Source organism: Arachis hypogaea, chromosome 19 (assembly GCF_003086295.3).
Source record: "Arachis hypogaea cultivar Tifrunner chromosome 19, arahy.Tifrunner.gnm2.J5K5, whole genome shotgun sequence".
In the NCBI taxonomy this organism is placed as follows: Eukaryota; Viridiplantae; Streptophyta; class Magnoliopsida; order Fabales; family Fabaceae; genus Arachis; species Arachis hypogaea.
The window spans coordinates 138,370,527-138,442,615 of record NC_092054.1 but is presented as its reverse complement, the minus strand read 5'-3'; the positions used below and the strand labels follow the sequence as shown (position 1 = coordinate 138,442,615).

The 72,089-nt window shown below is 35.6% G+C and overlaps 3 protein-coding genes across 4 annotated transcripts; 2 read left to right on the top strand and 1 right to left on the bottom strand.

The window, feature by feature from the left end:
• The first annotated feature begins 19,725 nt into the window (after positions 1-19,725).
• LOC112776181 (acyl-CoA-binding domain-containing protein 6) lies at positions 19,726-25,200 on the top strand. The gene is made up of 14 exons (XM_025820226.3): positions 19,726-20,066; positions 20,443-20,545; positions 20,913-20,990; positions 21,068-21,181; positions 21,330-21,396; positions 21,509-21,570; positions 21,756-21,895; positions 21,975-22,101; positions 22,618-22,732; positions 23,165-23,253; positions 23,364-23,447; positions 24,143-24,463; positions 24,550-24,609; positions 24,699-25,200. Exons 2-14 carry the CDS (start codon positions 20,456-20,458, stop codon positions 24,870-24,872), a joined length of 1,521 nt encoding a protein of 506 aa, XP_025676011.1. The 5' UTR covers positions 19,726-20,066; positions 20,443-20,455; the 3' UTR covers positions 24,873-25,200.
• Positions 25,201-45,759: 20,559 nt separating this feature from the next.
• Positions 45,760-48,433, top strand: LOC112777370 (uncharacterized). The gene is made up of 9 exons (XM_025821719.3): positions 45,760-46,058; positions 46,157-46,241; positions 46,322-46,363; positions 46,732-46,909; positions 47,090-47,142; positions 47,232-47,453; positions 47,711-47,757; positions 47,852-47,951; positions 48,116-48,433. Exons 1-8 carry the CDS (start codon positions 45,859-45,861, stop codon positions 47,904-47,906), a joined length of 882 nt encoding a protein of 293 aa, XP_025677504.1. The 5' UTR covers positions 45,760-45,858; the 3' UTR covers positions 47,907-47,951; positions 48,116-48,433.
• Positions 48,434-48,438: 5 nt separating this feature from the next.
• On the bottom strand, positions 48,439-51,621 carry LOC112777369 (peroxisomal OPC-8:0-CoA ligase 1-like). Of its 2 annotated transcripts, none has more exons than XM_072227174.1 (5): positions 51,337-51,621; positions 49,659-51,064; positions 49,371-49,438; positions 49,191-49,293; positions 48,439-49,100 (listed from the first exon to the last, which is right to left on the bottom strand). In XM_072227174.1, exons 2-5 carry the CDS (start codon positions 51,060-51,062, stop codon positions 48,975-48,977), a joined length of 1,701 nt encoding a protein of 566 aa, XP_072083275.1. In that variant the 5' UTR covers positions 51,063-51,064; positions 51,337-51,621; the 3' UTR covers positions 48,439-48,974. The 2 variants fall into 2 exon arrangements, with proteins under 2 accessions (XP_072083275.1, XP_025677503.1); XM_025821718.3 differs by having other exon boundaries at positions 49,659-51,100; positions 51,337-51,477.
• Positions 51,622-72,089: the final 20,468 nt, after the last annotated feature.

The following is a 72,089-nucleotide window of genomic DNA, read 5'->3' as shown; positions in this document are numbered from 1 at the left end:
TATACAAGGAAAAGTGTCTTTCAGTATTTGTATTGCATTGCCTGTCGCTCGATGTTTCTTATGCTGCATTATTGTTCTATTAAGAATTTAAGAGCACAATGTTTGTCTGCCCTTGCCCCCCACCCCCCACCCAAAAAAAAAAACAAAAAAAAAACAAAAAGTTGCTTGTCTACATAATGAGAAATGCATCTAGACTCCTTAGATGCTAGATTGATTTGATATATGTCATTGTACTGAAGACTTCCTTAGCTGGATGGAACTTGGTCCTTGTGATCTTTTCATGTTTATTTTTCTTATAGAAAAATTTCGTGTTAGTTAACCATTTGGAGAGTGCAAAATTGTTCTACATGATTGCTATAAATTGATCTATGACAGGAAACTTATTTGATCCATTTAGCTTACTCCACCTCGTGAGATAAGGCTTAGATATTGTAAAATCTATGAACTGAGATGCTACTGATATTTCAAATAATAATATTAGGTTTGGCCACTTGATTGCCTTGGAGTACCGGGTCAATAAAGATGTTTTGAAGAAGGTAAAATCTTCTATTTCTCTGCCTTTTATACTTTATCTTCAATCTTTCTCTAAAACAGTTGTTTCAGTCTATAAATAGACATTGTGATCTTTAGTATTGAAAACTTTTTTTTTCTTTTTTAAATACTAGTTTCTACTTTATTATAATGTTAGCTTACCAATTGCCATATCCGGGCAAATGTTCATATCTTTTAGAAATATTTCACTCCCTTCTCATGTTCTGAGTGGAGGATTTTCACAAAGAACTAAACTGTGAGCTGATTTGGATTATGAAATTTAGCACAGCAAAACAATTATCTTATTCAGTTTCTTAAAATTTACTTTATTATATTCTCTCCTCCATTGTCTGAATATGAGAAGGTTGACTTTGCAAATTCCATCCATATACGTACCTGTTGGGGTACTGTAATGTGAAAATATCCATTACTTAGGGAGGGATAAGATTTGAGTTGATTTGGAGGCATATAGATGATGCTTTTCATTTGCTTATCGGGAAGAACTTATGGTCATTCATCCGGTACAATGCAATATACTTGGATGAAGCCTCAGTGATTGCCATGAAGGTGGCATTTAGCAAGGTAAAGCACCTGAAGGAGCATAGCTCCCTTTTGTAACAGTGAGATCATTTACATTCAGCTTAAGATTTCTTTTCCAATACAATCTCCTTTTCATACACTGAAAATAGAGGATCAGAATGCCATCTTTGTTTCTTAAGGATTTTGATTTTTAATACAAATGTAAAATAATCACTCCACCTATTAGTTTGAAGGAGATTGACTCTTGTATACTTAAAGACTTGCCAGATTTATGTTTTTATTCCCCCTCTTTCTCTCTCTCTCTCTGTCCAGAGACTCATATCAGTAGAATCAAACAAATCTGGAAACTGATATCAACATATCTCAGCTTGCCCTCAAGTTGGTGGATGGATATCTATCATTCCTAGCTTGTGTGCAAGTTATTGAAACTGCTTGGCCTCCACCGGTTGTATAGAACTAATATTCATTCTCGCAGGATTTATTTTAGTATGTTTTAGACAAACCTTGACAATGGTAGCAATAACAGGTTTCCATAGCTTTCCCTTTTCTTAACAAACATGAATTGACTTGGTAACAATCATTTGTTACAATGGTCATAGCAACTGTTAAACCTGAAACACCAGCTATGAATTAAGTAGTAGAAAGCCCCGTTTTCAGTCTCCAAATATTAGAAATTACATACATCCATTGGAAGTGATTCCATTTCATCCTTCATTTAGTTGCTGGTCCTGTAAAATATAATCTCCTTTCTGATGAAATCAATATATACACATGGATCCACAAGGTGCGTGGAAAGGCATTTTGAAGGGATAATGAATTTACCCTTCTCATACAAAAATGCATACCTATTTAATAAAATTAAACAAGAAAGGAAGACAAATTGAAATCAAATAGAGAAGCTACGCAGAAGTAAAGATATGTAAAGCGCATATAATTAGTGCTTGTTACTTGATAGAGGGACACGTGACAGAGGCAGAGACTGGCCTATTATTCTTGCTTCTCCATGCGAATTCAATGTTACTGATATGAAGAAAACACTTCCCCCATATACAAACCTGTGGTATGAGAAAGAAAGTTAAAATTCTTTGCTTTAAACTAAGAAAAACAAGCAGGGTGAGTTTCTTATTAAACAATTATATTGTCTACTCCACTAACTTTCATGGTTAGCTAGTATAATGGTATTGTTACATAGTCTTAGAATTTGCATCAAAATATTGAGAATTTCATTTTTTTTATCTTAAGAATAGAAGTTGCATTTTGTGGCATCTATTGCATCTTTTAGTATGCTACAAACTTCTGAATGTTAAAAGTAAAGAGAACAAAAAGTAAAATAGACTTTTATCAGCATTCAACAACATGGTGTGTAATAATTATGTTTTTGAATAAGAAAAAAAAAGAAACAAAAGCAAAAAAATTGAATCATTACTGCACACAAATCAGGAAGTTAAGCAAATTTTGACCATCTTATAGCATTCAACATTCTGCACAAAGCGGTGGAGATGATTGGAATATTTGCAAAGAAGACAACATTATATCTCAACTATGTAACAGACTTGAAAGCATAAAAATTGATATGTTTCCAATAGCAACGGAAAGCGACCTTTTTCTTTCTCAACAAACATCGGAAAGATTGAAAGGCAGCTCCAACTAAATCAAGAGATGTGATGACATCAAAGGTGTGCTGGACGAGAAGATTTAAAAACATACATCACGAAGATGAGTGAATCTTCCCATTTATTGCTCAATGTTCAAACTATGAATCTTCCCTATGATGCATGAACACTAAGGCTAGACATACATGTTGACTTGTGATGGTATTTAGGTGTGTCCAAACATGTCCGAAAAAGAATTTTTTATTTTATATTAAGACACAATTGAACATAGACACGTGTATTAGGCGAGTGTCGATGAGAATCGTGTCCGAAATGTGTCTGGTACGTGGATATGACAACTCAACGAAGTGTTCGAGTTTCATAAGAAAATACAGATCTCAACTAGTTGCTGCTTTTATGGAATACAGACTCTAACACTGTGTTTGAATCAAAAGAAGTTAAAAGGAAAGAAAATGCAAAGAAGAAAAATTAATGAAAATCTTAGTTTTTCTTTAAATGGATGAGAAGGAAAATTGGGTGGAAAGAGAAAAAAATGACATGGGACCCATATTTAACTTTTCACTCTATCCATGAGAAAAAAAACTAAGAAAAATTTGCGAATAAGGGTAAAATTACAAAGTTACTCTGTGTCACATTAATATATTATAATTTATATATAATATAGATAAGGGTATTAATATAATTTTCTACCTATTCTTTTATCCATTTTTTCTTCATCTAAACAACAACGAAAAATTACTTTTCTTTTTATTTTGTTTCTTCCCATTTTGTTTCTTTTTATTTTTTATTTTCTATCCAAACATAGTGTAAAGGTGCATTATTTTATTTTATTTTTTTTACTTGTTTGTAGAGAAGAAACGGATATATATGAATGAAAGTAGTAAAAAGCTTCCATGGCTAATTAAACACAAGAACTCGTGAAGTAGGTAAGTGTGTATAAGAGAAATTTCTGTGCAACTTGAGCATGCTGGGATAATAGAACTTAGTACAAAAAATAAAAAGAAAAAATAAAGAAGATAAATTAAGCTATATGGCAATGCTAAGTTGGAGTTCTTCTGAAATATTGAGGTTCTCATTTTTGTTTAGAAAATTGAAGCTCATTTTTGTCTCATACCTATGCACGAGATAAACTAAAACAATTACTTCTGCATGCAACTATTAATTAAAGTATGAAGAAGAGTTAAAAGAAGATCGCCCAAGTCATTTATTCTGGTTCAGCTCCAAAATAAAACCTACATCTGGTCCCAATCACAATTTGTGGTGAGATTTTTCAACTATGATCAATATCCAAGTTACAAATTCATCAAGCAATGACAATTTCAAGAACCAAAAATCCCGGACATTAACAATGACTTTTCTTTTTGTCTTAGTACTCAACACACACAGCCTTTTTCTATTACAAAAAATTCTGCATGCCAAGAACATTTTTCACAAGTATAAGCTCTCACTAGCACACACTAACAAGCAAGATTCACAAAAAACCAAAATCAGCAATGAGAAAAGGAGTACAATGTATGCACATGAATCCTCATAAATTGTGTAAAATATGATTGTTAGCTCGGTCTCTCTTTTTTCAAGTTGAACTTGCTGCTCCAATCTCCTTTTCTATAAGATAGAGCAACACCCCACGCAATCTGCAAATAGTGAATTATTTGTAGTAAGAATTAAGTCACATGTATGCCGGTAATTTTTTCTTGCTGTCCATAAAATACAGAAGCGTAAAAACTGAAAATAATAACTTCTCTGTGCTTTTGAAGAAGAGTGCAAAGTATCAATCTTCATTTTATTTCCATTATATTTACAATAGAATGTCATTTTGAAGTATTATATAACTTTTTAAATTAATCTCCCTTCTCACATTAGACATTTACTAAAGTGCATATGTATATAATAAGATTAAAGAAAAGAGAAGACAAATTGAAATCAAGTAGAGAATCTATGCTGCTATGCGGTATTAGTAGTTAAATAAAGACATGGAAAGTTCAAATAACTAGTGGTTGTTACTTGTTAAGAGACTGAGATTAAGACTGACCTGTTTCTTTCTTTGCGAGACAAATGCGGAATGCACTAGCATAGCAGATTTCATCGACCAATCCTTCCTAATTCACATCGTTGGTGAAATTTTTTTTTTTTTGTAATTCCTTGCACAAAGATTCAGAAAGAGGAATTATAGGAGGAAGAGTTAAATGAAGTACTTGGAGCCTCTGTTCAATCTGAAGCTGAAGGAACTGAAGAGGCAGCACCATCCAAAGAAGCTGTTTTCATCTCTCCTAAGGATGAAGGACCCCCTAAACCTGAATTAAAGCCTCTACCCCCTTCTTTAAAATATGTTTTTCTTGAAGAATTTGAGACATACCCAGTAATAATCAATCCTCACTAAACAGATATGAAGAAGAAGCTTTGATTAAAGTGCTAAAGGACCATAAAACTGTAATTGGATGGAGCATTGGAGATTTAAAGGGAATAAGTCCTGCAAGGTGCATGCAGAAAATTTTGCTTGAAGAAGATACTAAACCAGTAGTGCAAGCACAAAAAAGAAAGCTCAATCCCACCAGGAAAGAAGTAGTCCAGAAGGAAGTTATGAAGTTATATCCTGGAAGTTTTCATATCTCTTGCACCATAGGGAACATAACAATTGAGAAATCATTCTATGACCTTGGTGCAAGCATAAACTATCTATCTCTAATGAGGAAACTCCAAATTCTTGAACTGAAATCAACTCGGATAGCTCTCCAAATGGCTGACAAATCTATCAAACATGTACTAGAAGTTGTGGAGAATGTGCTAGTAAAAGTAGGAAAATTTTTTCTCACAGCTGACTTTGTCATCTTAGACATGGAGGAGGACTCTAACACTCCCATCATTTTGGGAGGCCCTTCTTAGCTACGGGCAGAACATTAATAGATGTCGAAAAAGGGGAATTGCTGCTGAGAGTGCATGATGAGCACCTAGTGTTTCATGTCTTCAAGACCCTGCATGAGCCCATTCAAGAAGAGGAGTGCCTGAAGGTTAAGGCCAGAGATCAGAGCTTGAATGAAGCATTCAATGAGTCAACTCCAAAGCTTCTAAACCCATGCTTGAAAGGCAGAGAAGAAGTAGAAATGGTACAACAAGTCAAAGAAGTCAAGGAGAAACTAGAACCAAAACTCCCCCCAGATGAGACCCTCAACAAGAGCTTTCCAGATATTGAGCCACCAAAGCATGAATCATCTCTCAGAAAAGAGAAGAATCCTAAAAAGAAGGTGCCAAGAGGGTGGAGAAATAAAAAGATCCCCAATGAAGGCTTCTCACCAGGGGATAAAGTGATGTTAATCTACCAACCAATGAAAGTGTCTCCACATTTGCCTAGATACTACACTGTGAGCCGGATCCTTTCACTTGAACACATAGAGATCATCAAAGAGGATACCGGAAGAAAGTTCACAGTAAGAGGAGAAAAGTTGAGGCACTATGATTTTTAGTCTACATGATCAAGGGACAAGACGTCAAGCTAGTGACGTTAAAGAAGTGCTTGTTGGGAGGTAACCCAAGTAGAGGTAACTTTCTTTTCATAAGTTGTTTCAATAAAAGAGTTAAGTAGATTTCTCTGCATTGCAAGGAATCCAGTAATTAACTAATGGCTGACTTCAATTGAGGAGAAGTTAAAACAAACACAAATTAACTGTTAGTTTCCACAAGTCTAAGATGATAACATAGATTACAGTGGATGTCATGGCACTGTAACAAAAAAATAGGACTCAACAAAGTTTGCTAAAACACCTAATACCAAAATACAGACATCAAACTAGTGTTTATAAAGCATTGTTCTGAAACTAAACATTGTTTCCATATTAGTAAGACATCAATAACAAAGAGCATAACAAGCAAATCCTAAAGATTCCCCCATTCACATGGAGGTAATTTAGCCATCAGCTTCAGCTTTTGCAGAGGAACATGTGGTGCACCACTTTAGATGACAGAAAAATACCTCTTCCTCTCAAACGGCTGGCTCAGTGACTGTTTCTTGCTGGAGGAGGTTGCCGCTACTGCACCCTTGTTCTTGGGTTGGGCTTGGGTATTGGGCTGAGTGAAAACTTTCTTGGGCTGAGGTGCTGGTTTCTTGGGCTGAACTACTGGAAGGTTGGGTAGTGATGGAAGGTTGGGTAGTGATACTGAAGTCTTCTTCTTCCTCCCTGTCTGAACTGTTTGACCAGGGGCCAGGTTGGGTGTATCCTTCTTCCCTCTTTTTGGAGCTCCCCCTACTTGTTGTGAGGTTTGGGCCTATCAAGGAAATGGGAATTATACAGAGAGTTAGAGACATAACCAAGCAATGAAATTTATAGAAAGCATTATATGAAGTAAACCCTAGAACATAATGTTACATACCCTCTTTTTAGGCTTTGTACAGCCCCCCTTCTTGTGTCCCATTGCACCACAGTTGGAGCACCTTTGAATTTGACCCCTCCGTGATAGATGATTCTGGCTTCTGTTCTCCTCATCTACAGGCCCTCGGTTCCTCTTCTTCACAGGTCTGTGGCTTGGCCTCCTATAGGGAGGTGGCATGACATCATCATACTGAGTCCTCTCCCATAGATCCGGTCTGTTAACATGGTGTATGACCTCCTGGTAGCACTTCAGGTAGGCATCCTTCTTGTAGCAATCATCCACATAGGATTCCAAATCAAGGCCTTTGAAGGTGATGCAACTGATGGCATGAGGATATGGAATCCCACTCATTTGCCACTTCCTGCAAGAACACTCAGCAGCAGCCAAATCCACAACAAATTTATCTAAGTCACACATAACCTTATATTTACTAGCAGCTGACCAGTATAGCCTCCAGTCCTTAGCTAAACTTGCTCGTTTCTCCAATTTCTTCCTAATTATTGGCATAATGTTTCCCTGATAATTCTGAATCCTATCTCTATTGGTAGCTCATCTAGTCATCAGATATACCCTAGTATCCTCTAACATGGTAACAATAAGTTTTTCTCTTGCCTCTACTATGACAGCATTGAAACTTTCACTCATATTATTAACCAGGGTGTTATATTTGATTAGTACATTCATAATTGTTTCATTTAGCACAACCTATATTTGTTTAACCAAAAGCTTAGTGTAAAATGTAACATTACCTTCTGCTGATCAGACATAAATGTGCATTTTTCAATATTCTCTGGACCCAAATCCTCGGCAAGATGACGCAGAAACCAGATCTAAGAATCCTTTGTCTCGGCTTCCACAACTACATAAGCAATTGGAAGAATCTGATCATTTGGGTCTCTTCCAATTGCAGTCAATAGTTATCCTCCTTGAGGAGTTTTCAAGAAGCATCCGTCTAAGCCAATAAATGGTCTGCAGTGCTGGAAACCTTTCTTGCATGCATCAAAGCATACATCTTTGAAAGACACAATAATTCATCAAATTTGGATTCAGTCTCTCTTGAGCAAAATCTGGGGATTGAATCACTTTAAGAATCACCGATGATCATGGATTTGTTCTTAGCAGCTCACCACAGTAATCGTTAATCCTCTTGTACTGCTCCCTAAATGCACCCTGGATTTGGCTCAAAGCCTTTTTCTTTGTTTTCGCTGCCATGCCTTAGTCACAGTCAGATTCCATTTTTTGTGTGCCTTTGCCACCAGATCCTTTACCTTGATTCTTGGATTAGATTCCACTTTCTTCTTAAACTTCTTGCCTAGCCATTTGGAGTGCATAATTCCAACCCTGTGTGTCTGCATGCAGGTATGTTGCAGATTCATGCTTCTTAGCTGCCATGTTGATTCTTCACCAACCTTGTGTGCATATAGACAAAAAGGGCAGTCTTTTTGACAGATAGCCCAGACCCTTAACAAGTCACACTTCTTGGATGTAATATTCTTAGCTGTCTGAACTGCATAGACTGCCACCATGTCCTTAAATTCTTTCTTAGATTCATAAAGTGTTCCCACCTTCCATTTTTAGTTTCTCATGTCTTTTTCAAGTTTATGGACTGGAAACCTCAGCCCCTTAAAATAAGCATCCTCTTCTGCATCATCAGCCCCCAAGTCTTGTTCTCCAATATGATCCTACTCCATGTCATCATTGTCTGCTGCTTCCTCATCCTCCAAATCACTTGTCACAACCCTCTTACCCTTGTCCACAGTAGAGTCCTTTGGCACAAAATTTTCTTCACCAAATCCATTATCATAGTCATACTCCTCCTCACTGTCAGTGAAGTGGATGTCTTTGACATTATCCCCTTCTTCATTAGATGGCAAGTATATTGGGTCATTACTGTCTTCGCCACTACTTTCATGGTCACCGCCTCCAATCTGTCCTTCCTGGCCTAACTCTACTCCAATACCCTTATTTTGACATTTAGTTTCAACCGCATCGGCAACAGCATCAGTCTTCTCTTGGTCTCCTTCAAATACCACTACCTCAGGACCACCACCATTAGATTCTTCACTCTCGACGCCTCCAATATCTCCCCCTACATCAATATAACTAACTTCCGAAAACCCATCAGCATTCCCAACCTCATGTACCACAAACAAATCAATGAAGCCCCTTAAGTCGGCTATGTTGTACATCTCAATTGCCTCTGAGTCACCTTTCAACAACTTCAAGTTACTGTCAGAGTCATCCGCATTTGGATCTTTGTACCATAACGCTGCGATGGTGGACTTCAAGTATCCAAACTGTCTCAGCTCCTCGTATGCCTCAAACACAGACCACCGATCGCCATCAATGTCTTCGACGACTGTAGCTTGACCCTTCAAATACTTGAAGACACCGTTCTTATATCCGAATGCACCCCCATGATGCACCCTTATGTTAAAGAGCGCCATCTTCTTCTCAAACAACCCTATTATTCAACACAATACGTTACTAAACCAAATAACGACGATAACAAAAACAATCAGCACAAACCCTAGCCTTACACACAGGTTCCCGCGGCCTAGATTAAACCCTACACCAGTTACCTATATCAACGAAGGCGACATTGCATGGATAAAAGGCTTACCTCGAAAAGGGCTATCTGCAGCAACGAAGGCAAGTGACCAATGCAGGAAGGTCTTCAACAACCTCGCTCGAGCTACCAACAGCGGACGACCTTCAACCACTAGCCTATATCGTCCTCGCAGGAACGCTTTTGTAGGGTTTCACACAAACGTTTCAGCGACCAATCGTTTTCTCAAACACTGACTTGCTTGGGGAAGGCGAAATGATTTCGCGGGAATGACATGAAGGGAAAGCAACCATCAAGGGCAAACTTGTCTTTAAAATTTATTTTTTGGCACAAATGACGATTTTAAAACAAACTAAAACCTTTGGGACCATTTTGTAGCGAAAAAAAGGTCGAGGACGAAATAAATTTTCGGCCTCTACGTTACGGACCAAAATCGTACTTAACCCTAATTTTTACAATGTCATATACAAGTAATTTTTATTTTTGGTTTTCTCCTCACAAGCATATTTTACTATCCAAAAATAAATAATGGTTTTGATTTTGCACAAACATATATAGCAATTGATGTGTTTGATGCTCGTACTGCTTCTCTACGAAAGATTTGTGCATCTACATCACACTTTACTATCTTCTGTGGTCATTGCACACCTTTAAACTCATACATACAAAAAATTGGACATTATAACACTGTTTTCACTACAACATTTTTGGCCTAAGATAATCCTTTTTCAAAGCAACATTTAATAAAAATTGTCTTAGATAGGTAAAGACAACATTTTTGATGAATTGCCTTTGAATAAGGCAAAGATAACAAAATTTTTAGCCACCCATAAAAAGAGTTGTTTTTGATATATAAAACAACATTTATAAAATGTTTCAAAATAAAAATTTTAAGACAATATTTTTAAATAAAAATACAATATTTTATAAGAGTTGTCAAAAAATTTAAACAAATAACATTTATAAAAGGTTGCCTAAAATTATTTATAATTAAAAAATTTAGAGAAAAATTTTTAATCATATTCCCACCAATTATTTTTTCAATGAAAAAATAACTTAAACACAAAAAAAAAATGTGCTAAAGTAGCTCCATTTCATGCACATAAGAGCCCTAATGACGCCGGGACATTGTTTGGGTCACCAATCTTAGTGAGGTTAACAACTCCACTATGGTGACATAGTTTAAATTCACCAATCTTGGCGAGGTTAGCAATCCCACTATGGTGAAAATAGCCATAAACCCACTTTGATGGCCAAGCCAATGATGTACCTCTTACTCTCAAAGAGCCTAGAGAAAAATAAGCACAGCTTATTTCATATTCAAATCAACTTCAACTCTATTTCATAAATAAAAGGTACATGAGTTATTTATACTAGTGAGAGAAGGAAAAGCCTTCATAACTTGGACGATGTGGGACTAATACATAACACAAAGTTAGTTCACTATTCTAAACAATATGGGACTTGTATTCCCTTGTTACAATTAACTAATATAATTAACCTATTAACTCTATTTGCTCCCGCGTCATTCTCCATGGGTTGAAAGAACTCTTGCGGGAAAAAACTTGTGACAGATGATCTCATTGACGAATCCACACCAAAAGATCCCATTAGCAAATTCACGCCAAATACCTGCACCACAAATCAAATAAAATTCTACTAAAGTAAGGTGAAGGCCACAAGGACCAACCTTGCTCTGATACCAAACTGACCCCAGGACATCGTTTGGGTTACGGTTAACAACCCAACTATGGAGACATAGTTTAGATTCACCAATTCTGGCGAGGTTAGCAACCCACTATGGTGAAAATAGCCATAAATCCACCTTGGTGGCTAAGCTAAGGATGCACCTCTTACTCTCAAAGAGTCTAGAGAAAAATAGGCACAACTTATTTCATATTCAAATAAACTTCAACTCTATTTCATAAATAAAAGGTACATGAGTTATTTATACTAGTGGGAAAAGAAAAAGCCTTCATAACTTGGACGATGTGGGACTAATACATAACACAAAGTTCACTATTCTAAACAATATGAGTCTTGTATTCCCTTATTACAATTAACTAATATAATTAACCTACTAACTCTACCTGCTCCTGCATCACCTAAGCCTTTCTCCCCTGCAACAACGCACACACCATACCCTTTCTCCCCTTCCTAACGGCAACAGTAGGTCAGCAGCGTTCAATCGCCGGTGCACTCCTCCATGTATGATGACGGCGTGGTGCTCTCCTCGACGGGTGACGACGCGGTACTCTCCACAAGCCCTAACATATCAATGTGCAATAACTTTATCTCGACCACATATTAGAACCTGGATCTCTTTGCACCGAGTCCAAGAAACAATGACTTTGATAATAATTTTAACTTTCCTTTATCATTTGGTTATGGTGACAATTTTTTGGTGTTTGATAGAAGGAGTGCTCTGTTGAACAGCAATTTTGTTTAGAATTTGACAGGTTCAAGTTGTTTGATCTGCTTTGAAAACATCATCGTCATTATCTAACTTGTCCAAACACATATTTAGGTCCATATCCATATCAAATGTGTTTATGATTATAATTTTTTTATTTTAAATTAAAAGTATAAAATATATATTAAATATATTAATATAAATAATTATAATAAGTAATATATAATCGAACTAATTTTAGCCCTAATTTTACGTTTAACTCAAAATTTATGTCAAAATATTTTAAAAATTATTATTTTCTTCAAAAATTTTGTCATCTGAATGATGTGATAACATAGGATTGTGTAGCATTGTTAATTGCTTTAATATAGGATATATGTATTAAGATTGTTATTGAAAGTCTTAAATTGCTACTTAGACAACTCCATTCACAAGCATGTATAGTTTATGAAAATCGAAAATCATAATGCTAATAAGTAGTATATATCATTATTAGTCCACGAAAGAATATATAATAGCTATTTCTAGCCTGAATTTTTATTTTGCTAAATCAATATACGATATTTACAAAACAAAAAATAGTAACAAAAATAGAGAGACTTTCACACATACATGCACACCACTCCTGGCCTGCTCTGTGCTTTGAAGCAAAGGACTGTGAAAAATTGCGAAGGAACAGACTCAATAAAAGACAAGCATGCTTCTAAATACTGAATTTGTTAATTAATCTCATGTCGGATTTAGTCTTTAACAAGCTGCATTTAGCTGATGTAATCTATCTTTAGTGCCATTTTTCTACTTCTGCATATTAGTCCGGATTTAGTTTTGAATAAGTGCTTGAAAGTTGAAACTCCTAAAAAGAAAGAAAAAAGACACTAGTGGAAGAGTACGATTAATCCAGTTCATAATATGAAATTATTCATTATTCTAAGTTACAGAGTTCATCGTAATTGTAATTTAACCCAAAAAATATAGAAAGTTGTGGATTTTGAGAGGGGGAGTGAAAGGAACGGAAGAAAACGAGAAAGAAAGAGGGGTTAAGTATTGTTTTCGTCCTTAACGTCTTGGGTCAAAATCAAAATCGTCCCCGACCTTTTTTCGTTATTAAAATCATCCTTTCCCGAATTTTTGGACCAAAATACCCTCATCATCGAAAAAAAAAGGAAACAGAGGAGGGGGCAGGGGAGAGGGGAGAAGGGAAAAGGGAAAGGGCGAGGGGGCAGGGGAGAAGGGAAAAGGGAGAGGGGAAGGGGAAGGGGGAGGGGGGACGGCGCTGGCGAAGGGGGAAAGGGGAAAGGACGTGTGTGGGGGGGAGGGGGAAGGGGAAAGGACGCGGGGTCGGGGTGGGGGAGGAGGAGTGGGAAGGGGAAAGGGGGGAGGGGATCGCCGCCGTTGGAGGAGCCGCGTCCTGTCGCCGCCATCGCGCCAGTCACCGCCGCGTTACTCAGGATCGTCGCCTTGCCATAGCCACCGTCCATCGCGCCGCACCACGCCACATTGCCGTCAGGAACAGAGTGCGTACAGGGGAGGGAGACCGCCGCGCCTTCGTCGCCGTTCCTCGCTGCCTCGCTACCTCCGCCTCCGCCTCGCAACCTCGCTGCCTCGCCACCTCGCCGCCTCCGCCATCTGCATCTGCTTTCTTGCTTTTCTGCTTTCTTGCTTTCTGTTTCTGCTTTTTAGTTTGGTGTTGTTTGGTGTTGTTGCTGTTGTTTGGTGTTCTTGATGTTGGTGTTGGTTCGTATTGGTGGTGGTATTTATATTGGTGTTGGTGTTGGTGGTGGTGGTGGTGCTGTTGGTGTTGATGGTGGTTGTGGTGGTATGGTGTTGTTGCTGTTGTTTGGTGTTCTTGGTGTTGGTGTTGGTTGGTGTTGGTGGTGGTGGTGGTGGTGGTGGTGGTGGTGGTGTTGATGGTGGTTGTGGTGGTAATGTTGGTAGCAGTGGAGGTGGTGGGTGGAGGAAGGTGAAGAGGAGAATGATGATGATGAGGGTATTTTGGTCCAAGAATTTAGGAAAGGATGATTTTAAAGCGTTTTTGAACGTTGAGGATGATTTTAATAACGAAAAAATGTCGGGGACGATTTTGATTTTCGCCCCCTTACCTTAGGGACGATTTTAGTACTTAACCCAAGAAAGAACTATTGCTAGAGGTCTTCCATCCATGATGTTGTCCATAGGGTTCTTTTGCTGGAAGAGGTCTTCCGGCGATACCCTGAGCTAAAATGAGAGTTTCATTAGTTAATTGGTTTAATTTTATTATGGGACAATTTTAAAATATTAAAAGGCTTGTCATTTTTTATAAAAATATTATTTATATATTAAAATTAGTAACTAAAGTTAATCATCAATATATTTGTGTATAAATATATATGTGGTTTAAGTTATTTTCAATGTGTATTTATATTTCAATATGTATTTTATATTGATAAATAACTTTAGTAGCTGATTTTGATATCCAAATAATAAAATCGTATTTTTTATTATAATTTTTAAAAATTTAATTTTAATTTTATACGTGAATTAAAATTAAATTCAATTTTTAATAAGTTATTCATAAATTAAATATAAACTATTAAATCTTTTACCATTCTAATCCAATGTTTTTAATTTTATAATAAGGATAAGTACTTTTTTCGTCCCCAAGGTCTGGGGTCAAAATCGATTTCGTCCCCAAGCCTTTTTTTTTATTAAAATCATCATCAACATTACAAAATGCTTTAAAATCATCCTTCCCCCAATTACGAATTTTTTTGGACACATTTGCCCCCGATGGTCCATAACCCTTCGTTTTTCATTCCCGCGAAACTCATTTACTTTCTCATTCGTTACACACATTCGAAGGTGATGTTTCGTGTTCAATGATGCCCTAGGTGTGGTGTGTCTTCATCGGAGGAGTATCTGAATTGCATTTGGAGGTCACTAGCTACGGTGAGGAAGGTGGTCGGTCCGGCATTGTCATCGACATTGAGGTATGTATGTAGCATTTTTTTACGGTGTTGTTTCGAGTTAGCATTGCGAGGGTTTGAAGTGATTTTTTTTGTGTCTTTAAGAAATGGGAAGCCTTACTCTGACTGTCTACTATGGGGGCGATTTGGTTATGAAGAAGGGACGTTGCAGTATTTAGGGGGAGAAAATACAGTGATTGAAGATGTTGATAGTGATTGCTGGTCTATATTTGAGGCATATGCAGAGCTAGGGCAGTTCGGATACACCAGAGAGAATATTGTAGCTCTGTGGTATAAGGATCCAGCTAGTCAATGGTTAGAGAAGGCCCTGAAATTGTTTGCAACGGATAGAGATGCACTTAAGATGTGCAAAATAGCGAACCTGAGGGGTCATGTTGAGGTGTTTGTAGTGCATGTAGTTGAGGATGCAGAAGAATTTTCTGAAGCTGGGTTTATTGATGTTGGAGGCCAAACAGAGTAGAATCTGGGTAATGAGTTGGTGGTTTATGAGGGTGAAAAAGTTCAAGAGATGAAAAATGATGATGTGCAACAAGGCAATGAAGGAGATCAGTTAGATACAGATGTTGCCGCTGAAAATGAACGGGGTGAGTCAAACAGCGATGATGACAGCGATGATGAGGAGTTTATTCCGTCTGATCCTGAGGGTGATAGTGCAGGTGACATTCATTTTACAGATAGTGATGAGAAATACGATGATGAGAGTGGGTTTGAGGAAGATACAACTGCCAAGAGTAGTAAGAGAGTTGATAAAGGTAAAGGGGTTATGAATGGCGATTTTAGTGATGATGAAGGTTTCAACAGCGATGAAGTGGACTTGGAGTATGAGGTTGGTGTTGGTTCAGGTGATGAGAAAGGAGAAGGGGAAGATAAGAATGAGGCAAGGAGTTATCCAATTCATAAGGATTGTAAAGACATGAATAGCTACAAGTGGGAGGTGGGAACAATTTTTGCTTCAAGAGAGGAATTTAAAGACACTATGACGTCGTATGCAGTACAAACAAGAAGGGGACTGAGGTATGCGAAGCTTGATTTGGTTAGAGTGAGGGTTGTTTGTCAGCCTGGTTGTCCTTTTTGGTTATATGCTGCTAAGATGAAACATGAAGCAACTTGGCAACTTCGGTCCATGAACCTTAAGCATACTTGTGGCCAGTCTCATAGGGTTGGAATAATACATACTTCGTGGCTGAGTAGGACTTTTAAGAAGAAGGTGGAACATAATCCGAGGGTTAAGATCAAGGAATTGGTGAGCAAGGCACAAAGGAATTGGAACCTGATAGTTACAACCTTAATGGCAGCTAGGTCAAGGCAAACGGCGTTGGATGACATACAGGGAGAGTATAGGAAGCAGTACAAGAGGATTGGTGATTACTGCTATGAGTTGCTACATTCTAATCCAGGATCCTCAGTGACTCTGAAGGTACAGAGGTCCCCTGACTTTGAGCATGAGCAGCAACACTCATCTTTGAACAACTATTGCATATTTCAAAGACTTTATGTATGCCTAGATGCTTGCAAAAAAAACTTTCTGCAATGTAGGAAGTTCATTGGGTTAAATGGCTGCTTTCTGAAAACACCTCAAGGGGGGCAGCTGTTGACTGCTATAGGGTGGGACCCGAATGATCAAATGCTCCCTATCGCCTATGCCGTCGTGGAGTCAGAGACGAAGGATAGCTGGACTTGGTTCCTGAAGCTGCTAATTCATGATTTTGGGTCTGAGACAATTGGCAGGGCAACCTTCATGTCTGATCAGCAGAATGTAAATATGAACTTAATATTAGCTTCCTCATTTAACTTAATATGAACTTAATATTATGCATACTTACCTCGTTTTGCTAGGGGTTACTGCCAGCTTTTGATGAGGTGATCCCAAGTGTAGATCACAGGTTTTGCGTTCGACATCTCTACAGCAACTTCAGAAAGAAGTTCCCTGGACTGCAATTGAAGCAACTGATGTGGAGATGTGCAAAAGCTACAAACTGGAAGGACTGAGAGAGAGAAATGCAGTGATCCGAGGGGTTAATGTCGAGGCTCACAGGCATCTGAACTCTATTCCTCCAAAATTCTGGAGCAGGTCCAGGTTTAACTTCCATTCCAAATATGATACTCTTGTAAACAATATGTGTGAAAGCTTTAATGTGGCAATAGTAGATTCTAGGGAGAAGCCCATAATTACTATGCTAGATAGGGTGTACCTAATGAGTAGATGGACTGTTAATAGAGAAAGAATTAAAAAATTCAATGGAACAATTTTACCTCGAATTAGGAAGAAGATAGAGAGAAGAGGAAGGACAGCCGGTGAGTGGAGGCCTAACTGGTCTACTACACAAACTTATGAGGTTGTCAATGGGTTGAGCAAATATTCTGTTGATTTATCTCTTCGTGAGTGTTCATGTAGGAAGTGGCAGCTAAGTGAAATTCCTTGCACACATGCATTAAGCTGTATAAACTTCAAGGGTCTTGAATTGGATTCGTATGTGGATGACTGCTACAAGAGAGATGCCTACGTCAAGTGTTATGAATCCGCAATCAACCCTCTCAATGGCCCAGATCTGTGGGAGCACACAAACTTCGATGATGTCATGCCACCACCTTATCGGAGGCCTAGTCACAAACCAGTGAAGAAGAAGAAAAGAGGACCTGATGAATCAGAGGATAGATGCCAGACACACTTGTCTAGGAGGGGGCAGAAACAGAGGTGTTCAAGGTGTGGTGCAGCAGGTCACAAGAGAGGAAGGTGCAGCAATCCACCCCTCCCTGTAAGTTCAGTTCTTTCAATGTTGTGTTAGGGTTTATTGCATTGTTTTCCATCTGTATGTTGGTGTTTATGTGTCTCCTTCTTGGTATATTGCAGGCCCAACACCCTAAACAAACTGCTGCCAAGATAGCTACTAGAGGAAGGAAGAGCTCAATTTTGAAACCTGCTATACAATCTGCTACCAGAGGGAGGAAGAGGTCCAGAGCTCAAGGAAATTTATCATCACAGCCCCAACCAGCCAGCAGCTCAACTCCCATAACCAGGTTTAAGTCATCCCATTCCCAGCCTATCCCCAAGCCCAGAACACATGCAACTAGGCCCAATACAACAGCAGCAGCTACTCCCCAACGAAGGCCCAACAAGAAGCCCATCAAAAGCTCAACCCAACCACCACCAGTCACTAAGGACAAGGGTGCATCCAGCTTAAGCCAACCAATGATGCACAAGGTCTTCTTCACTCAGAACATTGCACTGCATGTTTCTCCAAGAAAGTTGAAGCTGATGGCAAAACTGCCTCCAAGAGAATGGGGAAAGTTTTGACAATGTTTACTAACTATTTAAGTTGTTAGCTGGTTAATGTAGATCTAGTTTGATGATGATGCTATGGTTGTGTGATTTCATTTTGAATGGAACTTATTACAGACTATTTATGCCTTATGTTGTGTAAAAGTGAACAGAATTACTGTTGTTTTGATATAAGTCCAAGTGTCATCTAGTTTCATGAATGCTTTAAGACTATTACCATTGGTTTGTTAATGAATGAAATCACATGCTTATCTTTTGGTTTATCTGTTTCTGCTTTCATTCTGATGTTCTGCAAGTACTCTATACTACATGTTATGCATTAGTAAAACATACACAAATATTCAGTCAAATTTCATCTCAACCATTTCCACTTTCATTGCCAAATTCTTCTGAAATTACAGACACAAACAATCACTTACATATACATATACTCAACTACAATAACCAGTTTCAATACCAAATTACTATCCAGCCACAACAGCAATTTTTAAATTACATCAAGTAGTTTTCAATGGCTAAGTACAAACTAACTAAAATTGGCCTATTTTCTACCAAACTTTCATCAACCCAGTTTCAGAGGCACCAAACATGGTAAACCCTGGTTGTGATTCAACAAAACCTGCAGCCAGCAACATACACAACCAACCCAGCCAACCATGCCGAACACTGCAGCAACCTTCAACTTCCACTCACATGCCTTCATGTCTGCCTTCAGGACTACAACTTTCCTCTTCAACCTTACAACATGCGGATCTTCGCTTCCAGCTTCTGGAATTGCCCAACGAAAAAAATGACATTCATCATTAACCTACATCAGCCCACCATACTCAGTGCCCAGAAACAAAACTTTGGGATCAGCTGAGAAGAACAAAACATGAACTCACCTCATAGTAGACGCAGCCCCAGAATCGGCGACCTGGGTTTTCTTTGGTTCCGGAAACTCGCAACACTGGTCTCTCTCCATGCCCACAAAGAATCCCCCTCTTCTGCGCAGACCCCCTGCTCCGAGACGACCTTGAGCTCTCCGACGCCATGACTGCACTCGAATCCTAGCCCTAGCAGACGCGTTATGCTTCTTGTTTGGGGGTGACGTTTTTAACTAAAAATAAATCTTAATTTTCTATACCATTATGTAGGTCAACAACCGGTAACAACCTCAGGGGCAAATGTGTCCAAAAATTTTCGTAATTGGGGGGAAAGATGATTTTAAAGCGTTTTGTAATGTTGAAGATGCTTTTAATAAAAAAAAAAATGCTTGGGGACGAAATCGATTTTAACCCCATACTTTCGGGACGAAAAAAGTACTTATCCCTTTATAATACATCAAAAACATTCAAAATATTTGAATTAATTTTAAATCGATCTAAAAATATTAACAAAAAAATACTAAACTCTACTGTCTCTTTAAAAAACTTTTCTCTTAAAGTATTCAAAAAAATTATTAAATCTTTGAAAACCATCTCGTATAATTTTAAGTATTAATCTGAACAAACATGCTTCAAGCAGTAATCATGGAAGTGATGGGTGCTTTACTACACAGAATGGACAAATCACAACTTAATAGTTAATAGTTAGTTACAAGTTACAACGGTGACTTTCAAATTTAACTGCCGTAAGCCCGTAACAGCTTTATTGTTTCTGCTGTTTTGTGTGTTTCTGTAACCGTCACTGCCCAAAGCGCACTTTCCAAACGACGACGTATCCCTCCAGATCTCCACCTTCACGGTCGGTGGCTCCCTTTCCGCCACCGTCCCACGCCCACCTTCCGAGATCGCACATTCCTCTCTACCAGGTTCCAATCCTAATCCCTCTCTCCCTCTCTTTAGTTCAGTTACCTATTTTCTGTTCCATGTTATCTCTTCGTTCATTGATTTTGAAATTTCGGTAAATTTTCTATTCCTTTGTGATCTCGATTTGCAATATCAGACACTCTGGAGCTGCTTCTCAGATATTAATATTTTTATAAAAATGTGATTATGTTCATGCATAATTCAATTTCATTGAGCTGCGGTTTTGATTTGAATATTTTCATGTGTATGCTACGAACTTGTGAATTTTGTTATCTATTGTGTGTGCGTACTCTACAGAGAATTTGTAATTTGCAACTTGTTTATGAGGGTTATCGTTTAACCTGAAGTGACAATTAAGGAGGTTTGAATTTGAAACAGTTCCTGAAAAGACATGGAAGTCAACAATTGGTATAAGGAGCTAGCATATGACCAGTGGGCATCGATCCCTGTATCCGGTATGCGTCCACCAGCGCGCTATAAGGTTGTTCTTCTCTTAGTCTCTCCCTTACCCTTGTTTATTGTTTTGCACTATTCAAGAAGGAGCTTAGTATATGAATAGGATAAAAGAAATTTATAATACAAAACTTGCTCTTTAACAAAGGCATCAAAAGGAACTCATTATTGGTCTTTGATAGGACACTGACATTGTCAGATCAGTTGATCCGAGTTCTGACACCATTTAGTGGAACAGGGCTTGGCTGATGTTGTTGTAGCTCGAGCCAGGATGAGTTATCTTGGCTTTGAATACCAAGATTCCTTAGTCATTTGCTTACTTCTTAGCTGAACATTCTTTTGTTGGTCCTGGCCTAGTCACTTATTCTGTATTTTTGTTTGTCCCACATATGTAGCATGCTGCCACAGTAGTCGATGAGAAACTATACATTGTTGGTGGAAGTCGAAATGGGCGGCATTTATCTGATGTTCAGGTATAGAGCATGCTTGCAGGCTTTTCACTCTTGGACACTTTGTATTTGTAGTTGGTCAATGATTTAGCTGTTTGCAGGTTTTTGATTTGAGAAGTTTGATATGGTCTTCTCTGAAATTGAAAGCAAATGCTGGTAGCAATGATAGCAGTGCCTCCCAGAAGACTTTTCCAGCCACATCTGGTCACAATATGGTAAACATTTGTATGCACAATTCTCTCTATGTGCTGATGGGTTGTAGTATGTAATGTTGCTTTATTCGTTTATTGATATTGATAAATCATGTATTTAGTTACTATCTAGATAATTGATTTGTTGATAGTCTCTTGAAAATTCCTGCAGATTAGGTGGGGTGAGAAACTGCTACTTATTGGTGGAGATTCAAAGGGTTCTTCTGATAAATTAGTGGGTTAGTATTTGGTAGAGAAACATACAAGTTCCGATTCATGTGGTATCTTGGGTTAGCATTTTACATGATATTTTACCATTGAAATTCACAAGGTTCATTGGAATTCTTGTAGTTCAATACATTGACATCGAGACATTGCAGTTTGGAGTTATTGAGACTTCTGGAAGCATTCCAGTAAGTGTGGCTGTAGTTTGATGTAACTGGTGAACTCTATCTACCAGGACAATGCTTGATAGTAGTTGATGTTGTTGTATTTAGGATATTCATTTTGTATAGAATGTTCTTTTAATACTATATATGCAACTTGGAATTCATTTTGTTAGTCATCAGTTTGATATGCTTTTAATTATTTCTGCCAGGTAGCTTGTACAGGACAGTCTGCCACATTGGTTGGTTCAAAAGTGCTATTATTTGGAGGAGAAGACATGAAGAGGAAGTTGCTGAATGATGTCCACGTTCTTGATCTGGAAAGTATGACTTGGGATATGATAAAGACTGTGTAAGTATTTCACTTCCACAAAATATGTTCACATGCTTTAGAGAAGTTCCATATGATCACGACACTTGCATTTTGATAGGCAAGAACCTCCAGCTCCGAGATTCGACCATGCAGCTGCCATGCTAGGAGATCGGTACCTTCTGATTTTTGGTGGTTGCTCTCATTCTGTTTTCTTCAATGATCTTCACTTATTGGACATGCAAACTGTAAGTACTATTTCTTTTATGCATTTGTTTTCTGCATGTGTAAGTGAGTCGAGGTATTAGCTCATTTCTTGCATTTGGGTCTGATCAGTTGTTTAGATATTAGGCACAATCGGTGAATTTAAGTTCGTATTCCAGCTCTTTTGTCTTTAGCAATTATGTGACTAAGGTTTTTGTTTGTATCCCTGCCAGTGGATGGACATTTTCTTTTCATACCAGTGGGACATTAAGAATGTTATATAGAGGTTCCATAGTTCTTTTTTAACCTTTTTTTCCTCCCCAAAATCTATTTGTATTGCTTACCAGTTTTTTTTTTTTTTTCCCAAATCTATTTGTATTGTTTACCAGTTTTTTTTTGTAGTCCTTGTTACTTGTGTTGGTTTGTTGGGGAAGGGAAACAATGATCCCAATATTCTTCTAATCGTGAAATTAGTTTCAAGTTATATTGTCCCTGTACAGAAAATTGCTTGAGTTTTTGACCATTTGGCACGAATGTCCTCACTATTTCATTTGGCTCAGATGGAGTGGTCCCAACCACAAATTCAAGGCGATACAGTATCTCCCAGGGCTGGGCATGCTGGTATTACCATTGATGAAAGCTGGTTCGTAGTTGGTGGTGGAGATAATAGTAGTGGTATGTAATTATTCTTTTAATTGGAAAAGTAGTTTCGAGAAGGAGTAAAAGTACAACTAAAGGGAAGCCGATAAGATATTCTTCAAAATATAAAATTAATGAGAAAAGAAAGTGGTGATAGAAAGAGAGAATCAAGAATGTAGTATGGAAGTCCAGTCCATTTGGTGTTTGTAACAGCATTGAGTAGTAGCACTAGCACTAAACCATAACGGAGTTTTATCTGTTTTAACAATATGCCACTCTGCACTAGCATCCACACACTACCACCACATATTTGCCTTATATCTATTTAAACAAAACTGAACCATAAGAAACTGTTTAATAGTGAAGGTTGGTAAATATAGTATTGATGTCATGAGTGAATAGATTAGGTTCTCAACATTTGCTGGGAATACTCTGTGGGGATGTCTGATTATTTTATTCTGGAAACAGGTTGCCCTGAAACCTTGTTATTAAACATGTCTAAGCTGGTTTGGTCGGTAGTGACTGTTGTGAAGCAAAAAGATCCACTTTCTAGCGAGGTGATTTTTTGTGCAGTATATCTTTTTAAAATATGCTAACAATTCTTGCCATATCATTTAATGCATATTCTTTTTCTTTGTATGTGATGCAAGTATTTATTGCTTATCAGGGTTTGAGTGTCTGCTCAACATTAATTGGTGGGGAAAAGTATTTGTTAGCTTTTGGTGGGTATAATGGGAGATATAGCAATGAGGTATGTGATGTGTGACCGTTATTCATTATTTTTCTGTTCACCATGGTTGTTTTAGCTTAATTAATTTATTTTCCTCTGGAAAGAGAACTTTGGTTGTGAAACTTTCATCATCACTTAGGTTGAAGTTTGGTTTTCATTTTGGTTTTCCCTCGTCAATGACTATCAATGTGTGTGTTTTTACATTTTTCTAATGTCAACTACCTTTTAAAGAAAGGAGTAGAATACTAAATTTCTCAATGAAGGTGCATGGGAGATTGGGTTTCCCTGTTCCCATTGCAACTCCTTAATGATGATTCATATATTACCCTGTCTTCCATATATGACCATTTAAAAGCTTATTTTTCGGTTGAGATTTGCCGTTGGAGAGGTTTCACACTCACATTGGTCTTTTTTGCAGTATGGTCACATGTTTTTACTAATTTGCTCATCAGATTAAGTCCTTTCACAGCTCTTTCTGTTTCTGCTATATGTTCATTTCTACATGCATGGCTGTCTGAATTTGGTAGTTTTAATTTTACATGTTCCAAAGTGTAGTTAGGTAGTGCTTGGAGTTATTTGACTTAGGAAGCGATTTGATTCACATTCTATAAATTGCATTTTATGCTTGGGAGGATTCGGTTGACTTGGAAATAATTATGTTTAAATTTTAAAATGCATTACCTTTTAATTAAATTTTTGGTGTGATATGTATTTAGGTTTTTGTTATGAGACCCAAGCCAAGGGATTCCTTGCGTCCTAAGATTTTCCAATCACCAGCCGCTGCCGCCGCTGCAGCTTCTGTTACTTCTGCTTATGCTTTGTCTAAATCTGAGAAGTTAGATTTCAGGCAACTAGAGGATATAAATTCCAAACCTCCCATTAATGGTCATCCTATGGATGATATCTCAGTTAAAGTCGAAGCCATTAAAGAAGAGAAAAGGTTACTGGAATTGTCAATCACGGAAGTCAGGGCTGAAAATACTAAGCTTGGAGGTGAGATAGATGAATTAAATAATGTTCATGCTGAGTTAAGCAAGGTATGCATTGCAACTATTTTCATGTGGAATTGTCCTTTAGTTTGGTATGTAAACAATAATATTCAGCATTGAATCTGTAACTTCAGGAACTCCAGTCAGTACAGGGACAACTTGTGGCTGAGAGATCAAGGTGCTTTAACCTGGAGGTAAGAAACTCAGTAACTCACTTTCCTATTTTCAAGGCATGTCGTAAATTATGGTTGCAATTTAAGATTTGAGTCAATGTTGTGTCCAGGCTAAAATTGAAGAACTCCAAAAGCTGATGGAATCAATGCAGTCAGTGGAAGAACAGGTACAGGCTCTTCGGAAGGAGAAGTCTGCTATAGACCAGGAGATGGAGCATGCTACTACCGGTCAAAGACAGGGTTCTGGTGGCGTTTGGAGATGGCTTGGTGGGGGTGGTGAATGATAAAAAGTATGAGGGCAATGGCAACTAAAGTGATCTTGGTTGAGTCCGAGGAACCTGAACTTTCATACAAGCAAAAAATATTATTGTGTTGTTTCAGTTCATGCAGAAATATGGCATTTCCATGTTACAGAACTCTGTGGTGTTATCTTTGAAATGCATGATGGTAAGATGTTGAACTCAAATTTTGAACTGATATGAAACTTTCAGGAGATGGGTACATAACATTTTTTGTATTTGTATTTCGTACTACTTTTTTGGTTTTGGGTACACTTGTAAGTTGTAACAGTTACACTATTGTCTGATTAATTTCATGCTCTTGTTTCTGTTACATTCTACATGTTTTACTTTTGGATTATGTCATTGATTCGAGTCTATATTGGATTTGGCGCATTATTTTTATCCTTTTTTTTTAAATCTTTTTTTGTTCTTTCATCATGAATTTAATTAGCTTATAACATGCAATTTCTAGGGGTAACAATTTAACTTCTTTTTAAGTTTAATCATCAATTATATTTCTCTGATCGAAGTTAAAAGGTTCATCATTACAATATGAGCTTTAGAAAACATAAATGATTTAGAGCGTATAAAGCTAGGTTGCGTAAGTACTACTAAATACTAACACCATCACGATAAATTGATAAGAGTGAAGTACCAATCCGGCCCTGTCCATCTCTCAGAATGACAACGCGACTTATCACTATAAAAACGACTTACTTCGGTCCCTGTCATTTACTTCCGTGACCCAACGCGGTCCCTGTGGGTGTTTTTCTGTCAACTCTGAACGGAAAATGCTGACGTGTCAGGTTTAAAAATTGGCAGAGGTCTAATTGTATCTAAATTTAAATTGGTTAGGGGTTTATTTGTCCCTATTCTTTAAATGTTATTTTTTTAAAAAAACATTATTTATTATATTAATATTCTTTTTTTAATAAATTATTGAATATATGGTATAATAAGTACAAACTAATTAATAAATAATTTTTAAATATATAAATAATAAATATTAAAATACGGTTAATACATTAATAATAATAATAATCTTATGATATAATATTAGTATTATAATTTAGATAATTTTTATAATAAAATAAAAAATAATAAACACATATTTTCATAAGGTACAGATCCATGAAGATTTATCAATATAAGAATAATGTGGATTAACTAAAATTGTATGTATATTAAAATTTAATTAATGTTACATATATTTTACTCAAAATATTATTCATAGATTAATATTATTATTGATGTTTTGAGTTTGGTGAGTTTATAAATGGTCTCCATAATATATATATTATGTTTTATTTCATTTAGTATTAGACTATTAGTAGCCTACTCATAGTATATTTTAGTACCGAGATATCAAATAGAATTATTAATTTAGTTTAAAGAGATAAAAAAAATTAAATTTGTTATTATCCAAAAATTTTTTACTATATATCAAATAATGTGTTCATTAGTTTTTATTTTATTGTGAAAATTATTTAGATCATAATACTAATAGTATATCATAGAATTATTATTATTAATGTATTAACCGAATTTTAATATTTATTATTTATATATTTAAAAATTATATTTGAGAATTATTCATAATAAATGATTTTTTTAATTTGAATAATTTATTAATTAGTTTGTACTTATTATACCATATATTCAATAATTTATTAAAAAAAATATTAATATAATGAATAAAAAATTTAAAAAAAATATTATTTAAAGAATAGGGACAAATAAACCCCTAACCAATTTAAATTTAGAGACAATTAGGTCTCTATCCATTTTTGAACCTGACACATCAGCATTTTCCGTTCAGAGTTGACGGAAAAACACTCATAGGGACCGCGTTGGGTCACCGAAGCAAAGGAAAGGGACCGAAATAGAACGTTTTTATGGTGAGGGGTCGCGTTGTCATTTTGAGAAATAGATAGAGCCCGAGTTGGTAGTTCATTCATCCCAAGAAAGAAAAAGAGAAAAAAAAAAAGCAAAAAAGTGAGTATAGATTATTTATTTAATTATGTCAATTTAATTTTGATATATTAATAATATAAAATATTTTAAATAATTATTTAATTACAACTTTTAATCATCATTTACGTAGTAAATATGTGTAGTAGTTATTTTTACTAATAAAAATATATTTTTTTTTACATTAAATTCCCATCAACTTAAATTAATAGTTATGTTACACATATAAATTTTTTGGCAACTAAGTGTGTGTTTGGATTGACGTTGGTGAAACTGGAGTTTGAATAAAAGTGATTTTGTAGAAATGATTTTGGGTAGAAGTGAGTTTATGCTAACATAATTTATGTTTGGCAATTTTATATTAAAATTGATTTTGATAAAATAAATATTGTTTGGATAATATGAGTTAAAATCATTTCTAGATAAATAATTAATTAATTACTAAAAAAATATAATATTAAATTATAATGTTATTTTTTTAAGTATATTTAATATTTTTTTATACTTCTTTTAATATTTTTTATATAGTATTTTTTATAGTACTCTATTTTAATATATTATAATTTTTAACTATTACAATAAAAATTAATATTTATTTATGAAATTAAAAATAACATATAAAAATTGATAATTTTTTAAGTATTTTTTTATAATAAAATTAATATTTATTTATTAAATTAAAAATAACATATAAAATAACACATTTTAATATTTTTTAAGTACTCTTAATAATCTTATTTTTATTATTATTTTAGGTTCTAATTTTTTATTAGTTATATTTTTATTATTATTTATTATTAATTTTTTTTATTTAATTTATCATTTCTAATACGAACAATAATACATATTATAAAAAATTAGAATATTAAATAGTGTACAAAAATTAGAATAATTGTTTTAATACTCTCTGTATTTTTTTTATTTAGTATTATTTTGGAGAGTGAATACCCACCCGACCCCTGACAATTACCTCGAAAGGACAACGAGGCCCCCAAGAAAAAAATATCCAATCCGACCCCGATCTTTTTTTTTGGACTGATTAGCCCCAATGCCAAAAAAAAAACAACATTGACTTTTTTTTGCACAGGGGCCTCGTTGTCCTTTTGAGGTAATTGTTAGGGGTCGGGTTGGGTTTTTTTTGTCAAGGGCCTCGTTGTCTTTCGAGGTAATTGTCAGGGGCTATTTTGGGTTTTTCTCTATTTTAGATGATAAAATTTTATTACTTATGACTCTATTGTTATATATGATTAATCTTTTATTTATTTTATCTTTTTTAATAAAATCAATAATTTATATTATAACAAAATTACAATAAAAAATTTAATAAAAAAATCAAAATATGAAAAAAAATATTAAAAGTGATAAAACAAATTATGGAGAAAACAACAATGACCAGCAACAAACCTAAACGTAGGTTGAGTGAACGAAAGTTGCCAAACATCAAAGAATTTAAACGCACTTTTATCCTCTCCAACGTGATTGCCAAACACACCCTAAGTCTAACCAAGTTGGCCCAATTCCAACAAAAATCAACTTCACAGAGAATGTCTAAATACACGCTCGTGCAGCTGTTTAGTAGTGCAAACGTTAATATGAAAAATGCTCCGTCTTTCTCAATGAAAATTGAAACGAACAAACTTCAAACGATGTTCAAATTCTCTCAAATATCTCTTAAAATCTATGCAAAAACTCAAGAAAATCTTGAAGCTACGTTTGAAATCTTCACCAAGAAACACAGAAAGAGAACCAGAAACATTACTGAAGGTACTGAGAAACTAACCCTCGTTTTTTTTCACTTTTTTTCTTTCGCATTTTCAATCACGAAACACTAAATAGTCATATTTCTGTTTATTTAGTAAATTTATTTGGTGTTCTCGCGATAAAGTAGATACTACTATTCTCATTATACTATTTATTTTGTGATAATTATGTTAGGTCAATTTAATAAAGTTGTTTTAGTGCTTCTCGTATCGTTTAACCTATATTAATCAGTTTTTCTGATCCAAAATTTATTTGCATGTGTTTGAGGATTTTGAATGTGTTTTTGTAAATGTTTGAGTGATTCACATCTTTTAAACTACGTTCATTTGTAGTAATCATTCAAAATTTTTTGTGCATTTTGGCTGCTGAATTGTAGTACAATTGCTGTTATTGTCCTGGATTGGGTGTAAAAAGGCCTTAGAATGTTGTAGTATTTCTGGTGTCATTTTGTATATGTGTGTGTGTGTATGTGTGTGTGTGTGTTAGAACAATCCATTTTTGTTTTATAAATATAGTTATGTAACATAATTTTTATTTATTTACAGAAAACTTACAATTTGAGGTGCTCCACAAGATCTATTTCTGATATATTCAGCAAGATGAGCGATGACAAGAAAGCTATTGTCGAAGAATTGGAATTTGCTGCTATAAGGCATATTCCAGCCTTGAATGTCTCACATAAGCTCCTGAAAAAATTGGCATATTCATTTGATTTGTATAATAACACACTGGATACACGGTACGATATAATCAAGATCACCCCTGACAAGATAGGGGATGCCCTTGGCTTGAATGCATCTAGTAAAAATCTATTTTGTAATCTATTCTGTAAATCAAATTCCAGTGTTTTTTTACATTATTTATGTGTTATTGAAATATTTTTGCTGCTGTTGTAGAATTTTGCTTTCCAGACAAAATTGTATATAAAGAAATTAATGAAGAGCAGAAAAAAGTTATTGAAAGCTTCAAAGGCTGATCTTTGTCACTTTTGACAAAGTCTTTGATTGACATGATCAGCTGAAATTCAAGAAGACATTCATCCTTTTCATCCAGAGGTGCTTTTGTTACCAACAACAATAAGCAAAATTTTTTCAGTTCACATGCCACCCATTCTTTACGTGGACACAATACAAGAATGGAATTAGGCTGCTCATGTGCTCAACATCCTCATCATAGGCATCAGAGATCACAAATTGCAAAACAAATTTGTAGTTGATGGCTGCCTCTTTGTACTGATGATCATATATTTTCATGAATCCATATACAAGAATAAGCCGGTTGATAGAACTCCTGGACTACCATGGGTGCAACATTGGATGAGGGTGACGCTGGTTAAAAGAATATAACTGGGGCAAAGGATGAAATGGTAATTCAAGAGAAATCCTTCCCTTTAGTTTCGGTGCATTTGTTTGAAATATATTATGATAATTGAATATTTTTCTATTTTAGGGCCTCATAAGAAGAACACAGCTGAGGGACCGATCAAAAAAAGAAAAGAAAGGAAAAATCAAGGAAAAAAAGAATCAAAAAAAGAATAAGACTGTTATATTGGACTCATCTTCGAAAAGTGAAAGTGATTCTGAGTATGAGTTTGATTCTGAATATAAATCTGAGGAGACGCCAAAGAGAAGAAAACAACCCTAAAGATTGGCAAAGATGTAAGTGTTACTTTTCACTGTCTTTTGTAAATATTTATTCTATTTATTTACCTCATGTGTTTGTACTTTTCCAGGAAGGAATCCAAAAAGAGGAAGCGCGTTATTGTGGATTCATCTTCTGAATCAGAGACTGAATCTAATGATGAGTAAGATTAAAAAACTATTGTTCTAAAACTAAGTTCTATTTTTTAATAAAACTTTTCTTTATAAACAGAATTTTTTGTATATATTGTTAGAAGCGAAGAAATAAAAAATAGAAAAAAGGTCAAAGAAAAAAATGATAAACTTGCAGAGTATGTGTTAATTTTCAGTATTTTTGTCAATATTTATTATGTTTATTTGCATGATGATTCTTTTCTTTTTAAGGATGCAGGTCAAAACCAAAGATACTTCAAAAAAGGCCATACTCGTGAAAAAAAAAAAAAGAAAGCGTATTCGGTCAAAACAATCAAAAAGTGGGAACGACTCGACAGAAGCTCACTATGATTCTTCGCAAATGTAAGATTCAACATATTATATTGTTTCTTTTCTAAAATTTTCTTAAAGCTTATGTAAGTACTCTAGTTTTACTGAATAATGTTTATTTTGTCCTCAGAATGCCACTTGTAAATCTATCGAGTGAAAATGATCGTATGTTTAATACACAGTCAAGCTTTTAGGGATCTGTAAATGCATCAAATGATCCCATATAATTTCTCTTTCTCTTACCATTTCTTTATTTCTTGTACTACAATAATAGCTCTTTAATTTCATATTTTTTTAGAAAAAAAACCTCTAAGATTTTTTACAAGAAAAAAAAAGGCGTGAAAAAAGCAAAAAAAGAGTTTGCAGCCTACACCTATATAAGTTCACATATAGCAAAAGTTTGTTATTGTTTAATGATTATTGTGTTTTTTTGACATAATTTTGGTGCATTTCAGGTTCAACATATAGGAAGATACAATGGATGATGCCAACTCTGTCCAGGAAGATGTCCTGGTTAAACATGCAATAATAGAGAAAGAATTACAACTGTAGCAAAGGATGAAAGATTCACCAAAATCTATCTGACAAGTGACTAAAGTATTCAACTATATTATTGACTTAATTTTATTTTATTCAATTTTATTAGCTTAAATACTACTGGATTTTATTTAGTATGAGTAGTGAAACTGTTAATCTTGGGACTGATCCCAACGATCAAATGCTTGTGGTTTGAAAACAAACTCAATCTCAATCTGAACCGCTGAATTTATGTAAGTTTTTCAATTTAGTTTCCTTTTCCAATCATTGAGTTAATGTTTCACTAAATTTTTTAATGTTTTACTGCGTATTAATTTCTTTATTGTATGCCTTCATTAGAGTGCCACTACAAGAAATTGCTCCATCAATAGAAACCTCTGTCTTCAGCCCTCTACATACTGAACAAGAACCTACTGCGCAGTCTCCAACACAAGAATCTCTGCCACAAGAACCTATTTATGCGTAAGTTTTAGTTAAATTCCTTTTTTTTTGTTACATAATTCTTTTTTGGTGCTTTCTTAAACAATTTTATACCTCATTCTGCAGTCCTCCACAACTACATCAAGAAGCTCCTGAGGAAGCTCTGCCAAAGGAAACTCGGCATGAAGTTCCCCTAATGCGTAAGTTCTAATTAATACATTTCTGTTATAATAATTTCGGTACATTCTTAAACTATTTGATGTGTCATCCTGCAGTCCTCCCCCGACTTAAGATCTAAAAGCTGACTTGTTGATGGTTGCTAATGCTGCATTGGATGATGACTTTGGTGCACCATCCTTTGACCTTGGCACTAGTCAATCAAGCAATGAAGCTACACTCACCCAAGAAGATCAACCACCAACCAATAGAAAAAATCTCCAAATATTGGAAGCCAAGAAAATCCACTGTAAGTTGAAGAATTGGAAGAATTGGTTGAGGTTATGGATGCTGGCATGGCAATAGCACTGAAATATGCTAAGGAGACAAGTCCACAACCAGTCGTGCAATCAAGTCTCAGCTTTCTTGAAAAGTTCAAAACTTCGATCAAGAAAAAGGAAATTACAGCGGAGCTTACGGAGAAATGCTATCAATGACCCACAAATGTCAAGACTTACAAAGATGGGAGCACTAACGAATGGGAGGTCATATTCAAGTACAACCATAAAGCTAATTGGGTGGGATGTAGATTTCACTTTGCATCTTTAAAACCACAAGAAGATATAGAAAATGTGGTAATTTATTCTGCTATAACACTAATTCTTTTTCTTTATGAGTTATTGCATCATATATATATGTAATAAATTTGGGTCATTTGTTTTTATAGGTGGTCTCCGCAATGTGCCAAATTCTCAACAAGAAGAAAATCAAAAGATTTGAGGAACAGATATACTATGTCCCATCTGATATGGTGGTAAGCTCTACTACCATTAAACTTTATCCTCAATTTCGTTGCATTTTGAAAATATATTCTATGCTAAAAGTGATTATTTCAGTGCAGAATCACATGTTGATGAAGTATAAGCACTAGGGGTGTATATTAAAAAACCAAAATGTAGTTAATCGGTTAAAAAATCATAACCACATTTTGGTTAACCAATTTAACAAAGCAATTTTAAAACCATATCTATATTTTTGAAAATTGGTTAACCAAAATCAAATTTAAAAAAACCGATTTTTAACTGGTTAACCAAAACTAAAACCAAAACCAAATTTTAAAAAATTTTAATTTTAATTTTTTAGATTAAAAATTCAATTTTTTTAAAAAATGGTTTTTAAAAAAATTGGTTTTTTTTTTTGCTAAAAACTAGTTTTTTGGTCCAAAACTGGGTTTTTATCCAAAAACTAGTTTTATTTTTGTAAAAACCAGTTTTTATTGAAAAATCGGCTATTTTTTTAAAATCAGTTTTATTTTTATTACCAATTAAAAATCAGTTTTAAAATTTTATAACCGGTTAATAACTAGTTTTATCATATAAAACTAATTTGGTTAATTAACCAAGATTAAATATTTGGTTAACCAAAAAATAGGTTTGATTTTTGGATTAACCAAACAATGTACAGCTCTAATAAGCACAACTACATTGATCCTACAACTAACAAGGCCTACAACATCAATGTATTTAAGGAGTACCTCCCTTTTCTGGACAAGAAGAAGCTAGTATCCCATCCATATGTAAGTTTTCATTTCTTAAATATTTCTTTCATTCAGTTTTATTTAGATTAAAAAATTGTCCTATTTGCCAAACTTTAGCTATTTGCCCCAATTTGCCATAGTGGACATTGGTAGCTGTAGATTGCAAATGTGCGAAAGAAAATCTTTCATGTACTTAACCCCTTCCATTCAAAATCTCCCCATGAAGATAGAACAAAAATAAATAATTTTGTTGTAAGTTGTTTACTATTTTTTTTATCAATTCTCTTATTTGTGTGCTTGTTTTGAACTTTTACTTGTGCATTGCAATCATTAAGTAATTTCGGTACAATTATGTGTCAAATAATTGGCTTTTCTGAACCAAAATTGATTTGTTCTATTCTTATAATTGGTTTTCTGTGGTTTTCAGAGCCTGGTAATATCAGAAATGATAGTTTATACTGGAGCAAAACCATTGGTGGATGTAAATAATAAAGAGGGCATTGAACCCCATATATTACCATCAGTGGTAAACGAACAAAGTATTGACCTTCTTATTATTCTTTGCAATTGTAGTGTTATTTTTGTTACTGTTGCATTAAACCTATTTTATTGTGTTACTTCATTATTATTTATCAGCTGGGACTGCGTGCGCAATATATGTGATAAAATGGTTGGAGATAATCAATCTAAAAAAGATAAAAAAAGGGAAATATGAATGAAAAAATTGGTAAAGTCTTCCGCTGCCTTGTCAAGTCCTTTCTATAAATTTTCATCAGGAGATATTGATAGTAGATAGTTTGAATGTTATAAATCGTTAAGAATTTCTATACTTGTTGTATACTAAATTGTCTGTGTACTGTAAGTTAAAACAAACACATCATTTGTATCTTGTAAATATTCAATCCAATCTTTTGATAAATTCCTTTGCCAAATTAAACTTCTATGAACCTGTCTGTAATGTATTGAAATCCCGTTAAACTGTATAAATCCAGGTTCACATAATTATAGGAAAAAAGAACATTACTTAAATTGCATCGAATGCTTACAAAAGGAACACAGAAATTAATTCAAATAAACACCGATAATGCTTATAATTTTTTCTATAAATTTTCATAAGGAGATATAGAAATAGTATAGGTTGAATGCTGTAAATTGTTAAGAATTTTTACATTGGTTAAGTATTGAATAGGCTGTGTACTGTATAGTTAAAATAAACACATTCTTTGCATCTTTGTAAATATTCATTACAAAGCTTTTGATAAAATTCTATGGACTTGTCTTTACTGTATTAAAATCCTGTTAATTTGAATGAATCCAGGTTCACAAAATTACAGAAAAGAAAAACATTATCTAAATTACAGCGAAAATTGTATACCAAAACACCTAATTTCATTCAAATAAACACCGAGATATCTATCTTATTGCCTTGAATCTATGAACTAATAATTCATAATTTATCCGTGATAAAGGCTGAAATTTGACTGCATCATTGATCCACCATATAAAAGGTTGAACTATAAAAAGTAAATCATATATTAGAACAACTTAACATGCACAAAGACAATTTTTCCTACTTAAAGCACATCAGTGTTACCTCACTCAGAGCTTTCTTTTTCTTTTTCTTTGAAGTATTTGCAATCTATTTTTTTTGTATTTGATCCCAATATATTTTTGGGACGTCCTCTTGTTCTCATGCGTGGAGGGCTTTGAAGCTCGTTAATATCTTCAAAGGAAGCATCTTCGTGAGATACGAACAGTTTCCTTTACTTTTGGCTTTATATTCTTGCATCTTAGCGATCACATTACATAAGTGCGGTGCAAAATCGCAATCAACTCCTTAGATTCTGATACAAATTCACAAATATTTTGTGACTGAAACACCAAATCATCAAATATCCTCAGTGAGCTATTGCACGTAATAAACTTGTTTAAAAAAAGCATGTATGCTCTCGCTCCTTTGTGTGCTTCTCATCTCAGCCTAGAAGTGGTGATCAAGATGAATTGGGATCCATAAATGACAATCTTCGAAAAGCTTTGAAAAAATGATAAAATACGTAAATCAGAACAAAATGCACCAAAAAGTATATGAGTTCATAGCATTATCAGAGCAGCAAAACACATAAATATCCAAATACTAAAAATAACATTAGTTAATTCTAATAAAGACACATTTACCTAAAGCCACTTATTATCTCCAACACCATACTTCATAAGAAAATCATTCCAATTTCTATCAAATGCATCTTTTGTAAAAGAGTTCCAAATAACATGACTCATCTCTTGTTTAATTTATTCGTGTCTCTTGTAGCCATTTAATTTATGTGGAATCTTCTTCATAATATACCAAATACACCACCTGTGAATGGTTGTAGGCATACAAGTCTCAATAGCCCTTTGCATCGATGCACATTGATTGGTAAGAATGCCTTTTGGAGCCTTTTCTCCCATGCAACGAAGCCAACGTTCAAACAACTATTTGAATGATTGAATATCCTCATTTTTCATCAAATCACATCCTAGAAGTGTAGAATGACCATGGTGATTGACACTAACAAAAGAATCAAAAACCAAATTATACCTGAATCAATAACACAAAAACAAAATAAGATATGCACTGAAAGAAGAGTCTCATATGCACCGAAGGTTGTTTCACAAAACACATAAACTAGAATGGCAAACTACTTATTTTTATTGTAAGTGATGTCGAATGAAATAACATCTGCAAAATACTCAGAAGAAACCCTGCTTCTTGCGTCAACCCAAAAAGCAATTTTGATTGAGTGATCAACTTTAAGATCAAGCTCGAAAAAGAAATTATGATTCTTCTCTTTCATTCTTAATAATTATTTTTCAAATTCTTTGGCATAGTCTAGTTCGAAAACATTATGGACTTCCCTCGTAATGTAATTTCTCACATCTTTTTCAATAAAACTTAATTCACGACGACCCCCTCCTGCTACGACAAATGCTTGATATGTTTTGCTTGGTCTGATTCTAGCTTCGTCATTATTCTCAATTGTACGATGTACAAACATGCTTAATTGCCTGTGTTGTTTAAACATCTCTGCTTGATTTGAACAGTATGGATGTAAATGATGTAAAACAACCTTCAAAATAACCCAAACACCAACGTCCTTCAATATATGTATATAAATTCTTGTAGGACAATTTAATCCAGTTGAGGGATTTGTCTTTTGAGTTGAAGATATGTTTGATTTTTACTTTTTCTCTCTATTATATGTAATCAATTTGTTCTTAATTTCATTTCTCTTCTGATTTGTGTTCTGAATTTTCATAGAAAAACGTACAAGTTTAGAATAATCTTTGTAGAAATTTTCAGTTTCTTCAAGTGTGTGAAAAGTCATCCCAATCTTTGACAAAACCAAAATGTCTTTCCAAATGCATCGAAACTAGAAAAATAAACATATTCAACGAAAAAAATTCAAAAATCCTACATTACATTCAAATTCAAACCTTCAACCATGAACACCAATTTTCACAATCAAAAACAAAATTATTCAATTACAGGAGCATCAAATACTAACGAACTACATTAACGAGGTTCGAACCAAACCTCATCCACTTGATTCATTTCAAAATAATAATCCAATTTGCCCTGGTTCAACTGATAGTGTGAACTTGCATCATTCATTGTCTTCAAAAACGAAATACCTGTTGGTACGCCGGAAACGTGATTATTCATTCCCTGGCTATAGCGCCAAAAACTTGCTGTGGGAGAACGTGATCTCAAAACTTCTTCACAATTCCGTGTAACTGACCAGCAAGTGCACTGGGTCGTCCAAGTAATACCTTACGTGAGTAAGGGTCGATCCCACTGAGATTGTCGGCTTGAAGCAAGATATGGTCATCTTGTAAATCTCAGTCAGGCAGATTCAAATGGTTATGAGATTTAGATAATTAAAATATAAATAAAATATAAAATAAGATAGAAATACTTATGTAATTCATTGGTGGGATTTCAGATAAGCGTATAGAGATGCTTGTTGCTTCTGAATCTCTGCTTTCCTATTGTCTTCATTCAATCATTCATATTCCTTTCCATGGCAAGCTGTATGTTGGGGGGGATCACCGTTATCAATGGCTACCGTTCGTCCTCTCAGTGAAAATGGTCCAAATGCGCTGTCACCGCACGGCTAATCATCTGTCGGTTCTCACTCATGTTGGAATAGGATCCATTAATCCTTTTGCGTCTGTCACTACACCCAACACTCGCGAGTTTGAAGCTCGTCACAGTCATCCCATCCCAGATCCTACTCGGAATACCACAGAAAAGGTTTAGACTTTCCGGATCTCAAGAATGCTGTCAATTGATTCTAGCTTATACCACGAAGACTCTGATCTCAAGGAATTGAAGGCTCTGTTGTCAAGAGAGACAATCAAACGCATGGACCAGGAATCCATGAGATATGCATTCAAGCTTGTTTTCATGTAGAACGAAAGTGTTTGTCAGGCACGCGTTCATAAGTGAGAATGGTGATGAGTGTCACTTGATCATCACATTCATCATGTTCTTGTGTGCGAATGAATATCTTAGAATAAGAATAAGCTTGAGTTAAATAGAAAAACAATAGTACTTTGCATTAATTCATGAGGAACAGCAGAGCTCCACACCTTAATCTATGGGGTGTAGAAACTCCATCGTTGAAAATACATAAGTGAAAGGTCTAGGCATGGCCGTGAGGCCAACCTCCAAACGTGTACAATGATCAAAATGATAGCATAGAACTGATCAAGGATATAAAATAAATCACTAAAAGTAGTTTTTATACTAAACTAATAGCTAGGATTACAGAAAATAAGTAACTAAGTGCAGATAGTGCAGAAATCCACTTCCGGGGCCCACTTGGTGTGTACTTGGGCTGAGCATTGAAGCTTTCACGTGTAGAGACTCTTCTTGGAGTTAAACGCCAGTTTTGGTGCCAGTTTGGGCGTTTAACTCCAGCTTTTATGCCAGTTCTGGCGTTTAACGCCAGAATAGGGTAGAAAGTGGGCGTTCAAACGCCAGTTTGTGTTATCAAAACTCGGACAAAGTATGGACTATTATATATTGCTGGAAAGTCCAGGATGTCTACTTTCCAACGCAATTGAGAGTGCGCCAATTGGGTTTCTGTAGCTCCAGAAAATCTATTTCGAGTGCAGGGAGGTCAGAATGCAACAGCATCTGCAGTCCTTTTTCAGCCTCTGAATCAGATTTTTGCTCAGGTCCCTCAATTTCAGCTAGAAAATACCTGAAATCACAGAAAAATACACAAACTCATAGTAAAGTCTAGAAATGTGATTTTTATTTAAAAACTAATAAAAATATAATAAAAAGTAACTAAAACATACTGAAAACTACCTAAAAACAATGCCAAAAGCGTATAGATTATCCGCTCATCACCTGTTCAAACCTGATTTTACAACTTGATTTTAAAAAAAATTTGATCCGAATCTTCAAATCATATCAAAGAGCATTGATCGTAAACGAAGAGAATGAAAAGAACACAGAGAACGAAGAGAACACAGAAAAGGAAGAGAATGCAGAGAACGCAGAGACGAAAGAGAACGCATAAAACGCTGATAAAACTTGAAGAAAAAATCTGCATAGAAAAGGCTGTTATATATAGTTGTCGTTAAGTCAAAAGGTTGTTAGAGGTAGTGGCATCTGGAGCTGAATTAGGTCATAGCAACTTGGTTGGAATTAGTTGGTTAAATAACTTTGATGTAGAGCTTTATTGTTAAATTAAATCTTGTGAAAAACAAAGACATAATTTCAATAGAAGACACATACATTAGCTAAAATGGCACAATCATCAACAGACAGTCGTCTATCAAAAGAAAAATTAAATTAAATAATTTTTAAAATGACCTTAGGTTAAAATTCTTTAAGTAAAAGACAAATAGGTCCCTGACCTTTTTAACTGCGGACATTAATTCTCTCAGGATTGAAAAATACATTTACATCCCTCACCTTTCAAAATGCTTGACAATTATACCCTTTTGTGTAGTTTGGGTTAAAAATGGTAACGGAGAATATTGATATGGAGGGGAGAGTGATGATGTGTCCGTTACGGTGATGATGTGGATGGTTGTCATAAGGTTAATGGATAACTAGATCCCTGTGCATCAAAACAACGCCGTTGCAATCCCCCACTTAATTTTACCTCTTTATAATCCCCATAACACCCATAACCCACTCCAGTTATTAGAACAAACCCTACCAGAAGACAAATAACGTCTTTCTCCCTCCAAGAAAAACGTCTTCCAGTTCAAAGTGGTGCTGTGCTAAGTTGAAGTTGTGATTGGCGAAGGTAACACCAAGTATCGTTGGTGAAAAAGCTACCTTCTTTTATAGAGGTAAGAAAAATCTTTGATGCTCTGTGCGTTGGTGTTTAAATGGCTATGACAATATAATGCATGGTGTTGGGTTTAGTTATTATTGCATGGTTTCATTCGTGTATAGGAAGAAAAAGCTATGTGGAGTTGAGTGATTTCAAAATTTCAGGGGATCTAAGCTACGGTTTATATATGGTTTGTGGAATTTAATCTATGATTGTGTATCTGTACAAGGGTTTATATATGGTTTGTGGGGTTTAATCTCTAATTTATTTATATGTTGTTAATGTAGATGGATGATATATATGCAGCTCCCATTTTTTTTTATCACGGAGGTCATTTTAGTAAAACACCCAGTGGAACTCTTTCGTATCTTAATGGAAAAGTTGAAAATTTTCCGAAGATGGACTTAGACTTCATGAATTTTGGAGACTTGGTAACTTTGTTCAAGGGTTTGGGATATGCCTCCTATAAGGCAGTTTATTGGTATAACCCAATAAGCAGTGATATCGAGTCTGGGCTGCACATTTTGAGAAGGGATGCAGGAATCAATGAACTTCGAGAGAACAAGCTGAAAAATTCAAAGACTGATGAGATTTACATATACTTCAACCACCCTGTTGATGAGCCAAAGATAGTGGATAATGCTGGGAAAGAGGATGTTGCTGCAGAAACAGAGGTGGAAGAATTTAATGATTCGTTTGATATTGATGACATTTTGAGGGAGCTTCAGTCATCATCATCAATAGAAGATGATGAGCATGAAAGTGCCGAGGACGAACTATATAAACCTTCTCCTACTGTGACTGAAACTATTTTAGATGAGGATTATTCTAGCTTTGATGATGAAAATTATGGGGTCAAGAGGAAAAAAATTTGAAAGAAAAGGAGAAGGTTGTGCAAAGAAGAAGACCAATGTAAAGCTAAGGAAAGTGGCAAAGTCAAGTAGGGTTAAAAAATGAGCTGGACCAAGGAGTGCAAGTGAAAGTGATGGTGCCAAAAGAATTAGGCCTTATAGAACTAGGCTTGCTGTACATCCTAGAGGATCTAGGCCTACTGTGCAGCCCAATAATAGGCCTCCAATAGGACTTTATGTGAATGAGGTAGATTCGGACGATGATGACCTTGTATATAAGTATGAATCAGAGGAGCTTCACACACTAGTGTCTTCGAAAGAAGAGGGATACAAACATCAATTTCCAGATTTTGATGCTGAGTATGGGTTTGGTGAGGGTAGATTTGAGGTTGGATCAAAGTTTGCAACCATTGATAGATTTAAGGAGGTGAAGGGAGGGAACTAGTTTCGATTAAAAATGATAAGTAAAGAGTGAGAGTTGGCTGCAAGGGTGAGGATTGTCCAAAGCTGGCACATTTATCCTATAACAAAAAATTGTTATGCTTCCAAGTAAAGACCTACAAGCTAGAGCATACCTGTGCAAGAGATTTGGGTAGTATGCTGTTGATCAGCACTGAATCAATAAGAAAGTAGAGAAGAGAATGGCAACTCAACCTCATATCACGACTAATGAGGCAATTAATTTTCTTAGAGAAGAGTTTGACTTGGTGGTGAATCCAAAGATGATATACAGGGCAGTGAAAGAGGCAAAAGAAAGGATTATAGAAAATGAAAAAGAGCAATATGGGAATCTCAGGGAATACAACTTAGAGATAATTAAGAGTAATCCCGGATCGACAACAACACTAGATGTGAAGCCTATCCCATAATCTCCCTGTTTTTGACAAAATTTATATATGCTTGGAGGGCTGTAAGCAAGGGTTAGGAATGGATATAGGCCGTTTATCCATCTAGATGGAACTTTTCTGAAAACATACCATGAAAGCCAACTACTTTCAGCAGTGGCACAGGATGCGAACAATCAATTTTATGTGGTGACCTATAATGTTGCAAGATCAGAGACTAAGGAATCAGAGAAGTGGTTCCTCACATTGCTTCAGGAAGACTTGGGTGACGTTAAACAATTTGGTTGAAACTTTATGTCCGACCAGCAAAAAGTAAATATATTATGTGGTTTATTTTGATAAGATTAGACTAGTTTATTTTGGTTATTATATGCTTATTTTGATAAGATTTGTTTATTTTGATAAGAAGTATGCTTTGGTCCAGAATTTGTTTATTTTGATAAGATTTGTTTATTTTGATTTTTCTATACTAGTATGCTTTGATTATTATATTGTTTATTTTGTTAACATTTGTTTATTTTGATCTATCTATACTAGTATGCTTTGATTATTATATTGCACTGTTCTAGGTTATTGCTGCAATAATATCTGTTTGTAATATGATATGCTTGTAGGATTTGCTACCAGCATTAAAGGAGGTCATATCGAATGCACACTATCGCAACTATGTCTTGCATATGTAGAAGAATTTCATCAATCGTTTTAATAACCTGCATATTAGAGAGATAGTTTGGGAGTGTGCTAGGTGCACGACAGTTCCAGAGTTCAAAGAGACCATGGAGAAGCTGAAAGTGGTTAACAAGGTTACATGGAAATATTTGATGAATTTTAACCATGCCATTTGGGTTAAAGTTTTTTTCAGCCACGGACCCAAGGTGAATAACCTTACAAACAATATGTACAAAGTGTTTAATGCAAAAGTTGTGAAGTACAGATGCAAACTAATATTGACAATGTGTAAAAAAATCAGGTACTATTTAATGAGGTGAATGACCAAGCACATTAGGCTACTAGAGTTTATTTAATTTACAAGAGTTTGTTTGATTCCTTTTTATTGAATGCTGGTATAAATGTGACTTGTTTTGACTCCGGGCATGCCATGCTATTGCTGCAATAAGAAAGAGACACAATTAGGTACATGATTATGTTCATCCCTGGCTGTGCATGGAATCCATTTCTAAGACATATGCACATTGCATACAACCAGTTTCGAGTGAGAAATTCTAGACCAGAACTGACCTATTTAGGCATGCTTCACCACCCATCAAGCGGCCTATTGGGAGGCCAAAGGTGCACAATTGCCACAGGGACCCTGCTGATGGTCATATTCAGGGGGATAAGTTGAAAAGGAACTTTGAAGTCATATTAGCAAGTGCAATGAGAAAGGGCTCAATTATAAGACTTGCAAAAGAGCACCAAACAACCCCAATTGAAAGCCAAAGAGGAAGAAGCTTAAGAAGTCTGCTACTGACTCACAAGCATTGGTTCTGCTTCCCCTTCACAGTCAGCACCTCAACCAGAGGTAAGCAAGTACATATTGTTTATTAGTGGTTATTATGTCATTTTTAATATAGTATAAGGATTAATATATCAATTAAGTTAATTTATTGAATACTTGTTATATAGGATGTTAACTAATCACAAAGTGAAAAAACTACTGAAATAATTACTGTGCCAGCACAATCAACTGTAAGACCTTTTTAAGCAATACTTTAATTACAAAAATTTACTTCTAAGCCCATTAATTGAATCTGTTGTGTATTTGGGTTAATCTTACACAGTCATTGGCCAGAATGCTCTAGGTGTGTCAACAACTACAACAATGCAGGCAGCAGCATCAGCAACTACACCAGCAACAGCACTATCCTGTCCTCAAGCAGCTACAATTGCTATACCATCTGCTCCAACCGAAACTCCATACAGGGCTCCATCCCAAATGTCAAGATTGGGCCAACCCAAGCTCCAAACTACTGCCTCTAAATTTAGACTCAAACAACCAATATTAAGGCTACCAACACTTGAAAATTCAGCACCAAATTCACCACAAACTCAAACCACCAGCACTCGTAAGGGCCCATCAAATGAAAATAGCTAGCAGTGGTACCACAAAAATTTTTAAGTTCATCCCTAATTCTGATTCTAAGAATTAGAAGAACTAAATATAGCAGCAATTAAATAATGCTTTCTAGCTTTTTTTGTTGGTAAACTTGTTTACATGCCATCTAATCATTTTGTTTATGGCAAACTTATGTTGTGGTGTTCATGTTTAGGATTAAACCAGATACATTTACTGAAAATTATGCTTATCTTATATAATATTTGACTTGTATTCTTCTTTAGTTATTTTCATTGTAAAGAAAATTAAAATGAGTCTTTAGTCCTTTAAGAATATAACAATAACAATAGCAACAATTAGTGTACCAGAGGCAATTTTCATTATAACGACAACAAGTACATCAATGAGTCTTCAGCTCTTTAAAAAAAATACACAACAGGAATAGAAACAACTACACTAATTACAGTAGGCCAAAAATTTATGCATTTTTTATTTTCTAAACATAAAAATTTCTTCTCCAAATTCTCCCATTTTTTTTTTTCAGTTCTTGCCTTCCAAATAGATGTTCTTCAACATCTATTCCCTCATCATAATCTTCAGCACCTAATGCTTGAGTTTCTATATCCTTAATTTTTTCCAGGTGCTCATCAAGTAAAATAAAATACCTACAATACCGTTGTTTTATATGCAGAAAATTACCAAAGAATCAACCAATTCGACACACTCCAGTTTCATCGAGATATTGAGAAAACATGAACTTACCTTGAAGAATGGGCACCTGAAAAACATTCTATTAGGATTAGTTGTTGTTCTTGACTTATAGAAAATGGCATATACGCCGCAGAAGCATTTTGGCGCTATCCCATTTCTCTCGTCTCCTTCTGGCACGCGCAACCACTCCTGATTGAAACGGATCTCTCTTGTCTATCTACTCTAGACTTTGTGCATGAAGAACCCCTTCATTCACCATGGCCAATCGTTCCTCACTCCCACCAAGTTCTAGGAGCACCATAAACGACCGTGGTTTCCATAGATTTCGAACAAATAGGATTCAGTGTCAAAACGGCGTTATTTTAATGCACAAGGATCTAGGGTGTGTTTGGCAAACCCGTTTGAGAGGATAAAAGTGCATTGAAGTTCTTTGAACGCTGTTTTTTTATGTTTGGCAATCTTTTTCCTCTAAACGCAGAAGTGATTTTGCAGCTTAAAATCGCGTTTACTGGAAGCAAAAAATTGTTGCTTCTGCGTTCACTTCAACGTGAGTTCACCTTTGATGATCATTATTGATTTTTTTCAAAATAATTTTTATATTTGTTTCAAGTTATTTCAAATATTTTAAATTTTTTTCAATTTTTAGTACTTTTTTTTTATATTTTGATTTTTTTATTAAATTTGTTATTGTAATTCTATTATAATATAAATTATTGATCATATTAAAAATGATAAAGTAAATAAAAAACTAATCATACATAACAATAGAATCATAAGTAATAAAATTTTACGATCTAAAATAATACTAAATAAAAGAATACTGAGAATACTAACAAAATTATAGAATTTTTTTTGTTTGATATTGTAAAATTTATTATTATAATTCTTGTTCATTGTTTATTATTCTAATTTATTATAATATGTATTATTGTTCCTATTGAAAATGATAAATTAAATAATAAATTACTTATAAATAATAATAAAAATATAATTAATAAAAAATTAGAATCCAAAACAGTAAACAAAATAAGATTATTGAGAGTACTTATAAAAAGTACTAAAATATATTATTTTATATGTTATTTTTAATTTAATAAATAAATATTAATTTTTATTAAAAAATTATAACAAACTAAAATAAAATTTTATAAAAAATATTATATAAAAAATATACTAAAAGAAGTATAAAAAGGATTAAATATATTAAAAAATAATATTATAATTTAATATTATATTTTTTAGTAATTAACTAATTATCTATCTAAAAGTGATTTTAACTAATATTATCCAAACAATTTCATTTTATCAAAATCAATTTTAGTATAGAATTGTCAAACATAAATCATGTTGGCACAAGCTCACTTCTATCCAAAATCAATTTTATAAAATCACTCTTATTCAAACTCTAATTTTACCAACTCTAATCCAAACACAGCTAATTGTTCATTAACTTTTTGTCAATCATTCACATCATCATCGTCCTGTTACCGTTTTTAACCTCAACTATACGGAGGTATAGTTATCAAAAACATTTTAAAAAGTGAGAGATATAAATATATTTTTCAATTCTAAAAATTTTCTGTCCAAATTCTTTTAACGTTGGTTAAAATTTTACGTATATATAAAAAAGAAAAACTAAAAAATGCGGGCTCAGGCTCAGCCGACGAACGAAAGTGTTGAATGCAAATGGAAACAGTACAATCACCACCTCCAACCTCTCCGCTGCCTCCATCAGCGGCGAGGCTGTGGAGGGTAGCCGCGCAGCGCAACCTTCGGAACCAGTGGTCACAGCTGGCCTCTCTCTGGAAGGATTGGTCCTCCCTCTCCTCCCGCGCTCTCTCCCACGCCAATGAAGCCCTTAACTACCATCTCCATCAACAGTAACTAACTAACTATTCTCATCATACATTACATTACCATCCAATGGATGTGGTTATTCACTAATTCATGCTATGCTATGCTATGCTATGCTATGCAGGTACATGCCTCACAAGGCGTTAGGTGTTTTGACCGATATGCCCCTTATCAGAAGTCGTGCTTCTATGAAACTCCATAACCGTCAGGTACTGTTTATGCTTACTTATTCTTGTGGTTAATTACTTTGCTTTCTGCTTCAAAGATAAAATTCTTTTGCTCGTTCTAGGTTCTTGCGACGCGGGGATTATTGGAATCGTATAAGGCCATGGTATGTGTTTCATCCATGTCCATGTGTTTCTGCTTCAAATTTAAGCTCATGATTTGTTTTACTTGCAAGTAGTGTTGTTGATCCTGGACTGTTTATAATTATAATTTTATTTTTAGTGGTTTTGTTGTTTTTGAAAATATAGAGGAATGCATGATGATTTTGACAAGCTGCTATGACATACGAAACTTTCAATGATTTCTACAAAAGCGGAACTTTTTTTCATTGGTAATCCATGGAGATTTGCAATCTAAAGAGTTGTTTTTCTTAAAAAGTAGCTGTCACATTCTCATACAGTTTATTAGTCACTTCACGTTATTGCTTAATGATGATATTGAATGCATTTTCGTTTTAATTTCATGTAACTTTAGGTGGATATTTTGAGGAAAATGTTCGAGGCTAGCAGATTGTTCAGATGTTTTCTCAAAGGATCAATCAATAGTCCGCTATTGCAATTTTCGGAACGTTCTGAACAGAAGGGTGACAGCAGTGACACTGGAGATGGTGGTGGAATTCCAGTATATACATTTTTGTCAATCTCTTCTCATGGTATGACAGAGTCCAAGTCAACATCTTTCATTTTATATCATTTATACTGATGGGAAATTCTTCAGAGACAATTTTTTTCCCACTTTTCTCCATTGGGTTGGGTAAGGATTGTATTACAATCCAATAAATATTTAGTTTCATGTAATTTACTGTAAAATAACAAGTTTTCAAATCTGGCAGAGAAGTATACCGAGGAGCTGGTTCAGATGTTTAGCTTGGAACTGTGTATGAAGGTGAATTGTAATTTCCCATTTTATAATTGATTCCTCATTTTCTGCATTGTTCTGGTTTTGTTACTTTGAAAATCATTTTGAACATGCAGCGGTTCCTTGTTCTTGAATTTGTGTCACTTGGTTACGACACTTCACAAGTAAAGCAGTTGAGTTGGTCAACTGAGCTCTATGCTGGTGAATTCAAACATTTGAGTGACTGCAATCTTTACTGTGAGGAGACACATGGTCCAGTTCTACCAAGGTCAAGAGATGGGAAATCTGAAATGTTTGCTTTAACATTTGACAACCAACACTCCAGTGATGTCTTAGAGGTATTTATTTTAGAACTCTATATGTTCACTATTATAAGTTTTCATGTATTGCAAGTCACTAATTTTGGCACGCATTCCGCCTCGCTCATGCATAAGGATGCTGTGTTAATTTTCATTTTTGTATCACTTAACAACTTTCGAAAGAATGCTTATATTAGCTTCATTGGAAGTATCCTAGGAAACAATGATCTTATTTGTAACTTTGAATTTTAGTATCTTTCCTTTGTGAGATCGGCTAAATTTGTTCTGCATCACAGGTTTATTTAACAACATGGCGTGCAGAGCTGAACATTGACATTTTCAGGTAGGATTGCAGTGAAAATCAGATTAGAAATTTTTAAATGTGCATCTTCATTTCCCCACCTCACTCACCCTTTCCTTCTCTCGCCAATGAACAGGGTGAACGAGATATTTGAGACTGTTGGGGAGGAAATGCATATCAAATTATGTTAGGCTGTGTTCTGGAAAAGACTAAGCTGTAAAAAGCTCCAATGGATGGTAAGTGAAGTCTCAGCACTATATGATGCATATTTCTTTTTTGCTCACGCTTATTGGTTGGATCTTTGGCCACTCTTTTAGACATTGGCAAGCTAGGTTAGTGATTTTGAAGATTGTAGAATGTAGATAGCTGGTTTCATTATTTTGTTTTCTTATTTTGGCAGCCACCGATTGAGTTGTCCCTAATTGACTACGTATTCAAATCGTGGAATCAGCCATTGATGCATTTATCAGGTAGGCTGTCTACGCTGCACCCACTGGGTGCTGCCCTTCCCCGGATCTTGTTTAATGCTGGATGCTTGTGCACCAAACTGTCTATTTTTTCTCTTTTTCTTTTTAGCAGCCACCATTCCTATATGATTGTATTATAGTGATATTATCTCCATTACCGTTTTAATTTTATGACTGTATTATAGGATAAGATAGGAAAATATTGTACATATCTTGGCGTCCATACAAAATGAAAAGTTAAAATTTCATAACATGCTTTCTGATCAAAGAGGAGGAATTTATATAGGACTTGGAGTGGTTTTGTAGTGAAATTTTTTGCAGCTTTGGGAATAGGAGGTAATTAGCCACAGCATATACAAACTAAATTCTTCGGTAGTACTAATACTACTGGCAAACAAAATCTCAAAAGGCAACACAGCCATACAAAGTTCATAAATGGCACGATAAGATCTTAAGGACATGATTTATTTTGAGTAACAAAGTTAAATTCTTTGCTTCCTTGATTTATCTGGTTTCCTAGTAGATGAACAAGTTCAAAACTATCACAGCTATGCTTTCAAATTCCACAAAATCCATATTTCTCTAGGCTTGAATAAACAACTTCTTATGACAACTGATGACCCCACCATGTGCACCAGGTAGAAAAAAAGAAAAGGTAGAAAGGTAAACACCAAAAGGAGATGATCATTCCCCATGTTCCAATTGTAATAGGGTGACTTGGGTTTTGAACTTCCTTCACCATCCAGAGACAACACAAACATTCCATAGCACTACCATATATGCCTGGGTTACTCATAACTTGGAGACAAGTTGTTGTCTGCTTAGAGAAACGAGGTCCTTGCGCAATATCTTGCCAGCTGCTGACCTTGGAATAGTTTCAATGAAACTCACCCTTCTCACTTTCTTATATGGAGCCACCTGAAAATTCTCAAATATTCAATGAGTAAAAGAAACATAAACAAATTAAGATGACCTCAGGAAAGGGAGGAGACAGGAGCTAAGAGTGACCTGGCCTGCAACATATTGAATGACTTGGTCTTCTGAGAGTTCAGAACCAGCTGCTCTCACAACATAGGCCATTGGTATCTGTCCAGTTGCTTCATCTTCAACTCTGCAACAGAACTTTTTCACATGAGAAACTCAAAAGTTGATGAAAATGAGAGTGAAGTTGCGCTGAGAGAAACACACGGTATAACAGCTGCATCAACAATAAGGGGATGGCTTAGCAATAAAGACTCCAGTTCTGCAGGAGCCACCTGACACAAAATGACGCATGAAAAGTATTAATGAAAACCAAACTTCTTTTTTTGAGTTCTTATTTCTCAAGCTCAATTTGATATCTTAGATATACAGCATCTTTCAATTCAGAAATTGAAAACTTAAAACTGTTACGGATATTATAATTCAAATTCGAAGAGAAATTAAACTGTTATTATTGAAAATTGAGAACTATTATTATGATTTGGCTTTATGTACCTGATATCCATTGTGCTTGATCAGCTCCTTTATCCGTTCAACTATATAAACAAATCCACTTTCATCAATGTAACTGAGATCACCTGTCTTCAGCCAGCCATCTGAATCAACTGTTAGGGTTGTTGCCTCCGAATTTCCCAGATACTCTTTCATAATAGTAGTACTTTTCAGCCACAGCTCTCCTTTCTTTTGAGGAGGCAAAGGCTTTCCGGTATCAATGTCTACGACCTTTGCACAAAAGGTTGGAAGCAACTGGCCGCATGAGTCTGGCCGAGCTTTAGCATCCCTGTCTGACACAAGAAAGGTAGCTGCAGCTGAGCTTTCTGTTAGGCCATAACCTTGCCTTAGTTCAACCCATGGAAACATTTTTCTGAACTCCCGTGACACTTCCTTACTCAAAGGCGCAGCACCTGTACCCGTCCTTCGGAGGCTGGACAAGTCACAACCAGCTTTGCTTGCATATTTCACTAGAGCAAGGATCACTGGCGGCACTGCCGGTAAGTTATTAACTTTGTGCTTCTGAATAGCAAGAAGCATAGCTTGGAAGTCAAATTTCTGCATCACAATTATTTTAACACCAACACACAGCATTCCTAATCCAAAGAAAACCAGGCCGTATACATGAAACATCGGAATGAAGGCCAAGAAGACATCATCTGAAGATGCACTTACATCAACAGACCAGAAGAGAAGTTTCAGTGTGGAAATGAGATTCTGGTGTGTCAAAACTACACCTTTACTTACCCCAGTAGTCCCTGAGGAGTAAAGTATAGCAGCAGGGTCTGATTGAACCACAGTAACCTGCGGCAACTCCAGAGAACAAGAGCAGCCTTCTATCAACTCTTCAACTGATAGCATTCCGCTGTTAGATGGACAATATGTGAGCATTGTAGGCACCCCAGTTGAGACCAATTTGTGTAGCTCCTCCGGTGCTGAGATGGCTAGTTTAGAACCTGAGTCGCGTACCTGCTTGGCAATTTCTGACTCGGTATTAAGAGGGTTGGCAGTGGTAAGAACTGCACCAATTGATAACACGGCTAGACATATGGTTGGGAACAGGATTGAGTTAGGGGATAGGAGAAACAGCACATCCCCTTTCCTAACCCCAAGTCCATGGAACAAGGCTGATGCAAGGGAGTATACTGATCTGCGTAGCTCGCCATAACTCAAACTCTTATCAGTTGCTGCATCAACGAATGCTATTCTTGCCTCTGCAAGGTCTCCTTGTGGGAACTGCGATAGCACGAGATGGGCAACATTGAGATCAGGCTTTGTTGGGATCTCATGCTTGGTGCCAAGTCTAACAAGAGAGTGGTAGATGCCAGTTCTCGAATCGTAGCCACTCCTGTTATTGAATGGTGGTAGAGACTCACTAGACTCGTCTTCGGCTGGCCAAATTTCCATTCCTGACATTGTTTCCTCAAGTTTGAAAGATGTTTTAACTGTTAAGCAAGTATAAGTCAATGATAATGTTGAGGTTAAAGTGTGTCAACCTTAAAAAACCTACTTATGAAAGGCTTTTCACCGTGAAGTACTAGAATACACATTGTTAACTATGTCAGCTGTAAGAAGGACAAGATTAATAAGACAATTAAATGTCTTTTTGTGTGGCCGGCCAGTGAGGCATGGTCATGGGTATAGTTTATAAAAGGGTATGAAATAGGGAAAAGAGATATACCTGCTTTGATGCTCTTTGCCGAATCCAACAGAAATAATTGGAAAACCGATGTTGTTGTTTTCCTCAAACACTCAACAGTAGGATATTAATACTTGATGGATACATATGTTGTCTACCTAAAAGCTGGATTCAATACAAGTGATGAGTATGAGTTGCATGTCCTATATCAACAAAACTGCAACTTGCTTTCCGTTGACATGATAATATGGTATGCTAGACATATAGAAAGCTCATATTTTATAATCTCAATTTCTTATCATCTTTCAAGACATAAAGGATAACATTGGAAACATCTAAAAATGTCTAGTAGAAAAAGACACTTTGTACTTAGTGCGGTTAATGTTGAAATTGGACAACTCTCGTAAATGTGTGGTACACTTGTGAGAAGGATTTGAGAGTGAAATGGAAGCAATTACCTCGTGCCTAAAGAACTTTGGCCGGTGACAATTTTTAAGTTTGAGTAAGGTGACAAATAGGTCTATGAGGATTTCGCGTTTGGACAAGTTAGATCCTAAAGAAAGAAAAAGTAACAATTAGATTTTCCAGAAAATGAAGTGTGAATACGTTACATCTTTTTGTTAGTAAGACTAACGGCACCTCTGACATGAACTGTTAATGTGATTGAGATGTCCGTTAAATGTCACATTAGAATTACTCTAAATGATGAGGACAAATTGATTCTTGAATGTTGTTTGATTTTAGCATGTCCCAAACCCTAATTGTCCAAAATCTCCAATTATTTACCCTGAAACAAAAGCTTAGCACAACGCAGAATGAATAGAACCGAAAACTCCAGAAGCTCGAAGCGCCAAAGGGAAGGAATGAAGGCAGCGGTTGGAATTATAGGGGTGACTCAACACATGGAAGAGACTTTAGCAATAAAATCACTCCCAAGTGTAACTGTTAGCTATATGCAATAATATACAAGTCTGGAACAGTGGAGAATTCAAATAGGTTGTTCTGAGGGTGCCCAAACTTTAAGGTAATTGTTAATTCAATTTATTTTTATTTTTTGAGTTTTGAGTGTTTCATTAAATTGAAATTCATATCTGTCATTCATGGTATGTTTTTAGGTTCTTATTACAGGATAATTTGTCATATTGCAAGTTCTTTAGATGGTTGGATGATGTTACTGCAGATGTGGAGGTTCAAAGTTCTAAGCAAGGAGTGGAAGATAGATTAATTGATTTGGAAGAGAGAATTGTGAGATTGAAAATTGATTGTAGAAATTAAAAAACTCCAAGCAAAATTACCGGTAGTAGATTTAGGAATGTTGTATATTTTATGACTAGTATTTTAATTGCAATTATTGTAAAAATATGTGGAGCAAGGGTTCTGGGTGAATCAAATTAGATAGCTGATGCATGAATGTAGTAGTATTTATAATTGTATTATTATGAATGCAGTAATGAATAAGTATTTTTAAATCATTGTATGATCTATCATGGATGTTAGTGTTAATGAATATGATGTTCACAATGATGAAATGAAAGAAAAAAATCACATAACCATAATAGCCATAAGAACATTGTTATATTATCTAAGCTTCCAAAAGATTGTTTTCAATTACAGAGGTTAACCTAAAAAGAGACTGAACACTTAAAGTCTGTGTTACTAAATCAAAAGAAAACCTACATGAAAACATTATCATAACTGTACAATATATTGTGACTAATTCAAAACAGGATTTAAGTCCAAAGAAAGTCTGCACAAAATACTAAACAATCATATCCAAAATACTACAGTTTTATTCAAGACTTCAACTAAGGCTTAAATCTAGGGGTGGGAATGAACTGAAACATTCTTGAAGATGTTCCACTACTTGTTGTGGCCAGAATTTTTACAGAAATACCATCAGTTGAACTTGTGGTGGGGTTTGGTTGTGGTGGAGCTTATTCAGGCCTTGTAATTGATTGCTTTTTTTTTAATAAGGCTGGATTCAGTGGCTTAATCCCAGAGGATTTTGACTGTACTTAAGTTGGAGTTCTAAATTGGGCAATTGTTGTTGCAGAGGCCTAATATGGCCTTGAGCTTGGGTTGGAAGCCTGATTTGGTTTTGGACTAGAGCAGAAGACCTAAATTGGGCTTGTGCTTGTCCAGGAGGCCTAAACTGGGCTTGTGCTTGTCCAGGAGGCCTGAACCCTGTGGACCTTCTTGTTCTCCTTTTTCTCTCCTTTACAACATCATCCAATTGGCCCTATAATGTTCACATACAAATTCACTATGATCCACATCCATTTTATATTAAACAAACAAATGCAGTAGGAACAATATCTTCCACAAAAAACTTACAGTTGCATCAGTTACATTAGTGCCAGATCCATTGGTCACAGTCTTATGTTGAATAGCATCATCAGAATTACTTACAACAGTTGTATTAGTGACAGACCCATTAGTTACAGACCTAATTGGTTTAACATTTTGACTAGTGATATTCGGGTTAGGATTTTCTGCTGGAACTGAATTTGGCTGAATAAATATCAATAAAACAATTGCTCCAATATCAGACTAAGCATCCAAATAATCGATTAACCATTTTAATAGAAGGACAATGAAACCCCTTAAAAATTAGTAACAGGACATCTAAATTCCTAAACAAACACTAACAGACAACTAAAACCTTTTGAATAGTGTGAATATACAATTAACTCTGCTTGCATGTAGCTGTGGGATGGATTCAAAAATGGTTTCTTGATATCTGTGAGACAGGATCAACTTGACTACAATGAGGGCATGTCTCAATGGCTCGGTAACATCGAGCGGTAGCAGCAACAATTGCTTGCGTCTATCACCAAATTGGATGAGATCATTAATGACTTAAGGAATGACCTCACCCAGATTCGTTCCTGGGTTGTTCCCAGGGAATGAAGCCGATATTAGAACCATTAACTTGTTGTGTAGTTAGCTATTGTAATTCAATTGACCCTTTTTAGTTAAGATCGCATGATGATATAATCTGACTTTTTACGTGTTAATAATAATTATACATCCTGTTTAGGTTTTACAACCGTAGGTCATCAGATAATAGATATGTTGACTCTATTTTTGAGAAATTGTTAGGTTACTTAGTGCAATTGGATTGAAATATAGGACTTAGGTTAAATGAGAACCTCGCCAGTATTCCACGTAACACATCTTAATTTCAAGCAAAACATATGAGCCCATCTCCACAGATGCATAAACGTTAACTGAAAATTTAAACACAAAAAACCAAAATGAACTGACGAATAAATCATGATACATGAAGCCTGCAAGTGATATAAAACAAAAACTACTACACTATAAATTAAGACATATAATTGAAGTAGAGTTACTTTATCAGGGTAAATAAGGACTATAGGTCAGTTGTTGTCTGGGAGGTCACCATCGGTATCGTATGCACGGTCCAACAGGATTGCATCCCTTTTCTTGTTGTACTCTTCTTCAGGCATAACATCTCTTAAGATATTGATGTCCCATGTGGCCTTGAAACAATTAAGCCTAATCATAATCTGATTATTCTCGTGCCTTACGACATTTACTGCCTTCTCCAGGCCTGGCCATGTTGAACGATTCAGTCCAAGAGAGCGCCTAACCGGCCTCCTGCACGAGTAGGCCCTCAGAATTTCCACAAGCTCTAGTCCTTCCTCCTCCTTATACGCCTATTCCTTCCTCAAGGCTCTCAAGTTTCTTGTGGAGGACCTGGCACTAGTACACATGTTGTAAACAAACATGCTAGACATGTCTAATGTCCAGTACCTATCTATCAAGTCATACATTTTCTTAGGTGTGTAGTTGATCTCAAGAGGAAGCACGAGATTGTAAAACCTATTAGGCCAGGAAATACTCATCCTTCCTGTTTATGAAGATTTTTGTATTCACAGCCAATGGTATTTATAGGAATAGGTGAAAGAGACTTCTTCGATAGAGAGATCTTCCTTCAAATATTGGCTTAACAGACTCACAAGGACCACAAGAGGGCCTTACTTGCGGTCCATTAGTTCTACATTTAGCAGTCAAACTCGTGGAGTTGTCACTCTATGAGACCATCATGCTTGAGGAGCTTGAGAAGGAGGCTATAAGGCATGAATATGAGTTCCATGTGAAAAAGCAATATGATCTCAAAAGAGACCTAGAGAGGCTTGGTGGGGCTATGCCAAACTTGAAGGCTGTTGTTCATTACTGCCGCTAAAATGACTACGACTATGGAGTCATGATAAACCACTATTTTATAGTTTATCTTGTGCTAATTTGAGTGGTTTTTATCAAGTCTTTGCACACTTATTCATATAAATTGCATGATTTTACAATTCCTTCCTAGTTTTGTTGAAAACTTGCTTCCTAAGCCCTTAAATTGTATATTTTAATCCCCTTTATACCATTCGATGTCGTGATCTGTATGTTAAGTGTTTTCAGGCTTTACATGGCAGGAATGGCTTAGAGGATGAAAAGGAAGCTTGCAAAAATGAAAGGAACACAAGAAACGAAGGAGATAACCGGCGAGGAGCGACGCGCACGCATGGCTCACGCGTGCGCGTGAATTGGAGTTTGCACGATGACGCGTGCGTGTACCTGACGCGTACGCGTGACACGCGAAGATGACCAGTGACACGTATGCATGAATGACGCGTACGCGTGACATGCGCTACCTGTAGAAATCGCAGAAAACGCTGTGGGCGATTTTGGGCTGAGTTTGGACCCAATTTTCGGCCCAGAAACGCAGACTAAAGCCAGGGGACAAGCAGAGACTCAACATTCATTCATTCACACTTCTGATTATTCACAATTGAGGTTTTAGATGTAGTTTCTAGAGAGAGATGCTCTCTCCTCTCTCTAGGTTTTAGGATTTCTCTTAGTTTTAGGTTTATTTCTTCTCAATTCCAGGTTCAATGTTCCTTTAATTTAGTTTCTCTTCTACTTTTAATTGTCTTTGATTTCTAGTTTATCTATTTCCCCTATTGATTACTTTATGTTGCTATATGGTTTATGAATTCTCATGTTTAATTTGATTTTCTATTTAATGCAATTTGAGGTATTTCATATTTATGATTGCTTTCTTCAATTTATGTTATTGATGCTTTCAATTTAAATTAGATTTTTTCCCTTTTGGCTTTGGAGTTGATTAATATTTAATAGGAGACCCTTGAGTTGGAAGACTCAAGAGTTAAATTGTAATTGGAAGTTGTTGGCTGGCTCTCTAGTTTCTGACTTTAATCCTTCCCAAGGGAGAGGATTAGGACTTGTGAATAGAAGTTGGCTCCCTACTTGACTTTTCTTTATTCGGTAAGGGTTAACTAAGTAGAAACAACAACCTATTACTATTAATCTTGGGAAATCCAACAAGGATAGAACTTCCGATTAATCTTTGCCTAGCCAAGGCTTTTTATTTTAATTACCTAAAACCTCTTGTTAATTTTCATTGCTTTAATTTATAATTATTTATTTTTCCATTCCTCATTCAAAAATTTCTCAGAAAACTCATAACCAATAACAAGAACACTTCCCTGCAATTCATTGAGAGACGACCCGAGGTTTAAATACTTCGGTTTAATTTTTATTGGGTTTGCTTAAGTGACAACCGATTCTTTGTTGGTTTAGAAACTATACTAGCAATGGAAATTTATTGTGAAATTCTAAACCGTCAAAAGTTTGTTCATCAAGTCTCCCTTCTGAGAATTTGTAAGGAGAACAACAAAATAGCTATGTATATAGGTAGATTAGCCATCAGGGAAGCCTGCATGAAATGGGAAAAGGTGAACCAAGTAGAAGTAATAGCAAATGATGAAGACAAATTCATTGGTAATAAAGACTACCTATCAAACCCTGAGGATGATGACAGCGATGACAAGTAGAACGTATATGACCATGATCCAAACAAATCTGCCTCCACTAGCTATGACTCTGCACCACATTCTACTGTCTTCCAACCATGAATACTATCCCTGGTTTTACTATTAATGCTTATTTTATGTTATTTTTTCTTATGCTTAGGTTATCTATATGTGGTACTCCATCATGCTTGGTTTATGTGCCACTAATGCTTAGTTTATGTGTATGTGTGAAGCATAGTGTAAGTGTACTTGATGCTTATCTTTATTACCTTGATGCTTATGTTTCCTTCATTTATTCATTGTAGTAACGTTGTTTAAGTAACGAATTCATATGCTCGAACCTCATGTGTCCCATGATTACTGATAAACCACAATTTTATGGTTTATTTTGTATTGAATTAAGTGAATTTTGTCAACTATTCTCACACTTATTCATATAAATCACATGTTTTACATTTTCCTTCATAATTTTGTGCTATGATTGAAAACATGCTTTTTTGGCCTTAAATTTGCTAATTTTAATTCTCTCTTATTACCATTCGATGCCATGATATATTTGTTAAGTGTTTTCAGGGTTTATAGGGCAGAAATGGCTTAGAGGATGGAAAGGAAGCATGCAAAGGTGGAAGGAACACAAGAAATTGAGAATTTCAAAAGCTGGTAGCGACGCGTACGCATGGACGACGCGTACGTGTGACCAGGAATTTGTTCAGCGACGCATACGCGTGGCTAACGCGTACGCGTGACGAGCGTCGCGTGCCTCAGTTACGAGAAAATGCTGGGGGCGATTTCTGGGCTGTTTTTGTCCCGATTTCAAGCCCGAAAATGAATATTAGAGGCTGCAGAGTGGGACGAATTGGGGGGATCAATCATTCACTTTTCATTTACATAATTTTAGATTTTAGATGTAGAATTCTAGAGAGAGAGGCTCTCTCCTCTCTTTAGGTTTTAGGGTTTCTACTCCAATTTCTTCTTAGATTTAGATTTAATTTCTGTTTTTATTTACAATTCCTTGCAATTTATTGTTCTATCACATTTGTTCTTCAACTCTACTTGTTATTTCCTTCACTTTGTTATCCTTATGTTTATGCACTCTTGATACTTTGGATATTTGTTAATGCAATTTATATGTTCATGTTGTTATTGTTTTTTTCAGTTGTCATTGTTAATTTCTTTTAATTAGTAGTTGTTAGATTTTATTATTGTTGCAATTTTACCATGCTTTTATTTTGTGCCTACCAAGTGTTTGATAAAATGCTTGGTTGGATTTTAAGTTAGATTTTTGTATTCTTAGCTTGGATTGAGTAATTTGGAGACTCTTGAATTATCAAAAGTCTGTTGTTGGTTGGTGATTGAAAGTTGCTAGTTGGCTTGAACTTCACTAACTCTAGTCTTTGATTAGGACTTGTGAACTCAAGTTTATTTTGCTCACTTGACTTTCTTTCATTGTTAGAGGTTAAATAAGCGAGAGCAATTTGCAATTACCATCACAATTGACAATGATATGAGGATAGGAATTCTGATTCTCAACCCTTGCGAGGACTTTTCTTAGTTGTTAGTTATTTTCTTGTTATTTACATTCCTTGCTTATTAAACTCAAAACCCAAAAAGATACAATCTCATAACCAATAATTAACATACTTCCTTGCAATTCCTTGAGAGACGACCCGAGGTTTAAATACTTTGGTTAATTTTATTGGGTTTGCTTAAGTGACAAACAATCTAAACGTTGATTGAGGTTTAATTGTCGGTTTAGAACTATACTTGCGACGCAATATTTTTGTGAAAATCTTTACCGACATTTTTTCTCCGTCAAGTTTTTGGCGCCGTTGCCGGAGAATTGCAAATGTGTGCCTTATTACTGGTTATTGTGAATATTGTGAATATGTTTGCCTTTTCGTTTCTTTGTTAGTTGTTTCTAGTTTTAGGAGTTTATTTTCATTATTTCTTATTAGTTTTTGTTTTTATTTTCTCTTGTTACTATGAATTCTCACCCCTTTGGCTATGAGTTTGGTTCAAATTATGTTGTAGGAAATGGAAGCTACAATGAAATCGTGTATCAAGGTTGGGACAATCAAAGGTGGGAGGAGCCTCAAGCTTATGGACAACCTCCGTGGCAACAACCCTCTCTAATGTACTACGAGCAAGAGCCATTCCATGATGCATACCCATCTAATGGCTATGGTGGACCTCCTTGTGACTACCAACAACCATCACCATATGTCTATGAACCCGCTCTTCAACATAGCTTTGAACCACCATACTCACAAGCCCCCCTACAATCAAACACTTCCATATGATCCTAATCCATATCCACCATACCAACCACCTTATGAGCCAAATGAACCATACATAGAGTCACCCCAATTCCAACCCAGTTACCCCCAAGAACCACCACCTCAATATACACCACCTCCAATGTATGCGAACTTTCAACCATAAGATGAATTTTCCTTTCCACCACAACCCTCCATAGGAGAATGTCCATATCCATCAATCCAAGAGTAATATGATCCTAATTATGTTATCCAAGCAGAACAAGAGCCACGGGATCATTTTAAGGAAACAATGGATTGACTTCAAGCAACCATCTATCAAATGGAGCGAGAGGAAGGCTGAAAAGCACACGAAGCTCTCATGGCTACCATTGCCAAAACAAGAGCCACCATTGACCCATGAGACTCATGCAACAAACAAACCATTTCCACGGATGAATGTGGAAAGTCAACCGAAGAGCGGAGCATGAAGGAGATATTGGAATCTCAACTTGAGAACAAGGGACTGGAGTGTGTTGTGCAACAAGTAAAAAATATGGAGTGTTGAACCGCCACATCCTTATCATGATGAACCACCCTCCTATTATAAATCCCTTCCCCCAACCAATGAACCCTTCCATCCACCCCAACCTCCCATGGATGACACCCTTGATCTTATTTTTCAATGGCAGAGAGAAATGCTAGGAAAGACACTAGAATTCGCGGTTGCCGTGACCGAGTTAGTAAGTCGATTAGCTTCCCAACGTTTGGACACTCAAGGAACTCCCATGTCTACATGTGGAGAATCTAATGAAGAACGTAGCATGAAGGAGAAATTAGAAAACCCGGTGGAAAATGAGAAATGTGAATTTGTATTGGAACAATTGGAGGAAGTCGTAATTGTTGAAGAGGAAGAAGTGGTTGAAGACTTAAGAGATGTTGAACCTCCCTGGGAATCTAGAGTTGTAGAGTATTCCTTCAGAAAGCTTGAAATTAATGTTGAGGAGGGTAGTGCACAACCTCCAAGGCATGTTCCCTATGAAGAATTGGACGGGATAGATCAAGAGGCAAGTTCCCTTGGTGATGATGATCATGAATCAAGTCCTCCTAGTCATGAATTTGCATCCACAAGTGAAACCCTTGAGTTTGAAGAACCTTCTCCCGATGAAATTGAAAGCAACATTGAGGTATATTTCTCTCAACCTCATATTTATGATGTGAGTGACGGAGAAAAGTTGGATGAATTCGGTGAGGAAAAGCTTGAAAGTGAAGAATCTTTTCAAAAGGTGGAAGTCCTTCGACAAGGATGGACGGGAGTGGAATGTGCTTTGTCAAGATCGTTGGAGACTTCTCTACCTAGGTTGTCATCTACACCTTTATTTGAGTGGGTAAAACTTATCTCTATTAGCTTTATTGTCCCACTTGAGTATGGTATGCTTGAAACGGATGGCCAACTTAGGAGGCTTTGTGGAATTAAGCGTAAGAGAAATGATGTTTAGTGGTTAGAGTTGCAAATCAAGACTCATCAAGGTTGAGATTTCAAGAGCTAGATGCAAGGGTTGGACTAGTGATCAATTGGTTGGATCTAAGAGAAGAGTTTGGTACTTCATTGTGAATTCGGATTGCTTGCCACCCGGTTGGAACAATGATGATTCACTTCAAGACGGGTGTAGAAACAAGATTTGGGATCCTGGCATACAAGAGGATCAACTTTGGGAGCTCAAAGCTTGTGAAGAACTTCATCAAGACTTGGTGAATTCACTTGGAAATGTTGGAGCTTATTGGAAGTCCAAGCGTTGGTGGAAGTTTCAAGATGAGTTCAAGCACAAGCCACCATGACAAGGAGCTCACAAAGTGTCCAACTTAAGGACTTTAGCTAAAAGTGCTAGGTGGGAGACACCCCACCATGGTAAATTTTTCCTATTCTCTCTTTTATTTATATTGGTAATAAGTTGAATTTTAAATTTTAGTTAGGTTTATTTAGTTTATGTTGTGGTTTTACTTGTTTAATAATGTTTGGCATTAATTTGATAGCTTGTTTGATTATTAAAAAAAAAGCGCATCTCACGCGTAAGCGTCATCGACGCATACGCGTCATAAGGGATGCTGGCGCTCTCCAGTTTAAAAACCCGAGAGTTGCACTGGAACTGTGCGGGCGGGGTGCCTGGCGCACAACCCACCCCACGCGTACGCGTGACCGACGCGTACGCGTCACACAGCCATTTCGTCCTTTCACGCATGTACGTGAGCGACGCGCACGCGTCGTATGTCAATTCGGCGCACTCCAGTACAAAAATCCGAGAGTTGTGCCGATACTAGGCTAGAATCGTGCATTTGGCACAATGAGCACCCACGCGTACGCGTGACTGACGCGTACGCATCACCTCCTCATTCTGCAATCCACGCGTGCGCATGGACGATGCTTACGCATCGCGTCTTCTTTTCCTCTCTTCTTCCTTCTTCTTTCTTCTTCTTTCTTCTCTCCTTTCTTCCTCTTTCCTCTTCCTTTCTCCCTTTCTTCTCCTCCTTTCTCATCCTTATTCTCTTTCATTCTCTTTTACTTATTGCATTTGCATACTTTCATTCGTTGCATTTTAACTTTGTGCATGTTTTTATTTTCTTTTCTAAGTTTGCTATTTTTCCATTGGTGTTGAATTTTCTTATTCATCTGTCAAATATTTCTTCCATTGTTTTGGTGCTTGGTGGCTTATTTTACATTGTTGGGTGATATTATTTATGGGTCAATGATAATCTTTTATGCCACTTGTATTCCTTTTGCATTGATATGAACTTATATTGTCTTTCATGAACCACTCTCTCTCCCTCATTGTTGTAATTCTTGCACTATTGATTTGCCATTTGCCTATATTGTTTTCTCACTTGCATGTTGTAGCTACCATATAGTTGAAAACCTCATTATTATTTGGTATTAGCCCACATATATTTTATTTGTTTTGATATCTTTGTTTGTAGGCTATTTTTCTTCTTTTTTCTCTCCTTTCAGGCTGGCCACCAAGAAGAAAAACGAAAAACTTCTAAATGGGGCGACAAACACGCCCCGCCGCACACTCTTTGGAGAAAGCATCAGTTGTCGCAACCCGTCCACTTGCACATCTTTGCATGCACCGAGGACGGTGCAACCTTTAAGTGTGGGGAGGTCGATACCGACTTCCGTGGGTAACAATTTCTTTTGTCCAACACCAATTTTTTATTTTCTTTGTTAGATTAGTTACTACATTGCATAATATATTGCATGTGTAGTGAATTTCTTGCATTTATGTACTACTTGGTTGAAGTGATGAATTCCTTTCCAAGAAACTATTTAGGGCATTCCACTAATTTAAATAAAAATTTTTGGTTGAACTTGTCTGAAGATATTTAATTTGGAACATGATTTTAGACCTCGAACACACAAACCCAATGAGATTTTTGAACCTATTAGATTGGTTGCATCTTATCAACCAATATTTTATTTTGGCGTGTGTTGTTCTCTCTAAAATTGTGATCTTTGTCTTGCCTGATTCTATATTTCCATTGTTTGATGTATGCATGCATTTACGTGATTGAAGCCTTGTTTCAATATAGCTCACATACCCATATGGCCTTACCCTTTCATTATCCTTTGGAATCCAATGTTGAGTCTATTTTACCCCATTTATTCTTTATTTTAGCACATCATTAACTCTAAGCGAAAAATAATGAATGTCCTTAATTTAAATCCTTGGTTAGCTTAGACTAGTGAGAGTGTTTATGATTTAAGTGTGGGAAAGTTGGGTTTGGAAACATTTGGTTTGAGAATTGGGTATTGTATATTTTTTGTGAATTTGTGAAAAAGACAGTTGAGCACACATTCTTGCATTCAATACCTTAATCATATGCATTAAGAAAAACAAAAGAAAAAGAAAAATAAAAAGGAAAAAAAAGAGAAAAAAAAAAGAAAAGAAAAAGAGCAAATAATAAAATGGGACAAAATGCCCCAAAGTAAATGGTGATAGCAATGCATATGTACTATACTCAAAATTCGGATGCATGAATATGTGGAAAACATAGTTAATGGGTAGTTAGATTTTATATTCTGATTACATGGATTGTCTTAAGTCAGGTGGGGAGTTTAGGTTAATCAAGGATTCAGATTTTAGTCCACTTGACCAAATACAATCCTACCTTTGCCCTAACCCCATTACAACCCTTAAAAGACCTCTTGATATGTGTATTTGTGCATTAAATTTTTGTTGATTAGTAGAAGAAGAGCAAGCCTTAGAAAGCAAGATTATTAGAGAATTGAGAGAATCGAACCTCAAACACTTGAGCGATTAGAGTGTATACACTTCCAATGAGGGTTCGATGCTCGATTCTTTGTTCCCGGCTTTCACGAGCTTTCTTCTTGCAAGTCTTTGTTCCCGTTCATATTTGAATTATTTTGTATTGAATTGAGTGGATTTTGTCAACTATTCTCACACTTATTTATATAAATCATATGTTTTATATTTTCCTTCCTAATTTTGTGCTATAATTGAAAACATGCTTCTTTGGCCTTAAATTTGCTAATTTTAATTCTCTCTCATTACCATTCGCTGCCATAATATGTTTGTTAAGTGTTTTCAGGGTTTATAAGGTAGGAATGGCTTAGAGGATGGAAAGGAAGCATGCAAAAGTGGAAGGAACACAAGAAATTGAGAATTTCAGAAGCTGGTAGCGACGCGTACGCATGGACGACGCGTACACGTGATCGGTGCAGCAAGCAAGTGACGCGTACATGTGAATAATGCATACGCGTGACGTGCGTCACGTGCCTCAGTTACGAGAAAACGCTGGGGGCGATTACTGGGTTGTTTTTTGCCCAGTTTCAAGCCCGAAAATGAAGCTTAGAAGCTGTAGAGTGGGACGAATTGGGGGGATCAAGCATTCACTTTTCATTCACACAATTTTAGGTTTTAGATGTAGAATTTTAGAGAGAGAGGAGAGGCTCTCCTCTCTCTAGGTTTCAGGGTTTCTACTCTAAATTCTTCTTGGATTTAGATTTAATTTCTGTTTTTATTTACAATTCCTTGAAATTTATCATTCTATCACCTTTGTTCTTCAACTCTACTTGTTATTTCCTTCACTTTGTTATCCTTATGTTTATGCACTCTTGATACTTTGGATCTTTGTTAATGCAATTTATATGTTCATGTTGTTATTGCTTTCTTCAGTTGTCATTGTTAATTTCTTTCAATTGGTAGTTGTTAGATTTTATTATTGTTGCAATTTTACCATGCTTTTATTTTGTACCTACCAAGTGTTTGATAAAATGTTTGGTTGGATTTTAAGTTAGATTTTTGTATTCTTAGCTTGGATTGAGTAATTTGGAGACTCTTGAATTATCAAAAGTCTATTATTGGTTGGAGATTGAAAGTTACTAGTTGGCTTGAGCTTCACTAACTCTAGTATTTGATTAGGACTTGTGAACTCAAGTTGATTTTGCTCACTTGACTTTTCTTCATTATTAGAGGTTAACTAAGCGAAAGCAATTTGCAATTACCATCACAATTGACAATGATAATGAGGATAGGAATTCCGATTCTCAACCCTTGCTAGGACTTTTCTTAGTTGTTAGTTATTTTCTTGTTATTTACATTCCTTGCTTATTAAACTCAAAACCCAAAAAGATACAATTTCATAACCAATAATAAACATACTTCCCTGGAATTCCTTGAGAGATGACTCGAGGTTTAAATATTCTGGTTAATTTTATTAGTTTTGCTTAAGTGACAAACAATCTAAACATTGATCGAGGTTTAATTGTCGGTTTAGAACTATGCTTGCGACGCAATATTTTTGTGAAAATCTTTATCGACATTTTTCTTCCGTCAATTACCAATCAACAACAGTCGTTACGGATTGTTACACGGGTTGTGGAGAGATCAACGGGATATTAGATCAATCAAGATCCTCACCCATGGGCCGCACTATTTGACCAGCTGTGCCCGTGGACATGCATAAGGGCAAGAGTATCTGGCTCGGCCCAATAATGACAGATGATCACAAGCATCTATTACATGGGTAATGGGATGTGGCCACTGAATTCTAAAAAGGCCATAGAACATTTAAACCTGTCACACAAAGTGAATGAAAATGTTAGAAAACTAGTCAACTTATGGTTCTGGTTCTGCTTAAAATATTTATCATGCTGTTATGATATGTTTAACATCTGGTGACTTTATTTTTCAATTGGACACATGGAATAGAATATATAATTATATCAAGCTGATCTCATTAACAAATTTAGAAACATGAACACGGAATCGTTTAGGTATAGCAACAGGATTTTCTGAAGTAAGTTACAAGAATACTGTCAAAAGCACATGTCATTTTAAATTGGTACTAAGCATAACAACTGCTAACACAACCCGAGTGCCTAAGTTAAATAAAATGAAGAAATTCTCAAATACACAAAACAATCGGCTATGCGCAAGACCAAGAACCCCAACACCACTACCACAAACATAAATCAAGTCCACCACATGGGTTCAACAACAGGATGTGATTGCGTTGTCTCAACCATATAAAAAAAGGAAGCATATAGACAGCACAACCTCCACTAGCCCAGCGAGTCATGATTTAAAATGAAACAAATCCAATTAGTCTAAAACTGAAACCGTTGATGCCCTCTGGATAGTCGTAGTGGTTGAACTATGCAGAGAAAAATCAGTTAGATAAGAACTTGAAATGTCGGTTGATTGAAGCAATGACACAAAATTATTTCCTATACAATTTGAGCCTGGCCACGCATCTCCTACAGTTTGCTAGGTCCCTCTTGAGTCTTGACTGAAGTTTCCAAACATACATGCATAACAAAAAAATAATAAGAATAGTAAATAAGTAGTCTAGCACAACAAGAATGAAGGATCATTGGTAATAAAAAATTTGTCACAACAATATCGACGGCACGGGTAGCGTCTTATGTAAAGTTCGACGATGTTTATCGTCAACACAAATTACATGCTTTCAACATGAAAACTCTACTAAAGAGGTTTAAAAATTAAAATACATTACAGTGCCACAAATAACGACGAGTCACCATAAATGTATACATCCGCTTAGTAATCCATCGGTATGTTCGGTTCTAAAAACCCATTAGACAATAAGTGAGATTGATGCATCGAATCACACCGTAACGGCTATGTTCCCCTCTTCTTGGTCGGCTATAACCTCCACGAACGATTCAAACATGACGTTGTTGCAGGGAGCACCGAATTTGCCTTAGTTTGGACTACACTGAAAATAATTAAAGTTATTGCCAGTTACTATACTAGCCAAAACATCTATACAACTGAGTCAAAAACTTCAATAACAAGTTACCTGATTGATGTCCATTGCCGATATATTTTTCCGTCGCTTCCCGATTGTTATGCCCCTGATTTTCGGAATTAGAGTCCACACACGTCTTTAGTGAACGCTTCTTGCATTTTGCAAAATCACAATTGAAAGTCGAAACCTTTCTATTCTTGGGGAGCGACCCTTTTATTTAACCCTCACAGGACTACAGATGCTGAGATTGGCATTTGTTTCAACTCTACCACACTCGCTTATTCCTTTTTCACCATGATTAAAGGATGCACCGCAGTCGCTGTAAGAAATGTTTCGGGGAAGACCGGCACAGAACTCCTTGAGCAAGTTCTATAAGAGGTTGTTGTACTGCTCAGAGTGTACAACTGCTTCTGCAACCTTGCTAAAATGGTCCTGAAGACAGTCATAACGCTTCACGTGTGGCTGTTTATAGTTCACCATGTAACAACTCGTTATGGTGGATGCCTTTTGAAAATTCTCTTGCTCCATCTCGAAAGTAAATACCAATTAGGAACAGCCAAAACTCTCTCCTACTGAAGCACATCCAGTGAATGACATCATATAATGCCGTTGAACTCAAATAGCAAGTAATCAAACCCTACATACCCCCCGTCCCTCTCAAACTTGATCAGGTGCCTCACTTTTCGTCGTCAGCCTGCTATCTTCACATCATGGACCACCTCATGGACTTGGTTATCTCTTCATCCTGGATCAAGAAAATGCAGTTCATCTTCTCTCGAAATTCATGCTACACCTTCTGAAAAATGTCATTGGTGTATTTGAACTGAAACTGCACTTTAATCTCGTTGTTGGAGCAACACGGCACAACTTTTTTCAGAGAGTCAAAATCCTTCGCAACCTCCTTTTTCACCCTAGACATTAGAGCATTATTGTACTGGTCATAAATTCAGCCAATGTTGCTTGAGGGTTTAGATACTTGTCGAACAAAAAATGGACGCTCTCGCTTCTCTGAGTGCACATGGATGATATTCCAACCCAGAAGCCACCCTTCAAATAGACTGGAACCTAACATATGCCATCATTCAACAGCCTTTGCAACCATTTGTTATCCTTGAGACAGTAGGCATTCACAAAATCAGTCCAATTGTCTTCAAACTCCTCTATAGTCAAACTTTGGTGGACTACTTCACTCAATGTAACCTGAATATCTTCGTAGCAACCATATCCTTTCAACTTCTCATGAACCTTCTTTATTATATGCCACAAGCACCACCTACGCCTAGTATGTGGCAGAACCTTCGTAATAGCAGCTCTCATAAAGGGACATTGGTCAGTTACAATAGCTACTGGCGGCCATCTGGACATAAAGTTCACCCAGGAATTAAACAACCAAACAAATGAAGCCTCCTTTTCGGAGTTAAGTAACACACATCCAAGAAGTATAGATTGTCTGTGATGGTTAACTCTGACAAAGGCAGCAAACAGCATGTTGTACTTGTTTGTTAGGTATGTCGTATCAAAGCTAACAACATCCCCAAAGTACTCATACGCGGCAATGCTTCGAGGATCAACAAAAAGTATCCAAATAATTCAACATTCTTCATCATAATCAACATCATAGTAAAAACTGTTGTTTGACTCCTTCATCAGTCTGAAATAGTCTATCACCACTTTACCATCACCTCTTTTCCCAATGGATCTCCTATCCAAATCAATGAAATCCTCACATCTTTTTACCAAAAACTAAGGCTATCAGGTCTGCCAACATGATTAAGCAGCTTCTGAAATATTTTATATACTCAAATGCCGGCTTGAGAATCAATTTGGCAAGTCCTGTTAACCTACATAGAAATAACATTATTTCTCCTCAATAACCTTAAATTAGTGCAGTTCAGATCGTGACAGTGTTCGAGTTCAACTACCCTAACAATCCAACTACCGTCGACATCAGAAGAGGCAATCATTCTGACTTTACACCCTGTAGGTCCTTTTGGATAGGTCCTCTTCGTTTCATCAACCTTTGATTCGGCTCTGCCCTTCCAATTGCAGATAAGCATAACATAGTATACAACCCCATCGGCATTCTTTTTCAAACTCCTATTCCTCCAGTCAAAGGCAACTCTTCTTCCATAGGTGTTGTAAAATTGGATTACTACATCCATAGACTCAAATTCCATGCCAACAATGGGAACATCATCACCAATTTCTGATTCCATGACGGCACCTCAATTGATGCACACTTCCAAAAGTTTTCTAGAAGAAAATCACAAAGGGGTAGAGAAAGTTAAAATCTAACCACAAATGCCTAAACCAAACAATACAAACAAGATTAGACAAAATGCATGGAATCAAATAAATACACATAAATGCAACCAGAAGAATTTACCTCAAAAACCAATTGACTAATTTGCAAAATAACCAAGTTCTGATCCAAGTAATAACTGAAAACTCTACCTCCAAACTAGCCAATGATTAATAACTCACAAAAATATTTCAACGCCACTATATTGGTTGCAACTACCCTAAGCAATATCCACAACCAGTTTCTTACACAGGCCAAGTCACAGTCCTCTTCTGTCTAATCTCTCACACGGGGCGTGTGACAATCCTCTGACCTATCACACGGATCGCGTGACAGCCATTTGATGTCTCGCACGGGACATGTCAAAGCAAGCCGCTTTCTCACATGGGTCGTGTGACAACCATCTGACCTCTCGTACGAGTCATGTCAAAGAGAACTGCTTTCTCACATGGGTCGTGTGAAAGACCACGGAACCCCCCAGGTGTCCTATCGAACAGAACTAACATCAAATACGAACAAAATTGATGCAACCCTAAATCAAACACGAATTGAATTGATGAAAGCCAAATATTGGCTGTGTAAAACTGTCCCGTGTTTCTCCCACCAAATCCGTTAACAATCGAACTGAAACTCCAAAATCGTCAAAGTTACAAGTATTGATATAATCATCCAATCAAATCTCGAATCTCAAAATTGATTTTAGCTAGGTAAAACAACCAGTAGCATAAAATAGCAAAGGGTCGAAGACTACATACCTCAAAGGAAGTAACGTAATTGCCAGAGGAGTCAACTATCACACTGCAATTTCGTTGTGGTGTTGAGGAGGATAAACAATGCACAAAGCTTTACATTTCGTAGAGAAGAAGAAAAAAGGATATATTATTTGAGGACAAATTAAGCGGATGATATTTAAGTTTTGGGGAGAAACGAGTCGAGAGAAAGGTGAAAGAGATCAGATGTGAGCGCGTCAGAATGGAAAAAAACCATCAAGGATAATTCTGTAAAACAACAATCAGAATTCGCTACGTATTCGTAGTTGGCAGTTGCCAACTACGTTTCCATTGGTGAAATAGCACAGCTTATTTTTATACTTTTTGGTATCATAAGACTTGTTAAATTGCAATTTGGCTCTATTTTGGCTCATCATTCATTAACAAATAAATATAGCTCATGACAAACCCCGTTTACTTGACAAAAAAAAAGGTTCATGACCAAAATAAAATATAATTTAGTATTTTTGTTAAGGTAATATTTTGATCTTCAACGTTTAAGTCAAATCCTAATTTAGTGTCTAACATTTCAAACGTCTTATTTCTGTCCCAAAAAGTTTCAAACAAGTTCAATGTTGTCATATCGTTAAATTTGACATGAATAGTTAACGAAGCGAGTGACATAAATATTAATAATGTTACTAGTTAAGTCATATCTTCTTCCATGTATTAGGAAAATATAACCAAAACTTTTTCGTAACACTTCTTCTCTTCAATTTTCTTCTTGTACAAAATCCCAAGTTCTAGCAATCAGCGACGAATCCAGAAAATTTTGATTGTGGGGGCAAGATATATATATATTATAATAATAATTTTTATAATAAAAATATTATGTGTACATAAAAATCAGTTATCAAATTATTCATTAATCATTATATATTTGTATATAAATACTTGTATTTTTTAATTTATTTTTAATGTATATTTTTTATTTTAATATCTATACAGGTGGTTATTTTCTATGTACATATAATGTAATTATTCTTTAAAATATCTAATTTATAAATTAAACACTAAAATAGTAATTTAAATAATAACATATAATTTAGAATTTTATTATTTAGGTTTCATATTTTAAAAAAATTGAATAATATTTTTCTTAACAATACAATCGAAATATCTCTTTTTTTATATAGACTAATGCCACATATTTAAGTTTTTTTGTTAACCAAGTCCAACCAAGTTAGTCTAAGATAACAAAAATCAGTTATAACTAGTATTATTCTAAATCTTATTATTTAATTTAATTAGACTTAGTTCATAAAAAGACTTGGATGTGTAGTATTACTCTTATATATATATATATATATATATATATATATATACTTCTCATACAATTAGAAACCAATTCTTATTGAGATTCATAGTTAAGAAAGTTCTTTCCATTAATACTGTTGTTATGAAAAAAATTAAAACTAATATAAAAAAAGATAAATAATATTCTTTTGAGTCGATTTAAAAAAAATACAAATTTCATTTAAATTGAGAATTGATCATTTTAATGATATCTAATATAAAATTCTTAAATTGACTATAAAGTATCAAGAATTGAATAAAAAATTATTGTGGGATCAAATTCAATAATTTAGTAGGGCAAATAAATATTATTATCATATACTATTCAAAAAAATTTCAAATTGTAGTGGGGGCGCTTGCCCCCACAATCAGATACGTACATCCGTCGTCCCTGCTAGCAATCAATTATCAATTCTCCAAAATTAAAGGAAAAACTTTTACATTGGTGATCGTTAGTAGTTCGATTTTACTTACATACTGAAATCGAATGCTATTGGCTCTTCAATATGCGAACTATTTGTAACAAATTTAATAGTATGATAACATTAAACCTGCTTAAAATTTTTTTTTGGATTGAAATAGGATGTTTGAAAGTTTTTAAAATTAAAATATGACGTTTCAAATGTTAGGGATCAAATTAAGATTCGGCCCAAATTAACATTAAAGACCAAAATAATACTTTATGCTTAATATTTCTAAACAAAAAGAACTTGAGAAATAAATGAATATAGACACTCCATAATATTTCTTTCCATCCTAATGTGTACCAATAAGGAGTTTGGACTTGAACCAACTTAGGTTGGTGAAGTGGTAAGCTCATTCGTCTACATAAGTATTGTATTGGGGATTTAAATCTTATCTTGTGTATGTAGTAATTTATTAGCTAATAGTAGACTGTTATATGGAACTCAAATCTAAGACGAATTAATTCTTAATATGTCGGGTTAGAAGAGCCCGTAAAAAAAAAAGTTTGGACTTGGCCGTCCTAAGAATATTTTGGTATCGAGGTAGTTCAGGGGAATTCTTAGTT

Bases quoted from the DNA above. Each gene is read 5' to 3' on its own strand.
- LOC112776181 (XM_025820226.3), top strand. From the start codon at position 20,456: ATGGAAGTCAACAATTGGTATAAGGAGCTAGCATATGACCAGTGGGCA. The intron at 21,571-21,755 runs GTAAGTGTGGCT...TATTTCTGCCAG, and splicing joins AGACTTCTGGAAGCATTCCA to GTAGCTTGTACAGGACAGTC. The intron at 22,102-22,617 runs GTAAGTACTATT...CATTTGGCTCAG, and splicing joins ACTTATTGGACATGCAAACT to ATGGAGTGGTCCCAACCACA.
- LOC112777370 (XM_025821719.3), top strand. From the start codon at position 45,859: ATGCAAATGGAAACAGTACAATCACCACCTCCAACCTCTCCGCTGCCT. The intron at 46,364-46,731 runs GTATGTGTTTCA...ATGTAACTTTAG, and splicing joins TGGAATCGTATAAGGCCATG to GTGGATATTTTGAGGAAAAT. The intron at 47,143-47,231 runs GTGAATTGTAAT...TTGAACATGCAG, and splicing joins GCTTGGAACTGTGTATGAAG to CGGTTCCTTGTTCTTGAATT.
- LOC112777369 (XM_025821718.3), bottom strand. From the start codon at position 51,071: ATGTCAGGAATGGAAATTTGGCCAGCCGAAGACGAGTCTAGTGAGTCT. The intron at 49,294-49,370 runs GTGTGTTTCTCT...GTTCTGTTGCAG, and splicing joins GTTGATGCAGCTGTTATACC to AGTTGAAGATGAAGCAACTG. The intron at 49,101-49,190 runs GTCACTCTTAGC...GAGAATTTTCAG, and splicing joins TTCAATATGTTGCAGGCCAG to GTGGCTCCATATAAGAAAGT.